Source organism: Carcharodon carcharias, chromosome 14, assembly GCF_017639515.1.
Source record: "Carcharodon carcharias isolate sCarCar2 chromosome 14, sCarCar2.pri, whole genome shotgun sequence".
NCBI classification, from domain to species: Eukaryota; Metazoa; Chordata; class Chondrichthyes; order Lamniformes; family Lamnidae; genus Carcharodon; species Carcharodon carcharias.
In genome coordinates this window covers 113053624-113125149 of record NC_054480.1, presented here as the reverse complement: position 1 = coordinate 113125149, position 71526 = coordinate 113053624, and positions in this window count along the sequence as shown.

Genomic DNA, 71526 nt, shown 5'->3' with positions numbered 1-71526 from the left:
CAGCAGCTCGATTCTCTAGATGATCGATGCTCCATCTGCTCAATTCTCTAGCTACTCAATATTCCATCTGTTTGATGGTCCAGATGCTCAATTCTGCAGCTGCTCAATGTTCCAGCTGCTGAATTCTCCAGCTGCTCGACATCCCTTATGCTCAATTCTCCAGATGCTCAATTCTCCAGCTGCACAATTCTCCAGCTGCTCAATGTTCCAGCTGCTCAATTTTCCAGCTGCCCAATGTCCCAGCTGTTCAATATTCCTGCTGCTCAATTCCGCACTCCTCGATTCTCCAGGTGCACTATGTTCCATCTGCTAGATTCTGCAGCTTCTCAAAATTCGAGATGCTCAATTCTCCAGCTGATTGAGTCTCCAGCTGCTAGATTCTCCAACTGCTCGGTTCTCCAGCTGATCGATTCTCCAGCAGCTCAATTCTCTAGCAGCTCGAATCTCCAGCAGCTAGATTATCCGGGTGCTCGATTCTCCAGCTTCTCAAATCTCCAGAGGTTGAATTCTCCAGCTACTCGATTTTACAAATACTCAATTCGCCAGCTGCTCAATTCTCCAGCTGCTCAATTCTCCAGCTGCTCGACATTCCAGATGCTCAATCGTCCCGCTGCTCAATTCTCCAGCTGCTCAATGTTCCAGGTGTTCGATGTTCCAGATGGTCAATGTTGCATCTGGTCGATGTTCCAGATGCTCAATTCTCTGGCTGCTCAATGTTCCAGTTGTTCAATGGTTTAGATGCTCAATGTTCCAGCTGCACAATTCTCTAGCTGCCCAATTCTCCAGCTGCTTGAAATTCCTAATGCTCAATTCTCCTGCTGCTCAATGTTCCAGATGCTCAATTCTCCAGCTGCTCAAATCTCCAGCTGCCCAATTCTCCAGCTGCTCGACATTCCTGATGCTTAATTCTCCTGCTGCTCATTGTTCCATATGCTCAATTCTCCAGCTGCTCAATTCTGCAGCTGCACAATTCTCCAGCTGCTCAATATTCCTGCTGCTCAATTTTCCAGCAGCCCAATGTTCCAGCTGTTTGATGTTCCTGCTGCTCAATTCTCCAGCTGCTTGATTCTCCAGGCGTTCGCTGCGCCATCTGCTAGATTGTGCAGCTTCTCGATATTCCAGATGCTCAATTCTCCAGCTGCTTGAGTCTCCAGCTGCTCAATTTTCCGGCTGCTCGATTCTCCAGCAGCTAGATTATCCAGATCCTCAATTCTGCAGCTGCTCAATGTTCCACCAGTTCAATGTTCCAGATGCTCAATTCTGCAGCTGCTCAATGTTCCAGCTGTTCGGTGTTTCAGATGCTCAATGTTCCAGCTGCATAATTCTTCAGCTGCTGAACTCTCGAGCTGCTCGACAACTTTGATGCTTAATATCCAGCTAGTCAATGTGACAGATGCTCAATTCTCCAGATGCTGAATTCTCCAGCTCCACAATTCTCCAGCTGCTCAATGTTCCAGCTGTTCGATATTCCTGCTGCTCAATTCTCCAGCTCCACGATTCTCTAGGTGCTCTATGCTCAATATTCCAACTGCTCCATTTTCCAGCTTCCCAATGTTCCAGCTGTTCGATGTTCCTGCTGCTCAATTCTCCAGCTGCTCGATTCTCCAGGTGTTCGCTGCTCCATCTGCTAGATTCTGCTGCTTCTCGATATTCCAGATGATCAATTCTCCAGCTGATTGAGTCTCCAGCTGCTCAATTTTCCAGCTGCTCGATTTTCCAGGTGTTCGATGTTCCAGCTGCTCAATGTTGCAACTGGTCGATGTTCCAGATGCACAATTCTCTGGCTACTCAATTCTCCAGCTGCTCAATGTTCCAGATGCTCAATTCTCCCGCTCGATTCTTGAGGTGCTCGTTGCTCCATCTGCTCAATTCACTAGCTGCTCAATTCTCCAACTCCTCAATTCTCCAGCTGCTCGACATTCCAGGTGCTCAATTCTCCAGCTGTTTGATATTCCAGATGCTCAATTCTCCAGATGCTCAATGTTCCAGCTGTTCGATGTTGCAGCTGCTCAATTCTCCATTTACCCGATTCTACAGCTGCACAATTCTCCAGCTGCTCAACATTCCAGCTGCTCGATTCTCCAGCTGCTCAATTCTCTAGCTGCTCAATGTTCCAGCTGTTTGATGTTCCAGATGCTCAATTCTCCAGCTGCTCAATGTTCCAGCTCTTCGATGTTCCAGCTGCTGAATTCTTCAGCTGCTCAATTCTCCAGCTGCTGAATTCTCGAGCTGCTCGACAACTCTGAAGCTTAATTCTCCAGCTAGTCAATGTTACAGATGCTCAATGTTCCAGCTGCTCAATTATCCAGCTGCCCAATGTTCCAGCTGTTCGATATTCCTGCTGCTCAATTCTCCAGCTCCTCGATTCTCTAGGTGCTCTATGCTCAATATTCCAGCTGCTCCATTTTCCAGATTCCCAATGCTCCAGCGGTTCGATGTTCCTGCTGTTCAATTCTCCAGCTGCTCGATTCTCCAGGTGTTCACTGCTCCATCTGCTAGATTCTGCTGCTTCTCGATATTCCAGATGCTCAATTCTCCAGCTGATTGAGTCTCCAGCTGCTCAATTTTCCAGCAGCTCAATTTTCCAGCAGCTAGATTATCTGGGTGCTCGATTCTCCAGCTTCTCAATTCTCCAGAGGTTGAATTCTCCAGCTGCTCGACATTCCAGATGCTCAATTCTCCAGCTGCTCAATTCCCCAGCTGCTTAATGTTCCAGGTGTTCGATGTTCCAGCTGCTCAATGTTGCAACTGGTCGATGTTCCAGATGCACAATTCTCTGGTGCTCAATTCTCCAGCTGCTCAACGTTCCAGATGCTCAATTCTCCAGCTCGATTCTTGAGGTGCTCGTTGCTCCATCTGCTCAATTCGCTAGCTGCTCAATTCTCCAACTCCTCAATTCTCCAGCTGCTCGACACTCCAGATGCTCAATTCTCCAGCTGTTTGATATTCCAGATGCTCAATTCTCCAGATGCTCAATGTTCCAGCTGTTCGATGTTGCAGCTGCTCAATTCTCCATTTACCCGATTCTACAGCTGCACAATTCTCCAGCTGCTCAATTCTCCAGCTGCTCGACATTCCTGATGCTCAACTCACCAGCTGCTCAATGTTCCAGATGCCCAATTCTGCAGCTGCTCAATTCTCCAGCTGCTCGATTCTCCAGCTGCTCAATTCTCTAGCTGCTCAATGTTCCAGCTGTTTGATGTTCCAGATGCTCAATTCTCCAGCTGCTCAACACTCCAGCTGCTCAATTCTCCAGTTGTTCGATATTCCAGATGCTCAATTCTCCAGCTGCTCAATATTCCAGATGCTCAATTCTCCAGCTGCTCAATGTTCCAGATGTTCAATTCTAGAGCTGCTCAATTCTCCAGCTGCACAATTCTCCAGCTGCTCAATTCTCCAGCTGCACAATTCTCCAGCTGCATCATTCTCCAGCTGCTCAACATTTTGGATGCTCAATCCTCCAGCTGCTCAATGTTCCAGATGCTTAATTTTCCAGTTGTTTAATGTTCCAACTGCTCAATTCTCTAGCTGCTTGATTCTCCAGGTGCTCGATGCTCCAGCTGCTCAATTCTCTAGCTGCTCAATGTTCCAGCTGTTCGATGTTCCAGATGCTCAATTCTGCAGCTGCTTAATGTTCCAGCTCTTCGATGTTCCAGCTGCTGAATTATCCAGCTGCTCGATTCTCCAGGTGCTCGATGCTCCAGCTGCTCAACTCTCCAACTGCTGAATTCTCCAGCTGCCCGATTTTCTAAGTGCTCGATCCTCCAGCAGCTCGATTCTCCAGGTGATCGATGCTCCATCTGCTCAATTCTCTAGCTGCCCAATGTTCCATCTGTTCGATGTTCCAGATGCTCAATTCTGCAGCTGCTTAATGTTCCAGCTCTTCGATGTTCCAGCTGCTGAATTATCCAGCTGCTCGATTCTCCAGGTGCTCGATGCTCCAGCTGCTCAACTCTCCAACTGCTGAATTCTCCAGCTGCCCGATTTTCTAAGTGCTCGATCCTCCAGCAGCTCGATTCTCCAGGTGATCGATGCTCCATCTGCTCAATTCTCTAGCTGCCCAATGTTCCATCTGTTCGATGTTCCAGATGCTCAATTCTGCAGCTGCTCAATGTTCCAGCTGTTTGATGTTTCAGATGCTCAATGTTCCAGCTGCTGAATTCTCCAGCTGCTCAACATCCCTTATGCTCAATTCTCCAGCTGCTCAATCCTCCCGCTGCTCAATTCTCCAGCTGCTCAATGTTCCAGGTGTTCGATGTTCCGGATGGTCAATGTTGCAGCTGGTCAATGTTCCAGATGCTCAATTCTCTGGCTGCTCAATGTTTCAGTTGTTCAATGGTTTAGATGCTCAATGTTCCAGCTGCACAATTCTCTAGCTGCCCAATTCTCCAGCTGCTTGAAATTCCTAATGCTCAATTCTCCTGCTGCTCAATGTTCCAGATGTTCAATTCTCCAGCTGCTCAACTCTCCAGCTGCCCAATTCTCCAGCTACTCGACATTCCTGATACTTAATTCTCCTGCAGCTTATTGTTCCATATGCTAAATTCTCCAGCTGCTCAATTCTGCAGCTGCACAATTCTCCAGCTGCTCAATATTCCTGCTGCTCAATTTTCCAGCAGCCCAATGTTCCAGCTGTTTGATGTTCCTGCTGCTCAATTCTTCAGCTGCTCGATTCTCCAGGTGTTCGCTGCGCCATCTGCTAGATTGTGCAGCTTCTCGATATTCCAGATGCTCAATTCTCCAGCTGCTTGAGTCTCCAGCTGCTCAATTTTCCAGCTGCTCGATTCTCCAGCAGCTAGACTATCCAGATCCTCAATTCTGCAGCTGCTCAATGTTCCACCGGTTCGATGTTCCAGATGCTCAATTCTGCAGCTGCTCAATGTTCCAGCTGTTCGATGTTTCAGATGCTCAATGTTCCAGCTGCACAATTCTTCAGCTGCTGAATTCTCGAGCTGCTCGACAACTCTGATGCTTAATTTTCCAGATTCCCAATGTTCCAGCTGTTCGATGTTCCTGCTGCTCAATTCTCCAGCTGCTCGATTCTCCAGGTGTTTGCTGCTCCATCTGCTAGTTTCTGCTGCTTCTCAATATTCCAGATGCTCAATTCTCAAGCTGATTGAGTCTCCAGCTGCTCAATTTTCCAGCTGCTCGATTCTCCAGCAGCTAGATTATCTGGGTGCTTGATTCTCCAGCTTCTCAATTCTCCAGAGGTTGAATTCTCCAGCTGCTCGACATTCCAGATGCTCAATTCTCCAGCTGCTCAATTCCCCAGCTGCTCAATGTTCCAGGTGTTCGATGTTCCAGCTGCTCAATGTTGCAACTGGTCGATGTTCCAGATGCACAATTCTCTGGCTGCTCAATTCTCCAGCTGCTCAATGTTCCAGATGCTCAATTCACCAGCTCGATTCTTGAGGTGCTCGTTGCTCCATCTGCTCAATTCGCTAGCTGCTCAATTCTCCAACTCCTCAATTCTCCAGCTGCTCGACACTCCAGATGCTCAATTTTCCAGCTGTTTGATATTCCAGATGCTCAATGTTCCAGCTGTTCGATGTTGCATCTGCTCAATTCTCCATTTACCCGATTCTACAGCTGCACAATTCTCCAGCTGCTCGACATTCCAGATGCTCAACTCACCAGCTGCTCATTGTTCCAGATGCCCAATTCAGCAGCTGCTCAATTCTCCAGCTGCTCGATTCTCCAGCTGCTCAATTCTCTAGCTGCTCAATGTTCCAGCTGTTTGATGTTCCAGATGCTCAATTCTGCAGCTGTTCAATGTTCCAGCTCTTCGATGTTCCAGCTGCTGAATTCTCCAGCTGCTCGATTCTCCATGAGCTCGACGCTCCAGCTGCTCAATTCTCCAACTACTCAATTCTCCAGCTGCCCGATTTTCTAGGTGCTTGAACCTCCAGCTGCTCGATTCTCCAGGTACTCGATTCTGCATCTGCTCGAATCTTCAGCTGCTCATTTCTGCATCTGCTCAATTTGCCAGCAGCTCGATATTGCCGGTCTTTGACATTCCAGATGCACAATTCCCCAGTTGCTCAATGTTCCTGCTGTTCAATGTTCCAGATGCTCAATTCACCAGCTGCTCGATGTTCCAACTGTTTGATGTTTCAGGTGCTCAATGTTCCAGCTGCACAATTCTCCATCTGCTCAATTCTCCAACTACTCGAATTTACAGAAGCTCAATTCTCCAGCTGCTCAATGTTCCAGATGCTCAATTCTCCAGCTGCTGATTCTTCCAGCTGTTCTATAATCCAACTGCTCAATTCTTCAACTGCTCGATTCTCCAGCTGGTCAATGCTCCATCTGCTCAATTCTCTAGCTGCTCAATGTTTCAGGTTTTCGATGTTACAGTTGCTCAACTTTCCAGCTGCTCAATTCTCCAGCTGCTTGAAATTCCTGATGCTCAATTCTCCTGCTGCTCAATGTTCCATATGCTCAATTCTCTAGCTGCACAATTCTCCAGCTGCTCGATTCTCCAGCTGCCCGATTTTCTAGGTGCTCGGTACTCCAGCTGCTCGATTCTCCAGCTGCTTGATTCTCCAGCTGCTCGATTCTGCATCTGCTTGATTTGCCAGCAGCTCAACATTCCAGGTCTTTGACATTCCAGAAGCACAATTCTCCAGCTGCTCAATGTCCCTGTTGTTCGGTGTTCCAGATGCTCAATTTACCAGCTGATGTTCCCGCTGTTCGATGTTTCAGGTGCACAATGTTCCAGCTGCACAATTCTCCATCTGCTCAATTCTCGAACTGCTCGAAATTACAGAGGCTCAATTCTCCAGCTGCTGAATGTTCCTGATGCTCAATTCTCCATCTGCTCAATTCTCCAGGTGGTCGATGCTCCATCTGCTCAATTCTCTAGCTGCTCAATGTGCCAGGTGTTCGATGTTCCAGATGCTCAATTCTCCAGCTGCTCAATTCTCCAGCTGCTCAATATTCCAGATGCTCAATTCTCCAGCTGCTCAATTCTCCAGCTGCTCAATGTTCCGGGTGTTTGATGTTCCAGATGCTCAATGTTGTAGCTGGTCAATGTACCAGATGCTCAATTCTGCAGCTTCTCAATGTTCCAGCTCTTCGATGTTCCAGCTGCTGAATTCTCCAGCTGCTCAATTCTCCAGCTGCTCGACATTCCAGATACTCAATTCTCTAGCTGTTCAATTCTCCATGCTCAATGTTCCAGGTGTTCGATGTTCCAGATGCTCAATGCAACTCTTCCATGTTCCAGATGCTCAATTCTGCAGCTGCTCAATGTTCCAGCTCTTCGATGTTCCAGCTGCTGAATTCTCCAGCTGCTCGATACTCCAGCTGCTCAATTCCCCAACTGTTCAATTCTCCTGCTGCCCGATTTTCTAGGTGCTCGATCCTCCAGCAGCTCGATTCTCCAGCTGCTTGATTCTCCACCTGCTCGATTCTGCATCTGCTCAATACACTAGCTGTTTAAATCCTCAGCTGCTCATTTCCGAATCTGCTTGATTTGCCAGCAGCTCGACATTCCAGGTCTTCGACATTCCACATGCACAATTCTCCAGCTGCTCAATGTTCCTGTTGTTCGATGTTCCAGATGCTCAATTCACTAGCTACTCAATGTTCCAGCTGTTTGATGTTTCAGTTGCTCAATGTTCCAGATGCACAATTCTCCATCTGCTCAATTCTCCAACTGTTCGAATTTCCAAAGGCTCAATTCTCCAGCTGCTAATTCTTCCAGCTGTTCTATAATCCAGCTACTCAATTCTCCAGGTGTTTGATGCTCCATCTGCTCAATTCTCAAGCTGCCTGATTTTCTAGGTGCTCGATCCTCCAGCTGCTCGATTCTCCAGCTGCTAGATTCTCCAGATGCTCGATTCTGCATCTGCTCAATGCACCAGCTGCTCGAATCTTCAGCTGCTCATTTCCGCATCTGCTCGATTTGCCAGCAGCTCGACATTCCAGGTCTTCAGCATTCCAGATGCACAATTCTCCAGTTGCTCAATGTTCCAGCTGTTTGATGTTACAGATGCTCAATTTTCCAGCTGCTCAATTCTCCAGCTGCTCAATTCTCCAGCTGCTCAATTCTCCAGCTGCCCAATTCTCCAGCTGCTCAACATTCCTGATACTCAATGTTCCTTTTGTTCGATGTTCCAGATGCTCAATTCACTAGCTGCTCAATGTTCCAGCTGTTCGATGTTTCAGGTGCTCAATCTTCCAGCTGCACAATTCTCCATCTGCTCAATTCTCCAACTGCTCGAATTTCCAAAGGCTCAATTCTCCAGCTGCTAATTCTTCCAGCTGTTCTATAATCCAGCTGCTCAATTCTCCAGGTGTTTGATGCTCCATCTGCTCACTTCTCCAGCTGCCGGATTTTCTAGGTGCTCGATCCTCCAGCTGCTCGATTCTCCAGCTGCTAGATTCTCCAGATGCTCGATTCTGCATCTGCTCAATGCACCAGCTGCTCGAATCTTCAGCTGCTCATTTCCGCATCTGCTCGATTTGCCAGCAGCTCGACATTCCAGGTCTTCAGCATTCCAGATGCACAATTCTCCAGTTGCTCAATGTTCCAGCTGTTTGATGTTACAGATGCTCAATTTTCCAGCTGCTCAATTCTCCAGCTGTTCAATTCTCCAGCTGCTCAATTCTCCAGCTGCCCAATTCTCCAGCTGCTCAACATTCCTGATACTCAATGTTCCTTTTGTTCGATGTTCCAGATGCTCAATTCACTAGCTGCTCAATGTTCCAGCTGTTCGATGTTTCAGGTGCTCAATGTTCCAGCTGCACAATTCTCCATCTGCTCAATTCTCCAACTGCTCGAATTTCCAAAGGCTCAATTCTCCAGCTGCTAATTCTTCCAGCTGTTCTATAATCCAGCTGCTCAATTCTCCAGGTGTTTGATGCTCCATCTGCTCACTTCTCCAGCTGCCGGATTTTCTAGGTGCTCAATCCTCCAGCTGCTTGATACTCCAGCTGCTTGATTCTCCAGCTGCTCGATTCTGCATCTGCTCGATGTACCAGCTGCTCGAATCTTCAGCTGCTCATTTCCGCATCTGCTCGATTTGCCAGCAGCTCGACATTCCAGGTCTTTGACATTCCAGATGCTCAATTCTCCAGCTGCTCAATGTTCTGCTGTTCGATGTTCCAGATGCTCAGTTCACCAGCTGCTCAATGTTCCAGCTGTTTGAATGTTTCAGGTGCTCAATGTTCCAGCTGCACAATTCTCCATCTGCTCAATTCTTGAACTGCTCGAATTTACAGTGGCTCAATTCTCCAGCTGCTCTATGTTCCAGATGCTCAATTCTCCAGCTGCTGATACTTCCAGATGTTCTATTATCCAACTGCTCAATTCTCCATCTGCTCGATTCTTCAGGTGGTCGATGCTCTATCTGCTCACTTCTCCAGCTGTTCGACATTCCAGACGCTCAATTCTCCAGCTGCTAAATGTTCCAGGTGTTCGATGTTCCAGATGCTCAATGTTGCAGCTGGTCGATGTTCCAGATGCTCAATTCTCTGGCTGCTCAATGTTCCAGCTGTTCAATGTATTAGATGCTCAATGTTCCAACTGTTCAATTCTCTAGCTACCCAATTCTCCAGCTGCTCAACATTCCTGATGCTCAATTCTCCATCTGTTCAATGTTCCAGATGCTCAATTCTCCAGCTGCTCAACCCACCAGCTGCTCAATTCTCCAGCTGCACAATTCTCCAGCTGCACGATTCTTCAGCTGCTCAATGTTCCAGATGCTCAATTTTCCTGCTGCCCAATGTTCCAGCTGTTCAACGTTCCTGATGCTGAATTCCCCAGATGCTCGCTTCTCCAGGTGTTCGATGCTCCATCTGCTAGATTCTGCAGCTTCTCAATAATCCAGATGCTCAATTCTCCAGCTGATCGATTCTCCAGATGCTCAGTACTCCAGCTTCTCAATTCTACAGCAGCTAGATTATCCAGGGGCTCGATTCTCCAGCTGCTCAATTCTCCAGCTGGTGAATTCTTTAGCTGCACAGCATTTCAGATGCTCAATTCTCCAGCTGCTCAATTCTCTAGCTGCTCAATGTTCCAGGTATTCGATGTTCCAGATGCTCAATTCTCCAGCTGCTCAATGTTCCATCTGTTCGATGTTCTAGATGCTCAATGTTCCCGCTGCACAATTCTCCAGCTGTCGACATTCCTGATGCTCGATTCTCCAACTGCCTAATGTTCCAGATGCACAATTCTCGAGCTGCTCAACTCTCCAGCTACTCAATTCTCCAGCTGCACAATTATCCAGCTGCTCGATTCTCCAGCTGCTCAATGTTCCAGATGCTCAATTTTCCTGCTGTCCAATGTTCCAGCTGTTTGATGTTCCTGCTGCTCAATTCTCCAGCTGCTCTCTTATCCTCATGTTCAATGCTCCATCTGCTAGATTCTGAAGCTTCTCAATATTCCAGATGCTCAATTCTCCAGCTGATTGATTCTCCAGCAGCTTGATTCTGCAGCAGCTAGATTATCCAGGTGCTTGTTTCTCCAGCTGCTCAATTCTGATGATGCTGAATTCCTCAGCTGCTCGATATTCCAGATGCTCACTTCTCCAGCTGGTGAATTCTGCAGCTGGTGAATTTTTCAACTGGTGGACATTCCAGACGCTCAATGTTCCAGCTGCACAATTCTCCAGCTGCTCAATTCTCCAGCTGTTCAATGCTCCAGCTGCTCGACTCTGCAGCTGCTCAATTCTCCAGCTGCTCAATTTTCCAGCTGCTCGATCTTTCAGATGCTTAATGTTCCAGCTGCACAATTCTCCAGCTGCTCAATTCTCCAGCTGCTCGACATTCCAGATGCTCATTTCCCTGGCTGCTCAATGTTCCAGCTGTTTGATGGTCCAGATGCTCAACTCTGTAGCTGCTCAATGTTCCAGTTGTTCGATCTTCCAGATGCTCAAAGTTCCAGCTGCACAATTTTCCAGCTGCTCAATTCTCCAGCTGCTCGCTGCTCCAGATGCTCAATTCACCATTTGTTCAATTCTCCAGCTGCTCAATTTTCCAGCTGCTCGGCATTCCAGATGCTCAATTCTCCAGATGCTCAATGTTCCAGCTGTTTGATGTTGCTGCTGCTCAATTCTCCATTTGTTCAATTCTCCAGCTGCAGAATTCTCCAGCTGCACAATTCTACAGCTTCTTGATTCTGCAGCTGCTCAATTCTCCAGCTGCTCGATTCTCCCACTGCTCGACATTACAGATGCTCAATCCTCCAGCTGCTCAAAGTTCCAGATGCTCTATTCTCCAGCTGCTCAATGTTCTAGCTGCACAATTCTACATCTGCTCGATTCTCCAGCTGCTCAATTCTCTAGATGCACCATTCTCCAGCTGCTCAAAATTCCAGATGCTAAATTCTCCAGCTGATCAATGTTCCAGTTGTTCAATGTTCCAACTGCTCAATTCTCCAGCCTCTTGATTCTCCAGCTGCTCAATTCTCCAGCTGCTCGATGCTCGAGATGCTTAGTTCCGCAGCTGCTCAATGTTCCAGATGCTCAATTCTTCAGCTTCTCGAAATTCCAGAATGTCATTTCCCCAGCTGCTCAATGTTCCAGCTGTTCAATGTTCCAGATGCTTAAAGTTCCAGCTGCACAATTCTCCATCTGCTGTATTCTCCAGCTGCTGGACATTCCTGATGCTCAATTCTCCAGCTGCTCAATGTTCCAGATGCTGAAGTCTCCAGCTACTCGATTCTCCATCTGCACAAATCTCCAGCTGCTCAACATTCCAGATGCTCTATTCTCCAGCTGCTCAATTCTCCAACTGCTAAATTCTCCAGCTGCTCAATTCTCCAGCCGCACAATTCAACATCCGCACAATTCAACAGCTGCTTGATTCTCCAGCTGCTTGATTCTCCAGGTGCACGATACTCCAGCTGCTCAATTCTCTAGCTGCTCAATGTTCCAGCTTCTCGATATTCCAGATGCTCACTGTTCCAGCTGCTCGCTTCTCCAGCTGTTTGATTCTCCAGCTGCTCAATTCTCCAGCTGGGGAATTCTTCAGCTGCTCAGCATTCCAGAAGCTCATTTTTCCGCCTGCCTAATTCTCCAGCTGCTCGATGCTCGAGCTGCCAACTTCACCAGCTGCTCGACATTCCAGAAACTCAATTCTCCAGCTACTCTTGGTTCCAGGTGTTCAATGTTCCAGATGCTCAATGTTGCAGCTGTTTGATGTTCCAGATGCTCAATTCACCAGCTGCTCAATGTTCCAGCTGTTCGATGTTTTAGATGCTCAATGTTCTAGCTGCCCAATTCTCCAGCTGCCCAATTCTCCAACTGCTTGACATTCCTGATGCTCAATTCTCCAGCTGCACAATTCTCCAGCTGCTCGATTCTCCAGCTGCTCAATGTTCCAGCTGTTGGATGTTCCTGCTGCTCAATTCTCCAGTGGCTCGCTTCTCCAGCTGTTCGATGCTCCATCTGCTAGATTTTGCAATTTCTCAATATTCCAGATGCTCAATTCTCCAGCTGATCGATTCTCCAGATGCTCAGTTCTCCAGCTGCTTGATTCTCCAGGTGATCGATTCTCCAGGAGCTCGATTCTCCAGCAGCTAGATTATGCAGGTGCTCGATTCTTCAGCTGCTCAATTATCCAGCTGGGGAATTCTTCAGCTGCTCAACATTCCAGATGCTCATTTCTCCAGCTTTCAATTCTCCAGCTGCTCGACATTCCTGATTCTCAATTCTCCAGCTGCTCAACTCTCCAGCTGCCCAATTCTCCAGTTGCACAATTCTCCAGCTGCTCAGTGTTCCAGCTGTTGGATGTTCCTGTGGTTCAATTCTCCAGTGGCTCGCTTCTCCAGCTGTTCGATGCTCCATCTGCTAGATTTTGCAGCTTCTCAATATTGCAGATGCTCAATTCTCGAGCTGATCGATTCTCCAGATGCTCAGTTCTCCAACTGCTCGATTCTCCAGCTGATCGATTCTCCAGCAGCTCGATTCTCCAGCAACTAGATTATCCAGGTGCTCGATTCTCCAGCTGCTCAATTCTCCAGCTGGGGAATTCTTCAGCTGTTCAACATTCCAGATGCTCATTTCTCCAGCTGTCCAATTCTCCAGCTGGTCAACGTTCCAGCTTCTTGCTGCGCCAGCTGCTCAATTTGCCAACTGCTCAATTTCCCATCTGCTCAATTCTCCATCTGCTCGATTCTCCATCTGCTCAATTCTCCAGCTGTTCATTTCTCTGCCTGCTTAATTCTCCAGCTGCTCAATTCTCTAGTTGCTCGACATTCCAGATGCTCAGTTCTCCAGCTGATGAATGTTCCAGCTGCTGAATGTTCCAGATGCTCAACTCTCCAGCTGCTCAATTCTCCAGCTTCACAATTCTCCAGCTGCTCGATTCTCTAGCCACTCAATGTTCCAGATGCTCAATTTTCCTGCTGCCCAATGTTCCAGCTGTTCGATGTTGCTGCTGCTCAATTCTTTAGCTGCTCAATTCTCCAGCTGGTCGATGCTCCATCTGCTAGATTCTGCAACTTCTCAATATTTCAGCTGATCGATTCTCCAGCTGATCGATTTTCCAGGTGCTCAGTTCTCCAGCTGCTCGTTTCTCCAGCTGATCGATTCTCCAGCAGCTCGATTCTCCAGCAGCTAGATTATCCAAGTGCTCGATTCTCCAGCTGCTCAATTCTCCAGCTGTGAATTCTTCAGCTACTCGACATTCCAGATGCTCAATTCTCCAGATGCTCAATTCTCCATCCCACTCAATTTTCCAGCTGCTTGATGTTTCAGATTCTCATTGTTCCAGCTGCTCACCACTCCAGATGCTCAATTCTCCAACTGCTCGATATTCCAGATGCTCAATTCTCCAGATGCTCAATGTTCCAGCTGTTCGGTGTCGCAGTTGCTTAATTCTCCATTTGTTCTATTCTCCAGCTGTTCAATTTTCCAGCTGCTCGATTCTCCAGCTGCTCAATTCTCCAGATGCACAATTCTGCAGCTGCTCGACATTCCAGATGCTAAATTCTCCAGCTGCCCAATGTTCCAGATGCTCAATTCTCCAGCTGATTATTATTCCAGTTGTTCAATGTTCCAACTGCTCAATTGTCCAGTTGCTTGATTCTCCAGGTGCTCGATGCTGCAGCTGCTCAATTCTCTAGCTGATCAATGTTCCAGCTGTTCGATGTTCCATGTGCTCAATTATGCAGCTGCTCAATGCTCCAGATGTTTGATGTTCCAGATGCTAACTTCTCCAGCTGCTCAATGTTCCAGCTGTTCAATGTTTCAGATGTCAAAGTTCCAGCTGTACAATTCTCCAGCTGCTCAACATTCCAGCTGCTTGATTCTCCAGTTGATCGATTCTCCAGCAGCTCAATTCTCCAGCAGCTAGATTATCCAGGTGCTCGTTTCTCCAACTTTTCAATTCTCCAGAGGTTGATTTCTCCAGCATCTCAACATTCCAGATGCTGAATTCTACAGCTGCTCAATTCTCCAGCTGGTGAATTCTCCAGCTACTCGACATTCCAGATGCTCAATCCTTGGCTGCTCAATTCTCCAGCTGATCAATGTTCCAGCTTCTTGCTGCTCCAGCTTCTCAATTCTCCAACTGCTCAATTCTCCAGCTGCTCAATTCTCCAGCTGTTCATTTCTCCACCTGCTTAATTCTCCAGCTGCTCAATTCTCCAGTTGCTCGACATTCCAGATGCTGAATTCTGCAGCTGCTCAATTCTCCAGCTGCTCAATGTTCCAGGTGTTCGATGTTCCAGATGCTCAATTCTCCAGCTGCTCAATGTTCCAGCTGCACAATTCTCCAGCTGCCCAATTCTTCAGCTGCTCGACATTCCTGATGCTCAATTCCCCAGCTGCTGAATGTTCCAGCTGCTGAATGTTCCAGATGCTCAACTCTCCAGCTGTTCAATTCTCCAGCTGCTCGATTCTCCAGCCGCCCAATGTTCCGGGTGCTCAATTTTCCTGCTGGTCAATGTTCCAGCTGTTCAATGTTGCTGCTGCTCAATTCTCCAGCTGCTCAATTCTCCAGCTGTTCGATGCTGCATCTGCTAGATTCTGCAACTTCTCAATATTTCAGCTGATCGATTCTCCAGCTGATCGATTCTCCAGATGCTCAGTTCTCCAGCTGCTCGATTCTCCAGCTGATCGATTCTCCAGCAGCTCGATTCTCCAGCAGCTAGATTATACAAGTGCTCAATACTCCAGCTGCTCAATTCTCCATCCCGCTCAATTTTCCAGCAGCTCGATGTTTCAGATGCTCATTGTTCCAACTGCTCAATGCTCCAGATGCTCAATTCTCCAGCTGCTTGATATTCCAGATGCTCAATTCTCCATCTGCTTGTTGCTCCACCTGCTCAATTCTCTAGCTGCACAATTCTCCAGCTGCTCAATTCTCCAGCTGCTCACCACTCCAGATGCTCAATTCTCCAGCTGCTCGATATTCCAGATGCTCAATTCTCCAGATGCTCAATGTTCCAGCTGTTCAGTGTTGCAGCTGCTCAATTCTCCATTTGTTCAATTCTCCAGCTGCAGAATTCTCCAGCTTCTCAATTTTCCACCTGCTCAACAGTCCAGATGTTCAATTCTGCAGATGCTCAATGCACCAGCTGTTCGACGTTGCAGTTGCTTAATTCTCCATTTGTTCAATTCTTCAGCTGCACAATGTTCCAGCTGTTCAATTTTCCAGCTGCTCAATTCTCCAGCTGCACAATTCTACATCTGCTCGATTCTCCAGCTGCTTAATTCTCCAGATGCACAATTCTGCAGCTGCTCGACATTCCAAATGCTAAATTCTCCAGCCGCCCAATGTTCCAGATACTCAATTCTCCAGCTGCTCAATTCTCCATCCTGCTCCATTTCCCAGCAGCTCGATGTTTCAGATTCTCATTGTTCCAGCTGCTCAATGCTCCAGCTGGTCAATTCTTCAGTTGCTCGACATTCCAGATGCTCAATTCTGCAGCTGCTGAATTCTCCATCTGCTCAATGTTCCAGGTGTTTAATGTTCCAGATGCTCAAAGTTGCAGCTGTTCATTGTTCCAGATGCACAATTCTCCAGCTGCCCAATTATCCAGCTGCTCGACATTCCTGATGTTCAATTCTCCAGCTGCTGAATATTCCAGCTGCTGAATGTTCCAGATGCTCAACTCTCCAGCTGCTTAATTCTCCAGCTTCACAATTCTCCAGCTGCTCGATTCTCCAGGCCCTCATTGTTCCAGGTGCTCAATTTTCCTGCTGCCCAATGTTCCAGCTGGTCGATGTTGCTGCTGCTCAATTCTCCAGCTGCTCAATTATCCAGCTGGTGAATTCTTCAGCTATTCGACATTCCAGATGCTGAATTCTCCAGCTGCTCAATTCTCCATTCTGCTCAATTTTCCGGCTGATCGATGTTTCAGATTCTTATTGTTCCAGCTGCTCAATTCTCTAGCTGCTCAATTCTCCAGCTGCTCACCACTCCAGATGCTCAATTCTCCAGCTGCTCGATATTCCAGATGCTCAATTCTCCAGATGCTCAATGTTCCAGCTGTTCAGTGTTGCAGCTGCTCAATTCTCCATTTGTTCAATTCTCCAGCTGCAGAATTCTCCAGCTTCTCAATTTTCCACCTGCTCAACAGTCCAGATGTTCAATTCTGCAGATGCTCAATGCACCAGCTGTTCGACGTTGCAGTTGCTTAATTCTCCATTTGTTCAATTCTTCAGCTGCACAATGTTCCAGCTGTTCAATTTTCCAGCTGCTCAATTCTCCAGCTGCACAATTCTACATCTGCTCGATTCTCCAGCTGCTTAATTCTCCAGATGCACAATTCTGCAGCTGCTCGACATTCCAAATGCTAAATTCTCCAGCCGCCCAATGTTCCAGATGCTCAATTCTCCAGCTGATCATTGTTCCAGTTGTTCATTGTTCCAACTGCTCAATTGTCCAGTTGCTTGATTCTCCAGGTGCTCGATGCTGCAGCTGCTCAATTCTCTAGCTGCTGAATGTTCCAGATGCTCAACTCTCCAGCTGCACAATTCTTCTGCTGCTCAATTCTCCAGATGCTCAATGTTGCAGAAGCTCAATTCTCCAGCTGCTCAATGTTTCAGATGCTCAATGTTCCAGCTGCACAATTCTCAAGCTGCACAATTCTCCAGCTGCACAATTCTCCAGCTGCACATTTCTCCGGCTGATCAATTCTCCATCTGTTCAATTCTCAAGCTGCTCAATTCTCCAGATGCTCATTTCTCCACCTGCTGGACATTCCTGATGCTCAATTCACCATCTGCTCAATGTTCCAGCTGCACAATTCTCCAGCTGATCGATTCTCCAGCAGCTCGATTCTCCAGCAGCTAGATTATCCAAGTGCTCGATCCTCCAGCTGCTCAATTCTCCAGCTGCTGAATTCTTCAGCTACTCGACATTCCAGATACTCAATTCTCCAGCTGCTCAATTCTCCATCCTGCTCCATTTCCCAGCAGCTCGATGTTTCAGATTCTCATTGTTCCAGCTGCTCAATGCTCCAGCTGGTCAATTCTCCAGTTGCTCGACATTCCAGATGCTCAATTCTGCAGCTGCTGAATTCTCCATCTGCTCAATGTTCCAGGTGTTTAATGTTCCAGATGCTCAAAGTTGCAGCTGTTCATTGTTCCAGATGCACAATTCTCCAGCTGCCCAATTATCCAGCTGCTCGACATTTCTGATGTTCAATTCTCCAGCTGCTGAATATTCCAGCTGCTGAATGTTCCAGATGCTCAACTCTCCAGCTGCTTAATTCTCCAGCTTCACAATTCTCCAGCTGCTCAATTCTCCAGGCCCTCATTGTTCCAGGTGCTCAATTTTCCTGCTGCCCAATGTTCCAGCTGGTCGATGTTGCTGCTGCTCAATTCTCCAGCTGCACAATTCTACATCTGTTCGATTCTCCAGCTGCTCAATTCTCCAGATGCACAATTCTGCAGCTGCTCGACATTCCAGATACTAAATTCTCCAGCTGATCGATTCTCCAGCTGATCGATTCTCCAGCAGCTCGATTCTCCAGCAGCTAGATTATCCAAGCGCTCAATTCTCCAGCTGCTCAATTCTCCAGCTGGTGAATTCTTCAGCTACTCGACATTCCAGATGCTCAATATTCCAGCTGCTCAATTCTCCATTCCGCTCAATTTTCCAGCTGCTCGATGTTTCAGATGCTCATTGTTCCAGCTGCTCAATGCTTCAGCTGCTCAATTCTTCAGCTGCTCGCCACTCCAGAGGCTCAATTCTCTAGCTGCTCGATATTCCAGATGCTCAATTCTCCAGCTGCTCGTTGCTCCATCTGCTCAATTCTCTAGCTGCACAATTCTCCAGCTGCTCAATTCTCCAGATGCACAATTCTGCAGCTGCTCGACATTCTAGATGCTACATTCTCCAGCTGCCCAATGTTCCAGATGCTAAATTCTCCAACTTCTCAATTCTCCAGAAGCTGATTTCTCCAGCATCTCGACATTCCAGATGCTGAATTCTACAGCTGCTCAATTCTCCAGCTGGTGAATTCTCCAGCTGCTTGACATTCCAGATGCTCAATCCTAGGCTGCTCAATTCTCCAGCTGCTCAATGTTCCAGCTGCACAATTCTCCGGCTGCCCAATTCTCCAGCTGCTCAACATTCCTGATGCTCAATTCTCCAGCTGCTGAATTTTCCAGCTGCTGAATGTTCCAGATGCTCAACTCTCCAGCTGCTCAATTCTCCAGCTTCACATTTCTCCAGCTGCTCGATTCTCCAGCCATTCAATGTTCCAGGTACTCAATGTTCCTGCTGCCCAATGTTCCAACTGTTCGATGTTGCTGCTGCTCAATTCTCCAGCTGCTCAATTCTCCAGCTGGTCGATGCTCCATCTGCTAGATTCTGCAACTTCTCAATATTTCAGCTGATCGATTCTCCAACTGATCAATTCTCCAGATGCTCAGTTCTCCAGCTGCTCGTTTCTCCAGCTGATTGATTCTGCAGCAGCTCGATTCTCCAGCTGGTGAATTCTTCAGCTATTCGACATTCCAGATGCTCAATTCTCCAGCTGCTCAGTTCTCCATCCCACTCAATTTTCCAGCTGCTCGATGTTTCAGATGCTCATTGTTCCAGCTGATCAATGCTCCAGATGCTCAATTCTCCAGCTGCTTGTTGCTCCATCTGCCCAATTCTCTAGCTGCACAATTCTCCAGCTGCTCAATTCTCCAGCTGCTCACCACTCCAGATGCTCAATTCTCCAGCTGTTCGATATTCCAGATGCTCAATTCTCCAGATGCTCAATGTTCCAGCTGTTCGGTGTTGCAGCTGCTCAATTCTCCATTTGTTTGATTCTGCAGCTGCAGAATTCTCCAGCTTCTCAACTTTCCACCTGCTCAACAGTCCAAATGTTCAATTCTGCAGATGCTCAATGCTCCAGCTGTTCGATGTTGCAGTTGCTTAATTCTCCATTTGTTCAAGTCTCCAGCTGCTCAATGTTCCAGCTGTTCAATTTTCCAGCTGCTCAATTCTCCAGATGCACAATTCTGCAGCTGCTCGACATTCCAGATGCTCAATTCTCCAGCTGCCCAATGTTCCAGATGCTCAATTCTCCAGCTGATCATTGTTCCAGTTGTTCATTGTTCCAACTGCACAATTGTCCAGTTGCTTGATTCTCCAGGTGCTCGATGCTGCAGCTGCTCAATTCTCTAGCTGATCAATGTTCCAGCTGTTCGATGTTCCATGTGCTCAATTCTGCAGCTGCTCAATGCTCTAGATGTTTGACGTTCTAGAAGCTACTTTCTCTCGCTGCTCAATGTGCCAGCTGTTCGATGTTTCAGATGTCAAAGTTCCATCTGTACAATTCTCCAGCTGCTCAACGTTCCAGCTGCTTGAATCTCCAGCTGATCAATTCTTCAGCAGCTCGATTCTCTAGCAGCTAGATTATCCAGGTGCTCAATTCTCCAACTTCTCAATTCTCCAGAGGCTGATTTCTCCAGCATCTCGACATTCCAGATGCTGAATTCTACAGCTGCTCAATTCTCCATCTGGTGAATTTTCCAGCTGCTCGACATTCCAGACGCTCAATCCTTGGCTGCTCAATTCTCCAGCTGCTCAATGTTCCAGCTTCTCGCTGCTCCAGCTTCTCAATTCGCCAGCTGCTCAATTTTCCAGCTGCACATTTCTCCAGCTGCTCAATTCTCCAGCTGCTCGATTCTCAAGCTGCCGAATTCTCCAGATGCTAATTTCTCTGCCTGCTTAATTCTCCAGCTGCACAATTCTTCAGCTGCTCGATTCTCCAGCTGCTCAATGTTCCAGAAGCTCAATTCTTCAGCTGCTCAATTCTCCATCCGGCTCAATTTTCCAGCTGCTCAATGTTTCAGATGCTCAATGTTCCAGCTGCACAATTCTCCAGCTGCTCAATTCTCCAGCTGCACATTTCTCCAGCTGATCAATTCTCCATCTGCTCGATTCTCAAGCTGCTCAATTCTCCAGATGCTCATTTCTCCGCCTGCCTAATTCTCCAGCTGCACAATTCTCCAGCTGCTTGATTCTCCAGCTGCTCAATGCTCCAGATGCTCAATTTTCCTGCTGCCCAATGTTCCAGCTGTTTGATATTCCTGCTGCTCAATTCTACAGTTGCTCGCTTCTCCAGGTGTTCGATGCTCCATCTGCTAGCTTCTGCAGCTTCTCAATGTTCCGGATGCTCAATTCTCCAGCTGATTGATTCTCCAGATGCTCAGTTCTCCAGCTGCTTGATTCTCCAGCTGATTGATTCTCCAGCAGCTCGATTCTTCAGCAGCTAGATTATCCAGGTGCTCGATTCTCCAGCTGCTCAATTCTCCAGCTGTTCAATGTTCCAGCTTCTTGCTGCCTCATCTGCTCAATTTGCCAGCTGCTCAATTCTCTAGCTGCTCATTTCTCCAACTGCTCCATTCTCCATCTGCTCAATTTTCCATCTGATCGATTCTCAAGCGGCTCAATTTTCCAGCTGCTTGACATTCCAGATGCTCAATTCTCCAGCTGCTCAATTCTGCAGCTACTCAATGTTTCAGGTGTTTGATGTGCCAGATGCTCAATGTTGCAGCTATTCGATGTTCCAAATGCTCGATTCTCCAGCTGTTCAATTCTCCAGATGCATAATTCTGCAGCTCTCGACATCCCAGATGCTAAATTCTCCAGCCGATCAATGTTTCAGTTGTTCAATATTCCAACTGCTCAATTCTCCAGTTGCTTGATTCTCCAGGTGCTTGATGCTGCAGCTGCTCAATTCTCTAGCTGATCAATGTTCCAGCTGTTCGATGTTCCATGTGCTCAATTCTGCAGCTGCTCAATGCTCCAGATATTTGATGTTCCAGATGCTAATTTCTCCAGCTGCTCAATGTTCCAGGTGTTCGATGTTTCAGATGTCAAAGTTCCAGCTGTACAATTCTCCAGCTGCTCGACATTCCAGCTGCTTGATTCTCCAGCTGATCGATTCTTCAGCAGCTCGATTCCCCAGCAGCTAGATTATCCAGGTGCTCGATTCTCCAACTTCTCAATTCTCCAGAAGCTGATTTCTCCAGCATCTCGACATTCCAGATGCTGAATTCTACAGCTGCTCAATTCTCCAGCTGGTGAATTCTCCAGCTGCTCGACATTCCAGATGCTCAATCCTAGGCTGCTCAATTCTCCAGCTGCCCAATGTTCCAGATGCTCAATTCTCCAGCTGATCATTTTTCTAATTGTTCATTGTTCCAACTGCTCAATTGTCCAGTTGCTTGATTCTCCAGGTGCTCGATGCTGCAGCTGCTCAATTCTCTAGCTGATCAATGTTCCAGCTGTTCGATGTTCCATGTGCTCAATTCTGCAGCTGCTCAATGCTCCAGATGTTTGACGTTCCAGAAGCTACTTTCTCTCGCTGCTCAATGTGCCAGCTGTTCGATGTTTCAGATGTCAAAGTTCCACCTGTACAATTCTCCAGCTGCTCAACATTCCAGCTGCTTGATTCTCCAGCTGATTGAATCTCCAGCAGCTCCATTCTCCAGCAGCTAGATTATCCAGGTGCTCGATTCTCCAACTTCTCAATTCTCCAGAGGCTGATTTCTCCAGCATCTCGACATTCCAGATGCTGAATTCTACAGCTGCTCAATTCTCCATCTGGTGAATTTTCCAGCTGCTCGACATTCCAGACGCTCAATCCTTGGCTGCTCAATTCTCCAGCTGCTCAATGTTCCAGCTTCTTGCTGCTCCAGCTTCTCAATTCGCCAGCTGCTCAATTTTCCAGCTGCACATTTCTCCAGCTGCTCAATTCTCCAGCTGCTCAATTCTCAAGCTGCCGAATTCTCCAGATGCTAATTTCTCTGCCTGCTTAATTCTCCAGCTGCACAATTCTTCAGCTGCTCGATTCTCCAGCTGCTCAATGTTCCAGAAGCTCAATTCTCCAGCTGCTCAATTCTCCATCCGGCTCAATTTTCCAGCTGCTCAATGTTTCAGATGCTCAATGTTCCAGCTGCACAATTCTCCAGCTGCTCAATTCTCCAGCTGCACATTTCTCCAGCTGATCAATTCTCCATCTGCTCGATTCTCAAGCTGCTCAATTCTGCAGATGCTCATTTCTCCGCCTGCCTAATTCTCCAGCTGCACAATTCTCCAGCTGCTTGATTCTCCAGCTGCTCAATGCTCCAGATGCTCAATTTTCCTGCTGCCCAATGTTCCAGCTGTTTGATATTCCTGCTGCTCAATTCTACAGTTGCTCGCTTCTCCAGGTGTTCGATGCTCCATCTGCTAGCTTCTGCAGCTTCTCAATGTTCCAGATGCTCAATTCTCCAGCTGATTGATTCTCCAGATGCTCAGTTCTCCAGCTGCTTGATTCTCCAGCTGATTGATTCTCCAGCAGCTCGATTCTTCAGCAGCTAGATTATCCAGGTGCTCGATTCTCCAGCTGCTCAATTCTCCAGCTGTTCAATGTTCCAGCTTCTCGCTGCCTCATCTGCTCAATTTGCCAGCTGCTCAATTCTCTAGCTGCTCATTTCTCCAACTGCTCCATTCTCCATCTGCTCAATTTTCCATCTGATCGATTCTCAAGCGGCTCAATTTTCCAGCTGCTTGACATTCCAGATGCTCAATTCTCCAGCTGCTCAATTCTGCAGCTACTCAATGTTTCAGGTGTTTGATGTGCCAGATGCTCAATGTTGCAGCTATTCGATGTTCCAAATGCTCGATTTTCCAGCTGTTCAATTCTCCAGATGCATAATTCTGCAGCTCTCGACATCCCAGATGCTAAATTCTCCAGCCGATCAATGTTCCAGTTGTTCAATATTCCAACTGCTCAATTGTCCAGTTGCTTGATTCTCCAGGTGCTTGATGCTGCAGCTGCTCAATTCTCTAGCTGATCAATGTTCCAGCTGTTCGATGTTCCATGTGCTCAATTCTGCAGCTGCTTAATGCTCCAGATATTTGATGTTCCAGATGCTAATTTCTCCAGCTGCTCAATGTTCCAGGTGTTCGATGTTTCAGATGTCAAAGTTCCAGCTGTACAATTCTCCAGCTGCTCGACATTCCAGCTGCTTGATTCTCCAGCTGATCGATTCTTCAGCAGCTCGATTCTCCAGCAGCTAGATTATCCAGGTGCTCGATTCTCCAACTTCTCAATTCTCCAGAAGCTGATTTCTCCAGCATCTCGACATTCCAGATGCTGAATTCTACAGCTGCTCAATTCTCCAGCTGGTGAATTCTCCAGCTGCTCGACATTCCAGATGCTCAATCCTAGGCTGCTCAATTCTCCAGCTGCTCAATGTTCCAGCTGCACAATTCTCCGGCTGCCCAATTCTCCAGTTGTTCAACATTCCTGATGCTGAATTCTCCAGCTGCTGAATATTCCAGCTGCTGAATGTTCCAGATGCTCAACTCTCCAGCTGCTCAATTCTCCAGCTTCACAATTCTCCAGCTGCTCAATTCTCCAGCTGTTCGATGCTCCATCTGCTAGATTCTGCAACTTCTCAATATTTCAGCTGATCGATTCTCCAACTGATCAATTCTCCAGATGCTCAGTTCTCCAGCTGCTCGTTTCTCCAGCTGATCGATTCTGCAGCAGCTCGATTCTCCAGCTGGTGAATTCTTCAGCTACTCGACATTCCAGATGCTCAATTCTCCAGCTGCTCAGTTCTCCATCCCACTCAATTTTCCAGCTGCTCGATGTTTCAGAAGCTCATTGCTCCAGCTGATCAATGTTCCAGCTGCTCAATTCTCCAGCTTCTCGCCACTCCAGATGCTCAATTCTCCAACTGCTCGGTATTCCAGATGCTCAATTCTCCAGCTGCTTGTTGCTCCATCTGCCCAATTCTCTAGCTGCACAATTCTCCAGCTGCTCAATTCTCCAGCTGCTCACCACTCCAGATGCTCAATTCTCCAGCTGCTCGATATTCCAGATGCTCAATTTTCCAGATGCTCAATGTTCCAGCTGTTCGGTGTTGCAGCTGCTCAATTCTCCATTTGTTTGATTCTCCAGCTGCAGAATTCTCCAGCTTCTCAATTTTCCACCTGCTCAACAGTCCAAATGTTCAATTCTGCAGATGCTCAATGCTCCAGCTGTTCGACGTTGCAGTTGCTTAATTCTCCATTTGTTCAATTCTCCAGCTGCTCAATGTTCCAGCTATTCAATTTTCCAGCTGCTCAATTCTCCAGATGCACAATTCTGCAGCTGCTCGACATTCCAGATGCTCAATTCTCCAGCTGCCCAATGTTCCAGATGCTCAATTCTCCAGCTGATCATTGTTCCAGTTGTTCATTGTTCCAACTGCTCAATTGTCCAGTTGCTTGATTCTCCAGGTGCTCGATGCTGCAGCTGCTCAATTCTCTAGCTGATCAATGTTCCAGCTGTTCGATGTCCCATGTGCTCAATTCTGCAGCTGCTCAATGCTCCAGATATTTGATGTTCCAGATGCTAATTTCTCCAGCTGCTCAATGTTCCAGGTGTTCGATGTATCAGATGTCAAAGTTCCAGCTGCACAATTCTCCAGCTGCTCGACATTCCAGCTGCTTGATTCTCCAGCTGATCGATTCTCCAGCAGCTCGATTCTCCAGCAGCTAGATTATCCAGGTGCTCAATTCTCCAACTTCTCAATTCTCCAGAAGCTGATTTCTCCAGCATCTCGACATTCCAGATGCTGAATTCTACAGCTGCTCAATTCTCCAGATGGTGAATTCTCCAACTGCTCAACATTCCAGATGCTCAATCCTCGGCTGCTCAATTCTCCAGCTGCTCAATGTTCCAGCTTCTCACTGCTCCAGCTCCTCAATTCGCCAGCTGCTCAATTCTCCATCTCCTTGATTCTCAAGCTGCTCAATTCTCCAGCTGCTGAATATTCCAGATGCTCAACTCTCCAGCTGCTCAATTCTCCAGTTGCACATTTCTTCAGCTGCTCGCTTCTCCACCTGCTCAATGTTCCAGAAGCTCAATTCTCCAGCTGCTCAATTCTCCATCCGGCTCAATTTTCCAGCTGCTCAATGTTTCAGATGCTCAATGTTCCAGCTGCACAATTCTCAAGCTGCACAATTCTCCAGCTGCACATTTCTCCAGCTGATCAATTCTCCATCTGCTCGATTCTCAAGCTGCTCAATTCTCCAGATGCTCATGTCTCCACCTGTGTAATTCTCCAGCTGCACAATTCTCCAGCTGCTCAATTCTCTAGCTGCTCAATGCTCCAGATGCTCATTTTTCCTGCTGCCCAATGTTCCAGCTGTTTGATGTTCCTGCTGCTCAATTCTCCAGTTGCTCGCTTCTCCAGCTGTTCGATGCTCCATCTGCTAGCTTCTTCAGCTTCTCAATGTTCCAGATGCTCAATTCTCCAGCTGCTCAATTCTCTAGCTGATCAATGTTCCAGCTGTTCGATGTTCCATGTGCTCAATTCTGCAGCTGCTCAATGCTCCAGATGTTTGATGTTCCAGATGCTAATTTCTCCAGCTGATCAATGTTCCAGGTGTTCGATGTTTCAGATGTCAAAGTTCCAGCTGTACAATTCTCCAGCTGCTCGACATTCCAGCTGCTTGATTCTTCAGCTGAACGATTCTCCAGCAGCTCGATTCTCCAGCAGCAAGATTATCCAGGTGCTCAATTCTCCAACTTCTCAATTCTCCAGAAGCTGATTTCTCCAGCATCTCGACATTCCAGATGCTGAATTCTACAGCTGCTCAATTCTCCAGCTGGTGAATTCTCCAGCTGCTCGACATTCCAGATGCTCAATCCTAGGCTGCTCAATTCTCCAGCTGCTCAATGTTCCAGCTGCACAATTCTCCGGCTGCCCAATTCTCCAGCTGCTCAACATTCCTGATGCTCAATTCTCCAGCTGCTGAATTTTCCAGCTGCTGAATGTTCCAGATGCTCAACTCTCCAGCTGCTCAATTCTCCAGCTTCACAATTCTCCAGCTGCTTGATTCACCAGCCGCTCAATGTTCCAGGTGCTCAATGTTCCTGCTGCCCTATGTTCCAACTGTTCGATGTTGCTGCTGCTCAATTCTCCAGCTGCTGAATTCTCCAGCTGTTCGATGCTCCATCTGCTAGATTCTGCAACTTCTCAATATTTCAGCTGATCGATTCTCCAACTGATCACTTCTCCAGATGCTCAGTTCTTCAGCTGCTCGTTTCTCCAGCTGATCAATTCTGCAGCAGCTCGATTCTCCAGCTGGTGAATTCTTCAGCTACTCGACATTCCAGATGCTCAATTCTCCAGCTGCTCAGTTCTCCATCCCACTCAATTTTCCAGCTGCTCGATGTTTCAGATGCTCCTTGTTCCAGCTGATCAATGCTCCAGCTGCTCGCCACTCCAGATGCTCAATTCTCCAACTGCTCGATATTCCAGATGCTCAATTCTCCAGCTGCTTGTTGCTCCACCTGCCCAATTCTCTAGCTGCACAATTCTCCAGCTGCTCACCACTCCAGATGCTCAATTCTCCAGCTGCTCGATATTCCAGATGCTCAATTCTCCAGATGCTCAATGTTCCAGCAGTTCGGTGTTGCAGCTGCTCAATTCTCCATTTGTTTGATTCTGCAGCTGCAGAATTCTCCAGCTTCTCAATTTCCCACCTGCTCAACAGTCCAAATGTTCAATTCTGCAGATGCTCAATGCTCCAGCTGTTCGATGTTGCAGTTGCTTAATTCTCCATTTGTTCAATTCTCCAGCTGCTCAATGTTCCAGCTGTTCAATTTTCCAGCTGCTCAATTCTCCAGATGCACAATTCTGCAGCTGCTCGACATTCCAGATGCTCAATTCTCCAGCTGCCCAATGTTCCAGATGCTCAATTCTCCAGCTGATCATTGTTCCAGTTGTTCATTGTTCCAACTGCTCAATTGTCCAGTTGCTTGATTCTCCAGGTGCTCGATGCTGCAGCTGCTCAATTCTCTAGCTGATCAATGTTCCAGCTGTTCGATGTTTCAGATGTCAAAGTTCCATCTGTACAATTCTCCAGCTGCTCAACATTCCAGCTGCTTGAATCTCCAGCTGATCAATTCTCCAGCAGCTCGATTCTCCAGCAGCTAGATTGTCCAGGTGCTCGATTCTCCAACTTCTCAATTCTCCAGAGGCTGATTTCTCCAGCATCTCGACATTCCAGATGCTGAATTCTACAGCTGCTCAATTCTCCATCTGGTGAATTTTCCAGCTGCTCGACATTCCAGACGCTCAATCCTTGGCTGCTCAATTCTCCAGCTGCTCAATGTTCCAGCTTCTTGCTGCTCCAGCTTCTCAATTCGCCAGCTGCTCAATTTTCCAGCTGCACATTTCTCCAGCTGCTCAATTCTCCAGCTGCTCGATTCTCAAGCTGCCGAATTCTCCAGATGCTAATTTCTCTGCCTGCTTAATTCTCCAGCTGCACAATTCTTCAGCTGCTCGATTCTCCAGCTGCTCAATGTTCCAGAAGCTCAATTCTCCAGCTGCTCAATTCTCCATCCGGCTCAATTTTCCAGCTGCTCAATGTTTCAGATGCTCAATGTTCCAGCTGCACAATTCTCCAGCTGCTCAATTCTCCAGCTGCTCGATTCTCAAGCTGCTCAATTCTCCAGATACTCATTTCTCCACCTGCCTAATTCTCCAGCTGCACAATTCTCCAGCTGCTTGATTCTCCAGCTGCTCAATGCTCCAGATGCTCAATTTTCCTGCTGCCCAATGTTCCAGCTGTTTGATATTCCTGCTGCTCAATTCTACAGTTGCTCGCTTCTCCAGCTGGTCGATGCTGCATCTGCTAGATTCTGCAACTTCTCAATATTTCAGCTGATCGATTCTCCAGCTGATCGATTCTCCAGATGCTCAGTTCTCCAGCAGCTCGATTCTCCAGCAGCTAGATTATCCAGGTGCTCAAATCTCCAGCTGGTGAATTCTTCAGCTACTCAACATTCCAGATGCTCAATTCTCCAGCTGCTCAATTCTCCATCCCACTCAATTTTCCAGCTGCTCGATGTTTCAGATTCTCATTGTTCCAGCTGCTCAATGCGCCAGCTGCTCAACTCTCCAGCTGCTCACCACTCCAGATGCTCAATTCTCCAGCTGCTCAATATTCCAGATGCTCAATTCTCCAGCTGCTCGTTGCTCCATCTGCTCAATTCTCTAGCTGCACAATTCTCCAGCTGCTCAATTCTCCAGCTGCTCACCACTCCAGATGCTTAATTCTCCAGATGCGCGATATTCCAGATGCTCAATTCTCCAGATGCTCAATGTTCCAGCAGTTCGGTGTTGCAGCTGCTCAATTCTCCATTTGTTCAATTCTCCAGCTGCAGAATTCTCCTGCTTCTCAATTTTCCACCTGCTCAACAGTCCAGATGTTCATTTCTGCAGATGCTCAATGCTCCAGCTGTTCGATGTTGCAGTTGCTTAATTCTCCATTTGTTCAATTCTCCAGCTGCTCAATGTTCCAGCTGTTCAATTTTCAAGCTGCTCAATTCTCCAGATGCACAATTCTACATCTGCTCGATTCTCCAGCTGCTCAATTCTCCATATGCACAATTATGCAGCTGCTCGACATTCCAGATGTTAAATTCTCCAGCTGCCCAATGTTCCAGATGCTCAATTCTCCAGCTGATCATTGTTCCAGTTGTTCAATGTTCCAACTGCTCAATTGTCCAGTTGCTTGATTCTCCAGGTGCTCGATGCTGCAGCTGCTCAATTCTCTAGCTGATCAATGTTCCAGCTTTTCGATGTTCCATGTGCTCAATTCTGCAGCTGCTCAATGCTCCAGATGTTTGATGTTCCAGATGTTTGATGTTCCAGATGCTAATTTCTCCAGCTGCTCAATGTTCCAGGTGTTCAATGTTTCAGATGTCAAAGTTCCAGCTGTACAATGCTCCAGGTGCTCGACATTCCAGCTGCTTGATTCTCCAGCTGATCGATTCTCCAGCAGCTCGATTCTCCAGCAGCTAGATTATAAAGGTTCTCGATTCTCCAACTTCTCAATTCTCCAGAGGCTGATTTCACCAGCTTCTCAACATTCCAGATGCTGAATTCTACAGCTGCTCAATTCTCCAGCTGGTGAATTCTCCAGCTTCTTGACATTCCAGATGCTCAATCCTCAGCTGCTCAATTCTCCAGCTGCTCAATGTTCCAGCTTCTCGCTGCTGCAGCTTCTCAATTTGCCAGCTGCTCAATTCTCCAGCTGCACATTTCTCCAGCTGCTCAATTCTCCCGCTGCCCGATTATCAAGCTGCTGAATTCTCCAGATGTTAATTTCTCAGCCTGATTAATTCTTCAGCTACTCAATTCTCCAGCTACTTGATTCTCTGGCTGCCCAGTGTTCCAGCTGTTTGATGTTCCTGCTGCTCAATTCTCCAGCTGCTCGCTTCTCCAGCTGTTCGATGCTCCATCTGCTAGATTCTGCAGCTTCTCAATATTCCAGATATTCAATTCTCCAGCTGATCGATTCTCCAGATGCTCAGTTCTGCAACTGCTCGATTCTCCAGCTGATTGATTCTCCTGCAGCTAGATTATCCAGGTGCTCAAATCTCCAGCTGCTCAATTCTCCAGCTGTTCAATGTTCCAGCTTCTCGCTGCTCCAGCTGCTCAATTTGTCGGCTGCTCAATTCTCCAGCTGCTCATTTCTCCAACTGCTCAATTCTCCATCTGCTCAATTCTCCATCTGCTTGATTCTCAAGCTGCTCAATTCTCCAGCTGCTGAATGTTCCAGATGCTCAACTCTCCAGCTGCTCAATTCTCCAGCTGTACAATTCTTCAGCTGTTCGATTCTCCAGCTGCTCAATGTTCCAGAAGCTCAATTCTCCAGCTGTTCAATTCTCCATCCGGCTCAATTTTCCAGCTGCTCAATGCTTCAGATGCTCGATGTTCCAGCTGCACAATTCTCCAGCTGCTCAATTCTCCAGCTGCACATTTTTCCAGCTGATCAATTCTCCATCTGCTCGATTCTCAAGCTGCTCAATTCTCCAGATGCTCATTTCTCCGCCTGCCTAATTCTCCAGCTGCACAATTCTCCAGCTGCTCGATTCTCCAGCTGCTCAATGCTCCAGATGCTCAATTTTCCTGCTGCCCAATGTTCCAGCTGTTTGATGTTCCTGCTGCTCAAATTTCCAGCTGCTTGACATTCCAGATGCTCAATCCTCCAGCTTCTCAATTCTCTAGCTGCTCAATGTTTCAGGTGTTTGATGTTCCAGATGCTCAATCTTGCAGCTATTTGATGTTCCGGATGGTCGATTCTCCAGCTGTTCTATTCTCCAGATGCACAATTCTGCAGCTGCTCGACATTCCAGATGCTAAATTCTCCAGCCGATCAATGCCCCAGTTGTTCAATGTTCCAACTGCTCAATTTTCCAATTACTTGATTCTCCAGGTGCTCGATGTTGCAGCTGCTCAATTCTCCAGCTGTTCAATGTTCCAGCTGTTCGATGTTCCATTTGCTCAATTGTGCAGCTGCTCAATGCTCCAGATATTTGATGTTTCAGATTCTAATTTCTCCAGCTGCTCAATGTTCCAGCTGTTCGATGTTTCAGATGTCAAAGTTCCAGCTGCACAATTCTCCAGGTGCTCGACATTCCAGCTGCTTGATTCTCTAACTGATCGAATCTCCAGCAGCTCAATTCTCCAGCAGCGTGATTATCCAGGTGCTTGATTCTCCAACTTCTCAATTCTCCAGAGGCTGATTTCTCCAGCATCTCGACATTCCAGATGCTGAATTCTACAGCTGCTCAATTCTCCATCTGGTGAATTTTCCAGCTGCTCGACATTCCAGACGCTCAATCCTTGGCTGCTCAATTCTCCAGCTGCTCAATGTTCCAGCTTCTTGCTGCTCCAGCTTCTCAATTCGCCAGCTGCTCAATTTTCCAGCTGCACATTTCTCCAGCTGCTCAATTCTCCAGCTGCTCGATTCTCAAGCTGCCGAATTCTCCAGATGCTAATTTCTCTGCCTGCTTAATTCTCCAGCTGCACAATTCTTCAGCTGCTCGATTCTCCAGCTGCTCAATGTTCCAGAAGCTCAATTCTCCAGCTGCTCAATTCTCCATCCGGCTCAATTTTCCAGCTGCTCAATGTTTCAGATGCTCAATGTTCCAGCTGCACAATTCTCCAGCTGCTCAATTCTCCAGCTGCTCGATTCTCAAGCTGCTCAATTCTCCAGATACTCATTTCTCCACCTGCCTAATTCTCCAGCTGCACAATTCTCCAGCTGCTTGATTCTCCAGCTGCTCAATGCTCCAGATGCTCAATTTTCCTGCTGCCCAATGTTCCAGCTGTTTGATATTCCTGCTGCTCAATTCTACAGTTGCTCGCTTCTCCAGCTGGTCGATGCTGCATCTGCTAGATTCTGCAACTTCCCAATATTTCAGCTGATCGATTCTCCAGCTGATCGATTCTCCAGATGCTCAGTTCTCCAGCAGCTCGATTCTCCAGCAGCTAGATTATCCAGGTGCTCAAATCTCCAGCTGGTGAATTCTTCAGCTACTCAACATTCCAGATGCTCAATTCTCCAGCTGCTCAATTCTCCATCCCACTCAATTTTCCAGCTGCTCGATGTTTCAGATTCTCATTGTTCCAGCTGCTCAATGCGCCAGCTGCTCAACTCTCCAGCTGCTCACCACTCCAGATGCTCAATTCTCCAGCTGCTCAATATTCCAGATGCTCAATTCTCCAGCTGCTCGTTGCTCCATCTGCTCAATTCTCTAGCTGCACAATTCTCCAGCTGCTCAATTCTCCAGCTGCTCACCACTCCAGATGCTTAATTCTCCAGATGCGCGATATTCCAGATGCTCAATTCTCCAGATGCTCAATGTTCCAGCAGTTCGGTGTTGCAGCTGCTCAATTCTCCATTTGTTCAATTCTCCAGCTGCAGAATTCTCCTGCTTCTCAATTTTCCACCTGCTCAACAGTCCAGATGTTCATTTCTGCAGATGCTCAATGCTCCAGCTGTTCGATGTTGCAGTTGCTTAATTCTCCATTTGTTCAATTCTCCAGCTGCTCAATGTTCCAGCTGTTCAATTTTCAAGCTGCTCAATTCTCCAGATGCACAATTCTACATCTGCTCGATTCTCCAGCTGCTCAATTCTCCATATGCACAATTATGCAGCTGCTCGACATTCCAGATGTTAAATTCTCCAGCTGCCCAATGTTCCAGATGCTCAATTCTCCAGCTGATCATTGTTCCAGTTGTTCAATGTTCCAACTGCTCAATTGTCCAGTTGCTTGATTCTCCAGGTGCTCGATGCTGCAGCTGCTCAATTCTCTAGCTGATCAATGTTCCAGCTTTTCGATGTTCCATGTGCTCAATTCTGCAGCTGCTCAATGCTCCAGATGTTTGATGTTCCAGATGTTTGATGTTCCAGATGCTAATTTCTCCAGCTGCTCAATGTTCCAGGTGTTCAATGTTTCAGATGTCAAAGTTCCAGCTGTACAATGCTCCAGGTGCTCGACATTCCAGCTGCTTGATTCTCCAGCTGATCGATTCTCCAGCAGCTCGATTCTCCAGCAGCTAGATTATAAAGGTTCTCGATTCTCCAACTTCTCAATTCTCCAGAGGCTGATTTCACCAGCTTCTCAACATTCCAGATGCTGAATTCTACAGCTGCTCAATTCTCCAGCTGGTGAATTCTCCAGCTTCTTGACATTCCAGATGCTCAATCCTCAGCTGCTCAATTCTCCAGCTGCTCAATGTTCCAGCTTCTCGCTGCTGCAGCTTCTCAATTTGCCAGCTGCTCAATTCTCCAGCTGCACATTTCTCCAGCTGCTCAATTCTCCCGCTGCCCGATTATCAAGCTGCTGAATTCTCCAGATGTTAATTTCTCAGCCTGATTAATTCTTCAGCTACTCAATTCTCCAGCTACTTGATTCTCTGGCTGCCCAGTGTTCCAGCTGTTTGATGTTCCTGCTGCTCAATTCTCCAGCTGCTCGCTTCTCCAGCTGTTCGATGCTCCATCTGCTAGATTCTGCAGCTTCTCAATATTCCAGATATTCAATTCTCCAGCTGATCGATTCTCCAGATGCTCAGTTCTGCAACTGCTCGATTCTCCAGCTGATTGATTCTCCTGCAGCTAGATTATCCAGGTGCTCAAATCTCCAGCTGCTCAATTCTCCAGCTGTTCAATGTTCCAGCTTCTCGCTGCTCCAGCTGCTCAATTTGTCGGCTGCTCAATTCTCCAGCTGCTCATTTCTCCAACTGCTCAATTCTCCATCTGCTCAATTCTCCATCTGCTTGATTCTCAAGCTGCTCAATTCTCCAGCTGCTGAATGTTCCAGATGCTCAACTCTCCAGCTGCTCAATTCTCCAGCTGTACAATTCTTCAGCTGTTCGATTCTCCAGCTGCTCAATGTTCCAGAAGCTCAATTCTCCAGCTGTTCAATTCTCCATCTGGCTCAATTTTCCAGCTGCTCAATGTTTCAGATGCTCGATGTTCCAGCTGCACAATTCTCCAGCTGCTCAATTCTCCAGCTGCACATTTTTCCAGCTGATCAATTCTCCATCTGCTCGATTCTCAAGCTGCTCAATTCTCCAGATGCTCATTTCTCCGCCTGCCTAATTCTCCAGCTGCACAATTCTCCAGCTGCTCGATTCTCCAGCTGCTCAATGCTCCAGATGCTCAATTTTCCTGCTGCCCAATGTTCCAGCTGTTTGATGTTCCTGCTGCTCAAATTTCCAGCTGCTTGACATTCCAGATGCTCAATCCTCCAGCTTCTCAATTCTCTAGCTGCTCAATGTTTCAGGTGTTTGATGTTCCAGATGCTCAATCTTGCAGCTATTTGATGTTCCGGATGGTCGATTCTCCAGCTGTTCTATTCTCCAGATGCACAATTCTGCAGCTGCTCGACATTCCAGATGCTAAATTCTCCAGCCGATCAATGCCCCAGTTGTTCAATGTTCCAACTGCTCAATTTTCCAATTACTTGATTCTCCAGGTGCTCGATGTTGTAGCTGCTCAATTCTCCAGCTGTTCAATGTTCCAGCTGTTCGATGTTCCATTTGCTCAATTGTGCAGCTGCTCAATGCTCCAGATATTTGATGTTTCAGATTCTAATTTCTCCAGCTGCTCAATGTTCCAGCTGTTCGATGTTTCAGATGTCAAAGTTCCAGCTGCACAATTCTCCAGGTGCTCGACATTCCAGCTGCTTGATTCTCTAACTGATCGAATCTCCAGCAGCTCAATTCTCCAGCAGCGTGATTATCCAGGTGCTTGATTCTCCAACTTCTCAATTCTCCAGAGGCTGATTTCTCCAGCATCTCGACATTCCAGATGCTGAATTCTACAGCTGCTCAATTCTCCATCTGGTGAATTTTCCAGCTGCTCGACATTCCAGACGCTCAATCCTTGGCTGCTCAATTCTCCAGCTGCTCAATGTTCCAGCTTCTTGCTGCTCCAGCTTCTCAATTCGCCAGCTGCTCAATTTTCCAGCTGCACATTTCTCCAGCTGCTCAATTCTCCAGCTGCTCGATTCTCAAGCTGCCGAATTCTCCAGATGCTAATTTCTCTGCCTGCTTAATTCTCCAGCTGCACAATTCTTCAGCTGCTCGATTCTCCAGCTGCTCAATGTTCCAGAAGCTCAATTCTCCAGCTGCTCAATTCTCCATCCGGCTCAATTTTCCAGCTGCTCAATGTTTCAGATGCTCAATGTTCCAGCTGCACAATTCTCCAGCTGCTCAATTCTCCAGCTGCTCGATTCTCAAGCTGCTCAATTCTCCAGATACTCATTTCTCCACCTGCCTAATTCTCCAGCTGCACAATTCTCCAGCTGCTTGATTCTCCAGCTGCTCAATGCTCCAGATGCTCAATTTTCCTGCTGCCCAATGTTCCAGCTGTTTGATATTCCTGCTGCTCAATTCTACAGTTGCTCGCTTCTCCAGCTGGTCGATGCTGCATCTGCTAGATTCTGCAACTTCCCAATATTTCAGCTGATCGATTCTCCAGCTGATCGATTCTCCAGATGCTCAGTTCTCCAGCAGCTCGATTCTCCAGCAGCTAGATTATCCAGGTGCTCAAATCTCCAGCTGGTGAATTCTTCAGCTACTCAACATTCCAGATGCTCAATTCTCCAGCTGCTCAATTCTCCATCCCACTCAATTTTCCAGCTGCTCGATGTTTCAGATTCTCATTGTTCCAGCTGCTCAATGCGCCAGCTGCTCAACTCTCCAGCTGCTCACCACTCCAGATGCTCAATTCTCCAGCTGCTCAATATTCCAGATGCTCAATTCTCCAGCTGCTCGTTGCTCCATCTGCTCAATTCTCTAGCTGCACAATTCTCCAGCTGCTCAATTCTCCAGCTGCTCACCACTCCAGATGCTTAATTCTCCAGATGCGCGATATTCCAGATGCTCAATTCTCCAGATGCTCAATGTTCCAGCAGTTCGGTGTTGCAGCTGCTCAATTCTCCATTTGTTCAATTCTCCAGCTGCAGAATTCTCCTGCTTCTCAATTTTCCACCTGCTCAACAGTCCAGATGTTCATTTCTGCAGATGCTCAATGCTCCAGCTGTTCGATGTTGCAGTTGCTTAATTCTCCATTTGTTCAATTCTCCAGCTGCTCAATGTTCCAGCTGTTCAATTTTCAAGCTGCTCAATTCTCCAGATGCACAATTCTACATCTGCTCGATTCTCCAGCTGCTCAATTCTCCATATGCACAATTATGCAGCTGCTCGACATTCCAGATGTTAAATTCTCCAGCTGCCCAATGTTCCAGATGCTCAATTCTCCAGCTGATCATTGTTCCAGTTGTTCAATGTTCCAACTGCTCAATTGTCCAGTTGCTTGATTCTCCAGGTGCTCGATGCTGCAGCTGCTCAATTCTCTAGCTGATCAATGTTCCAGCTTTTCGATGTTCCATGTGCTCAATTCTGCAGCTGCTCAATGCTCCAGATGTTTGATGTTCCAGATGTTTGATGTTCCAGATGCTAATTTCTCCAGCTGCTCAATGTTCCAGGTGTTCAATGTTTCAGATGTCAAAGTTCCAGCTGTACAATGCTCCAGGTGCTCGACATTCCAGCTGCTTGATTCTCCAGCTGATCGATTCTCCAGCAGCTCGATTCTCCAGCAGCTAGATTATAAAGGTTCTCGATTCTCCAACTTCTCAATTCTCCAGAGGCTGATTTCACCAGCTTCTCAACATTCCAGATGCTGAATTCTACAGCTGCTCAATTCTCCAGCTGGTGAATTCTCCAGCTTCTTGACATTCCAGATGCTCAATCCTCAGCTGCTCAATTCTCCAGCTGCTCAATGTTCCAGCTTCTCGCTGCTGCAGCTTCTCAATTTGCCAGCTGCTCAATTCTCCAGCTGCACATTTCTCCAGCTGCTCAATTCTCCCGCTGCCCGATTATCAAGCTGCTGAATTCTCCAGATGTTAATTTCTCAGCCTGATTAATTCTTCAGCTACTCAATTCTCCAGCTACTTGATTCTCTGGCTGCCCAGTGTTCCAGCTGTTTGATGTTCCTGCTGCTCAATTCTCCAGCTGCTCGCTTCTCCAGCTGTTCGATGCTCCATCTGCTAGATTCTGCAGCTTCTCAATATTCCAGATATTCAATTCTCCAGCTGATCGATTCTCCAGATGCTCAGTTCTGCAACTGCTCGATTCTCCAGCTGATTGATTCTCCTGCAGCTAGATTATCCAGGTGCTCAAATCTCCAGCTGCTCAATTCTCCAGCTGTTCAATGTTCCAGCTTCTCGCTGCTCCAGCTGCTCAATTTGTCGGCTGCTCAATTCTCCAGCTGCTCATTTCTCCAACTGCTCAATTCTCCATCTGCTCAATTCTCCATCTGCTTGATTCTCAAGCTGCTCAATTCTCCAGCTGCTGAATGTTCCAGATGCTCAACTCTCCAGCTGCTCAATTCTCCAGCTGTACAATTCTTCAGCTGTTCGATTCTCCAGCTGCTCAATGTTCCAGAAGCTCAATTCTCCAGCTGTTCAATTCTCCATCTGGCTCAATTTTCCAGCTGCTCAATGTTTCAGATGCTCGATGTTCCAGCTGCACAATTCTCCAGCTGCTCAATTCTCCAGCTGCACATTTTTCCAGCTGATCAATTCTCCATCTGCTCGATTCTCAAGCTGCTCAATTCTCCAGATGCTCATTTCTCCGCCTGCCTAATTCTCCAGCTGCACAATTCTCCAGCTGCTCGATTCTCCAGCTGCTCAATGCTCCAGATGCTCAATTTTCCTGCTGCCCAATGTTCCAGCTGTTTGATGTTCCTGCTGCTCAAATTTCCAGCTGCTTGACATTCCAGATGCTCAATCCTCCAGCTTCTCAATTCTCTAGCTGCTCAATGTTTCAGGTGTTTGATGTTCCAGATGCTCAATCTTGCAGCTATTTGATGTTCCGGATGGTCGATTCTCCAGCTGTTCTATTCTCCAGATGCACAATTCTGCAGCTGCTCGACATTCCAGATGCTAAATTCTCCAGCCGATCAATGCCCCAGTTGTTCAATGTTCCAACTGCTCAATTTTCCAATTACTTGATTCTCCAGGTGCTCGATGTTGTAGCTGCTCAATTCTCCAGCTGTTCAATGTTCCAGCTGTTCGATGTTCCATTTGCTCAATTGTGCAGCTGCTCAATGCTCCAGATATTTGATGTTTCAGATTCTAATTTCTCCAGCTGCTCAATGTTCCAGCTGTTCGATGTTTCAGATGTCAAAGTTCCAGCTGCACAATTCTCCAGGTGCTCGACATTCCAGCTGCTTGATTCTCTAACTGATCGAATCTCCAGCAGCTCAATTCTCCAGCAGCGTGATTATCCAGGTGCTTGATTCTCCAACTTCTCAATTCTCCAGAGGCTGATTTCTCCAGCTTCTCGACATTCCAGATGCTGAATTTTACAGCTGCTCAATTCTCCAGCTGGTGATTTCTCCAGCTGCTCGACATTCCAGCTGCACAATTCTCCAGCTGCTCGCCACTCCAGATGCTCAATTCTCCAGCTGCTCGAAATTCCAGATGCTCAATTCTCCAGCTGCTCAATTTTCCTGCTGGTCAACAGTCCAGATGTTCAATTCTGCAGATGCTCAATGCTCCAGCTGTTCAATGTTGCAGCTGCTCAATTCTCCATTTGTTCAATTCTCCAGCTGCTCCATGTTCCAGATGCTCAATTTTCCAGCTGCTCAATTCTCCAGCTGCACAATTCTACATCTGACCGATTGTCCAGCTGCTCAATTCTCCAGATGCACAATTCTGTTGCTGCTCGACATTCCAGATGATAAATTCTCCAGCTGATCAATGTTCCAGTTGTTCAATGTTCCAACTGCTCAATTCTCCAATTGCTTGATTCTCCAGGTGCTCGACGCTGCAGCTGCTCAATTCCCTAGCTGATCAATGTTCCAGCTGTTCGATGTTCCATGTGCTCAATTCTGCAGCTGCTCAATGCTCCAGATGTTTGATGTTCCAGATTCTAATTTCTCCAGCTGCTCAGCTGTTCGATGTTTCAGATGTCAAAGTTCCAGCTGTACAATTCTCCAGCTGCTCAACATTCCAGCTGCTTGATTCTCCAGCTGATTGAATCTCCAGCAGCTCGATTCTCCAGCAGCTAGATTATCCAGGTGCTTGATTCTCCGACTGCTCAATTCTCCAGAGGCTGATTTCTCCAGCTCCTCGACATTCCAGATGCTGAATTTTACAACTGCTCAATTCTCCAGCTGGTGAATTCTCCAGCTGTTCAACATTCCAGATGCTCAATCCTTGGCTGCTCAATTCTCCAGCTGCTCAATGTTCCTGCTTCTCACTGCTCCAGCTACTCAATTCTCCAAATGCTCAATTCTCCAGCTGCTCAATTCTCCAGGTGCTCGAGACACCAGATGCTCAATTCACCAGCTGCTTGATATTCTTGATGCTCAATTCTCCAGATGCACAATGTTCCAGCTGTTCAATGTTGCAGCTGCCCAATTTTCCATTTGCTCGATTCTCTAGCTGCACAATGCTCCAGCTTTTCAATTCTCCAGATGCTTGACATTCCAGATGCTGTATTCGACAGCTACTCAATGTGCCAGATGCTCACTTCTCCAGCTGATCAATGTTCCAGTTGTTCAATGTTCCAACTGCTCAATTCTCCAGCTGCTCGACATTCGGGATGCTCATTTCCCCAGCTGCTCAATGTTCCAGATGCTCAATTCTCCAGCTGATCAATGTTCCAGTTGTTCAATGTTCCAACTGCTCAATTCTCCAGCTTCTTGATTCTCCAGGTGTTCAATTCTCTAGCTGCTCGACATTCGGGATGCTCATTTCCCCAGCTGCTCAATGTTCCAGCTGTTCAATGCTCCAGATGCTCAACTCTGCATCTGGTCAACATTCCAGCTGTTCAGTATTCCAGATGCTCAATTCTCCTGTTCTGCTGAAGGGTCATGAGGACTGAAAACGTCAACTCTTTTCTTCTCTGCCGATGCTGCCAGACCTGCTGAGTTTTTCCAGGTAATTCTGTTTTAGTTTTGCATTTCCAGCATCTGCAGTTTTTTGTTTTTAGCTCAATTCTCCAGCTGCTCAATGTTCTAGCAGTTCGAAGTTCCAGATGCTCAAAGTTCCAGCTGCATAATTCTCCAGCTGCTCAATTCTCCAGCTGCTCGCCACTCCACCTGCTGAATTCTCCAGCTGCTCGATATTCCAGATGCTCAATTCTCCAGGTGCTCAATGTTCCAGCTGTTCGATGTTGCAGCTGCTCAATTCTCCATTTGTTTGATTCTCCAGCTGCACAATTCTCCAGCTACTCAATTCTCCAGCTGCTGGACATTCCTGATGCTCAATTCTCCATCTGCTCAATGTTCCAGATGCTCAATTCTCCAACTGCTGAATTCTCCAGCTGCTCGATATTCCAGATGCTCAATTCTCCAGGTGCTCAATGTTCCAGCATTTCGATGTTGCAGCTGCACAATTCTCCAGCTACTCAATTCTCCAGCTGCTTGACATTCCAGATGCTCAATTCTCTAGCTGCTCAATTTTCCAGCTGCACAATTCTACAGCTGCTCGATTCTCCTGAGGCTCAATTCTCCAGCTGCAGAATTCTCCAGCTGCTCAATGTTCCAGGTGCTCAATTTTCCTGCTGCCCAATGTTCCAGCTGTTTGATGTTGCTGCTGCTCAATTCTCTAGCTGCTCGCTTCTCCAGGTGTTCGATGCTCCATCTGCTAGATTCTGTAGCTTCTCAATATTCCAGCTGATCGATTCTCCAGCTGATCGATTCTCCAGATGCTCAATTCTCCAGCTGCTCAGTGTTCCAGATGCTCAATTTTCCAGCTGCTCAGTTCTCCAGCTGCACAATTCTACATCTGCTCGATTCTCCAGCTGTTCAATTCTCCAGCTGCACAATTCTGCAGCTGCTCGACATTCCAGATGCTAAATTCTCCAGGTGATCAATGTTCCAGTTGTTCAATGTTCCAACTGCTCAATTCTTTAGTTGCTTGTTTCTCCAGGTGCTCGATGCTGCAGCTGCTCAATTCTCTAGCTGATCAATGTTCCAGCTGTTCGATGTTCCATGTGCTCAATTCTGCAGCTGCTCAATGCTCCAGATGTTTGATGTCCAGATTCTAATTTCTCCAGCGACTCAATGTTCCAGCTGTTCGATGTTTCAGATGTCAAAATTTCAGCTGTACAATTCTCCAGCTGCGTGACATTCCAGCTGCTTGATTCTCCAGCTGATCGAATCTTCAGCAGCTTGATTCTCCAGCAGCTAGATTATCCAGGTGCTCGATTCTCCTAACTCTCAATTCTCCAGAGGCTGATTTCTCCAGCTTCTCGACATTCCAGATGCTGGATTTTACAGCTGCTCAATTCACCAGCTGGTGAATTCTCCAGCTGCTCGACATTCCAGATGGTCAATCCTCAGCTGCTCAATTCTCCAGCTGCTCAATGTTCCAGCTTTTAGCTGCTCCAGCTATTCAATTCTCCAGCTGCTCAATTCTCCAGCTGCACATTTCTCCAGTTGCACATTTCTCCAGCTGCTCAATTCTCCAGCTGCTCGATTCTCAAGCTGCTCAATTCTCCAGATGCTCATTTCTCCACCTGCCTAATTCTCCAGCTGCTCAATTCTCCAGCTGCTCGATGTTCCAGCTGCTGACTTCTCCAGCTGCTCGACATTCCAGAAATTCAATTCTCCAGCTATTCATGGTTCCAAGTGTTCATTGTTCCAGATTCTCAATGTTGCAGCTGTTCGATGTTCCAGATGGTCAATTCTCCATCTGCTCAATGTTTCAGCTGTTTGATGTTTTAGATGCTCAATATTCCTGCTGCCCAATTCTCCAGCTGCCCAATTCTCCAGCTGCTCGACATTCCTGATGCTCAATTCTCCAGCTGCACAATTCTCCAGCTGCTGAATGTTCAAATGTTCCAGATGCGCAAAGTTCCAGCTGCACAATACTCCATCTGCTGAATTCTCCCTTTGTTGGACATTCCAGATGCTCAATTCTCCATCTGCTCAATTCTCTAGCTGCTCAATTCTCCAGCTGCTCGAGACACCAGATGCTCAATTCTCCAGCTGCTCGATATTCTAGATGCTCAATTCTCTAGCTGATCAATGTTCGAGCTGTTCGATGTTCCATGTGCTCAATTCTGCAGCTGCTCAGTGCTCCAGATGTTTGATGTTCCAGATTCTAATTTCTCCAGCTGCTCAGCTGTTCGATATTTCAGATGTCAAATTTTCAGCTGTACAATTCTCCAGCTGCTCGACATTCCAGCTGCTTGATTCTCCAGCTGATTGAATCTCCAGCAGCTCGATTCTCCAGCAGCTAGATTATCCAGGTGCTTGATTCTCTGACTGCTCAATTCTCCAGAGGCTGATTTCTCCAGCTCCTCAACATTCCAGATGCTGAATTTTATAGCAGCTCAATTCTCCAGCTGGTGAATTCTCCAGCTGCTCAACGTTCCAGATGCTCAATTCTCGGCTGCTCAATTCTCCAGCTGCTCAATGTTCCAGCTGCACAATTCTCCAGCTGCTGAATGTTCAAATGTTCCAGATGCGCAAAGTTCTAGCTGCACGATACTCCATCTGCTGAATTCTCCCTCTGCTGGACATTCTGGATGCTCAATTCTCCATCTGCTCAATTCTCTAGCTGCTCAATTCTCCAGCTGCTCGATATTCTAGATGCTCAATTCTCTAGCTGATCAATGTTCGAGCTGTTCGATGTTCCATGTGCTCAATTCTGCAGCTGCTCAGTGCTCCAGATGTTTGATGTTCCAGATTCTAATTTCTCCAGCTACTCAGCTGTTCGATGTTTCAGATGTCAAAGTTCCAGCTGCTCAATTCTCCAGCTGCTCAATTCTCCAGCTGCACAATTCTCCATCTGCTTAATTCTCCAGCTGCTGGACATTCCTGATGCTCAATTCTCCATCTGCTCAATGTTCCAGATGCTCAATTCTCCAGCTGCTCAATTCTCCAGCTGCTCAATTCTCCAGCTACTCGCCACTCCACCTGCTGAATTCTCCAGCTGCTCGATATTCCAGATGCAGAATTCTCCAGCTGCTCAATGTTCCAGCTGTTCGATGTTGCAGCTGCTCAATTCTCCACTTGTTCGACTCTCCAGCTGCACAATTCTCCAGCTACTCAATTCTCCAGCTGCTTGACATTCCAGATGCTCTCTTCTCCAGCTCCTCAATGTTCCAGATGCTCAATTCTCCAGATGCTCAATTCTCCAGCTGCACAATTCTACAGCTGCTCAATGTTCCAGGTGCTCAATTTTCCTGCTGCCCAATGTTCCAGCTGTTCGATATTGCTGCTGCTCAATTCTCCAGCTGTTCGCTTCTCCAGGTGTTCGATGCTCCATCTGCTAGATTCTGCAGCTTCTCAATATTCCAGCTGATTGATTCTCCAGCTGATCGATTCTCCAGATGCTCAGTTCTCCAGCTGCTCACCACTCCAAATGCTCAATTCTCCAGCTGCTCGATATACCAGCTGCCCAATTCTCCAACTGCTCAATTCTCCAGCTGCGCATTTCTCCAGGTGCTCAATTCTCCATCTGCTCAATTCTCCAGCTGCTCAACTCTCCAGCTGCTCAATTCTCCAGCTGCACAATTGTCCAGCTGCTCAATTTTGCAGCTGTTCAATGTTCCAGATGCGCAAAGTTCCAGCTGCACAATACTCCATCTGCTGAATTCTCCATCTGCTGGATATTCCGGATGCTAAATTCTCCATCTGCTCAATTCTCTAGCTGCTCAATTCTCCAGCTGCTCGATTCTCCAGTTGCTCGAGATACCAGATGCTCAATTCTCCAGCTGCTCGATATTCTAGATGCTCAATTCTCCAGATGCTCAATGTTCCAGCTGTTCGATGTTGCAGCTGCCCAATTCTCCATTTGCTCGATTCTCCAGCTGCACAATGCTCCAGCTGCTCAATTCTCCAGATGCTCGACATTCCAGATACTCTATTCTCCAGCTGCTCAATGTTCCAGATGTTCAATGTTCCAACTGCTCAATTCTCTAGCTTCTTGATTCTCCAGGTGCTCAATTCTCCAGCTGCTCGACATTCGGGATGCTCATTTCCCCAGCTGCTCAATATTCCAGCTGTTCGATGCTCCAGATGCTCAACTCTGCATCTGGTCAATGTTCCAGCTGTTCAGTATTCCAGATGTTCAATTCTCCTGTTCTGCTGAAGGGTCATGAGGACTGAAAACGTCAACTCTTTTCTTCTCTGCCAATGCTGCCAGACCTGCTGAGTTTTTCCAGATAATTCTGTTTTAGTTTTGCATTTCCAGCATCCGCAGTTTTTTGTTTTTAGCTCAATTCTCCAGCTGCTCAATGTTCTAGCAGTTCGAAGTTCCTGATGCTCGAAGTTCCAGCTGCATAATTCTCCATCTGCTTAATTCTCCAGCTGCTGGACATTCCTGATGCTCAATTCTCCATCTGCTCAATGTTCCAGATGCTCAATTCTCCAGTTGCTCGATTCTCGAGCTGCTCAATTCTCCAGCTGCTCGCCACTCCACCTGCTGAATTCTCCAGCTGCTCGATATTCCAGATGCTCAATTCTCCAGGTGCTCAATGTTCCAGCTGTTCGATGTTGCAGCTGCTCAATTCTCCATTTGTTTGATTCTCCAGCTGCACAATTCTCCAGCTGCTCGACATTCCAGATGCTCCCTTCTCCAGCTGCTCAATATTCCAGATGCTCAATTCTCCAGATGCTCGATTCTCCAGCTGCACAATTCTCTAGCTGCTCAATGTTCCAGGTGCTCAGTTTTCCTGCTGCCCATTGTTCCAGCTATTCGATGTTGCTGCTGCTCAATTCTCCAGCTGCTCACTTCTCCAGGTGTTTGATGCTCCATCTGCTGGATTCTGCAGCTTCTCAATATTCCAGCTGATCGATTCTCCAGCTGATCGATTCTCCAGATGCTCAGTTCTCCAGCTGCTCGCCACTCCAGATGCTCAATTCTCCAGCTGCTCGATATTCCAGATGCTCAATTCTCCAGCTGCTCATTGCTCCATCTGCTCAATTATCTAGCTGCACAATTCTCCAGCTGCTCAATTCTCCAGCTGCTCACCACTCCAGATGCTCAATTCTCCAGCTGCTCGATATTCCAGATGCTCAATTCTCCAGATGCTCAATGTTCCAGCTTCTCGCTGATCCAGCTGCTCTATTCTCCATTTGTTCGATTCTCAAGATGCAGAATTCTCCAGCTGCTCGATTCTCAAGCTGCTCAATTCTCCAGATGCTCACTTCTTCGCGTGCCTAATTCTCCAGCTGCTCAATTCTCTAGCTGCTTGATGTTCCAGCTGCTGACTTCTCCAGCTGCTCGACATTCCAGAAATTCAATTCTCCAGCCACTCATGGTTCCAAGTGTTTGATGTTCCAGATTCTCAATGTTGCAACTGTTCGCTGTTTTAGATGCTCAATATTCCAGCTGCCCAATTCTCCAGCTGCCCCATTCTCCAGCTGCTCGACATTCCTGATGCTCAATTCTCCAGCTGCACAATTCTCCAGCTGCTGAATGTTCAAATGTTCAATTCCACAGCTGTTCAATGTTCTAGCTGTTCGATGTTCCAGATGCTCAAAGTTCCAGCTGCACAATTCTCCATCTGCTTAATTCTCCAGCTGCTGGACAATCCTGATGCTCAATTCTCCATCTGCTCAATGTTCCAGATGCTCAATTCTCCAGTTGCTCGATTCTCCAGCTGCTCAATTCTCCAGCTGCTCGCCACTCCACCTGCTGAATTCTCCAGCTGCTCGATATTCCAGATGCTCAATTCTCCAGGTGCTCAATGTTCCAGCTGTTCGATGTTGCAGCTGCTCAATTCTCCATTTGTTTGATTCTCCAGCTGCACAATTCTACAGCAGCTCAATGTTCCAGGTGCTCAATTTTCCTGCTGCCCAATGTTCCCGCTGTTCGATGTTGCTGCTGCTCAATTCTCCAGCTGCTCGCTTCTCCAGGTGTTTGATGCTCCATCTGCTGGATTCTGCAGCTTCTCAATATTCCAGCTGATCGATTCTCCAGATGCTCAGTTCTCCAGCTGCTCGCCACTCCAGATGCTCAATTCTCTAGCTGCTCGATATTCCAGATGCTCAAATCTCCAGCTGCTCATTGCTCCATTTGCTCAATTATCTAGCTGCACAATTCTCCAGCTGCTCACCACTCCAGATGCTCAATTCTCCAGCTGCTCGATATTCCAGATGCTCAATTCTCCAGATTCTCAATGTTCCAGCTTCTCGCTGATCCAGCTGCTCTATTCTCCATTTGTTCGATTCTCAAGATGCAGAATTCTCCAGCTGCTCGATTCTCAAGCTGCTCAATTCTCCAGATGCTCACTTCTTCGCGTGCCTAATTCTCCAGCTGCTCAATTCTCTAGCTGCTCGATGTTCCAGCTGCTGACTTCTCCCGCTGCTCGACATTCCAGAAATTCAATTCTCCAGCCACTCATGGTTCCAAGTGTTTGATGTTCCAGATTCTCAATGTTGCAACTGTTCGCTGTTTTAGATGCTCAATATTCCAGCTGCCCAATTCTCCAGCTGCCCCATTCTCCAGCTGCTCGACATTCCTGATGCTCAATTCTCCAGCTGCACAATTCTCCAGCTGCTGAATGTTCAAATGTTCAATTCCACAGCTGTTCAATGTTCTAGCTGTTCGATGTTCCAGATGCTCAAAGTTCCAGCTGCACAATTTTCCATCTGCTTAATTCTCCAGCTGCTGGACATTCCTGATGCTCAATTCTCCATCTGCTCAATGTTCCAGATGCTCAATTCTCCAGTTGCTCGATTCTCCAGCTGTTCAATTCTCCAGCTGCTCGCCACTCCACCTGCTGAATTCTCCAGCTGCTCGATATTCCAGATGCTCAATTCTCCAGGTGCTCAATGTTCCAGCTGTTCGATGTTGCAGCTGCTCAATTCTCCATTTGTTCGATTCTCCAGCTGCACAATTCTCCGGCTACTCCATTCTCCAGCTGCTTGACATTCCAGATGCTCTCTTCTCCAGCTGCTCAATGTTCCAGATGCTCAATTCTCCAGATGCTCGATTCTCCAGCTGCACAATTCTACAGCTGCTCAATGTTCCAGGTGCTCAATTTTCCTGCTGCCCAACGTTCCCGCTGTTCGTTGTTGCTGCTGCTCAATTCTCCAGCTGCTCGCTTCTCCAGGTGTTTGATGCTCCATCTGCTGGATTCTGCAGCTTCTCAATATTCCAGCTGATCGATTCTCCAGCTGTTCGATTCTCCTGATGCTCAGTTCTCCAGCTGCTCACTACTCCAGATGCTCAATTCTCCAGCTGCTCGATATTCCAGATGTTCAATTCTACAGCTGCTCGTTGCTCCATCTGCTCAATTATCTAGCTGCACAATTCTCCAGCTGCTCATTTCTCCAGCTGCTCACCACTCCAGATGCTCAATTCTCCAGCTGCTCGATATTCCAGATGCTCAATTCTCCAGATGCTCAATGTTCCAGCTTCTTGCTGATCCAGCTGCTCAATTCTCCATTTGGTCGATTCTCAAGATGCAGAATTCTCTAGCTTCTCGATTCTCAAGCTGCTCAATTCTCCAGATGCTCATTTCTTTGCGTGCTTAATTCTCCAGCTGCTCAATTCTCTAGCTGCTTGATGTTCCAGCTGCTGACTTCTCCAGCTGCTTGACATTTCAGAAATTCAATTCTCCAGCTACTCATGGTTCCAAGTATTTGATGTTCTACATTCTCAACGTTGCAGCTGTTTGATGTTTCGGATGCTCAATTCTCCAGCTGCTCAATGTTCCAGCTGTTCGATGTTTTAGATGCTCAATATTCCAGCTGCCCAATTCTCCAGCTGCTCGACATTCCTGATGCTCAATTCTCCAGCTGCACAATTCTCCAGCTGCTGAATGTTCAAATGTTCAATTCTCCAGCTGTTCAAAGTTCTAGCTGTTCGATGTTCCAGCTGCTCAAAGTTCCAGCTGCACAATTCTCCGTCTGCTTAATTCTCCAGCTGCTGGACATTCCTGATGCTCAATTCTCCATCTGCTCAATGTTCCAGATGCTCAATTCGCCAGAAGCTCGATTCTCCAGCTGCTCAATTCTCCAGCTGCTTGCCACTCCAGCTGCTGAATTCTCCTGCTGCTCAATATTCCAGATGCTCAATTCTCCAGGTGCTCAATGTTCCAGCTGTTCGATGTTGCAGCTGCTCAATTCTCCATTTGTTCGATTCTCCTGCTGCACAATTTTCCAGCAACTCAATTCTCCAGCTGCTCAACATTCCAGATGCTCTATTCTCCAGCTGCTCAATGTTCCAGATGCTCAATTCTCCAGATGCTCAATTTCCCAGCTGCACAACTCTACAGCTGCTCGATTCTCCAGCTGCTCAATTCTCCCGATGCACAATTCTCTAGCTGATTGATTCTCCAGCAGCTAGATTATCCAGGTGCTCGATTCTCCAACTTCTCAATTGTCCAGAGGCTGATTTCTGCAGCTTCGCATTCTTCCAGATGCTGAATTCTACAGCTGCTCAATTCTCCAGCTGGTGAATTCTTCAGCTGCTCAACACTCCAGATGCCCAATTCTACAGCTGCTCAATGCTCCAGATGTTTGCTGTTCCAGATGCTAATTTCTCCAGCTGCTCAATGTTCCAGCTGTTCGATGTTTCAGATGTCAATGTTCCAGAAGCACAATTCTCCAGCTGCTTGACATTCCAACCGCTCGATTCTCCAGCAGCTAGATTATCCAGCTGCTTGATTCTCCAACTTCTCAATTCTCCAGAGGCTTATTTCTCTAGATTCTCAACATTCCAGATGCTGAATTCTACAGCTGCTCAATTCTCCAGCTGGTGAATTCTACAGCTGCTTGATATTCCAGATGCTCAATCCTCGGCTGCTCAATTCTCCAGCTGCTCAATTTTCCAGCTTCTCGCTGCTCCAGCTGTTCAATTCTCCAGCTGCTCAATTCTCCATCTGCTCGATTCTCCATCAGCTCGATTTTCAAGTTGCTCATTTCTTCAGATGCACATTTCTCCGCCTGCCTAATTCTCCAGCTGCTCAATTCTCCAGCTGCTCCATGCTCCAGCTGCCGACTTCTCCAGCTGCTCAACATTCCAGAAACTCAATTCTCCAGCTACTCCTGGTTCCAGGTGTTCGATGTTCCAGATGCTCAATGTTGCAGCTGTTTGATGTTCCAGATGCTCAATTCACCAGCTGCTCAATGTTTCAGCTGTTCGATGTTTTAGATGCTCAATGTTCCAGCTGCCCAATTCTCCAGCTGCTCAACATTCCTGATGCTCAATTCTCCAGCTGCTCGATTCTCCAGCTGCTCAATGTTCCAGCTGTTTGATGTTCCTGCTGCTCAATTCTCCGGCTGCTCGCTTCTCCAGCTGTTCGATGCTCCATCTGCTAGATTTTGCAGGTTGTCAGTATTCCAGATGCTCAATTCTTCAGCTGATCGATTCTCCAGGTGCTGAGTTCTGCAGTTGCTCGATTCTCCAGCAGCTCGATTCTCCAGCAGCTAGATTATCCATTCTCCAGCTGCTCGATGCTCCAGCTGCTCAATTCTCCAGCTGCTCTACATTCCAGAAACATAATTCTCCAGCTGTTCAATGTTCCAGGTGTTTGATGTTCCAGATGCTCAATGTTGTAGCTGTTCAATATTCCAGATGCTCAATTCTCCAGCTGCTCAATGTTCCAGCTGTTTGATGTTTTAGATGCTCAATATTCCAGCTGCCCAATTCTCCAGCTGCCCAATTCTCCAGCTGCTGAACATTCCTGATGCTCAATTCTCCAGCTGCCCAATGTTCCAGATGCTCATTTCTCCAGCTGCTCATCTCTCCCAGCTGCTTAATTCTCCAGATGCTCAGTTATCCAGCTTCTCGATTCTCCAGCTGCTCAATCTTCCAGATGCTCAATGTTCCAGATGCTCGATTCTCCAGCTGCTCAATTCTCTAACGGCACAATTCTCCATCTGCTCAATTATCCAGGTGCTCGTTGCTCCATCTGCTCAATTCTCTAGCTGCACAATTCTCCAGCCGCTCAATTTGTCCAGCTGCTCGACACTCTAGATGCTCAATTCTCTAGCTGCTTGATATTCCAGCTGCTCAATTCTCCAGCTGCACAAATCTCCAACTGCTCAATTCTCCAGCTGCTGGACATTCCTGATGCTCAATTCTCCAGCTGCTCAGTGTTCTGGATGCTCAATTCTCCAGCTGGTTGATTCTCCAGGTGCTCGTGGCTCCATCTGCTCAATTCTCTAGCTGCTCAATTCTCCAGCTGCTCGATATTGCAGCTTCTCAATTCTCCAGCTGCTTGATATTCCAGATGCTCAATTCTCCAGCTGCTCAATGTTCCAGCTGTTTGATGTTTTAAATGCTCAATGTTCCTGCTGCACAATTCTCCACTGCCCAATTCTCCAGCTGGTCAAACATTCCTGATGCTCAATTCTCCAGCTGCTCCACATTCCTGATGCTCAATTCTCCAGCTGCTCAATGTTCCAGATGCTCGATTCTCCAGCTGCTCAACTTTCCAGCTGCTCAATTCTCTAATGGCACAATTCTCCAGCTGCTCAATATTACAGATGCTCAATTCTCCAGCTGCTCGCTTCTGCAGGTGTTCGATGCGCCATCTGCTAGATTCTGCAGCTTCTCAATATTCCAGATGCTCAATTCTCCACCTGATCGATTCTGCGCAGCTCGAGTCACCAGCAGATAGATTATCCAGCAGCTCGAATCTGCAGCTGCTCAATTATCCAGCTGCTGAATTCACCAGCTGCTCGATATTCCAGATGCTCACTTCTCCAGCTGCTCAACTCTCCTACTGCTCAATTCTCCAGCTGCCCAATTCTCCAGATGCTCCACATTCCTGATGCTCAATTCTCCAGCTGCTCAATGTTCCAGATGCTCGATTCTCCAGCTGCTCAACTCTCCAGCTGCTCAATTCTCTAATGGCACAACTCTCCAGCTGCTCAGTTCTTCAGCTGCTCAATATTACAGATGCTCAATTCTCCAGCTGCTCAATATTACAGATGATCAATTCTCCAGCTGCTCGCTTCTGCAGGTGTTTGATACACCATCTGCTAGACTCTGCAGCTTCTCAATATTCCAGATGCTCAATTCTCTAGCTGATCAATTCTGCAGCAGCTCGAGTCACCAGCAGATAGATTATCCAGCTGCTCGAATCTCCAGCTGCTCAATTATCCAGCTGCTGAATTCTCCAGCTGCTCGATATTCCAGATGCTCACTTCTCCAGCTGCTCAACTCTCCTGCTGCTCAATTCTCCAGCTGCACAATTCTCCAGCTGCTCGATTCTCCAGCTGCTCAATGTTCCAGATGCTCAATTTTCCTGCTACCCAATGTTCCAGCTGTTCGATGTTCCTGCTGCTCAATGCTCCTTCTGCTCACTTCTCAAGGTGTTCGATGCTCCACCTGCTAGATTCTGCAGCTTCTCAATATTCCAGATGCTCAATTCTCCAGCTGATCGATTCTCCCGCTGATCGATTCTCCAGCAGCTCGAGTCTCCAGCGGCTAGATTATCCAGCTGCTCGAATCTCCAGCTGCTCAATTCTCCAGAGGCTGAATTCTCCAGCTGCTCGATATTCCAGATGCTCACTTCTCCAGCTGCTGAATTCTCCAGCTGCTCGATGTTTCAGATGCTCAATATTCCAGCTGCACAATTCTCCAACTGATCAATTCTCCAGCAGCTTGAGTCTCCAGCAGCTAGATTATCCAGGTGCTCGATTCTCCAGCTGCTCAATTCACCTGAGGCTGAATTCTCCAGCTGCTCGATATTCCAGATGCTCAATTCTCCAGCTGCTCAATTCCGCAGCTGCTCAATTTTCCAGCTGCTCGATGTTTCAGATACTTAATTTTCCAGCTGCAGAATTCTCCAGCTGCTCAATTCTCCAGCTGCTCGACATTCCAGATGCTCATTTCCCCAGCTGCTTAAGGTGCCAGCTGTTTGAAGCACCAGATGCTCAATTCTCCAGCTGCTCAATGTTCCTGCTGTTCAATATTCCAGATGCTCAAAGTTCCAGCTGCACAATTCTCCATCTGCTGAATTCTCCAGCTGCTCGACACTCCAGATACTCAATTCTCCAGCTGCCTGCTATTCCAGATGCTCAATTCTGCAGCTGCTCAATTCTCCAGCTGCACAATTCTCCAACTGCTCAATTCTCCAGCTGCTGGACATGCCTGATGCTCAATTCTCCAGCTGCTCAATGTTCCGGATGCTCAATTCCCCAGCTGTTTGATTCTCCAGGTGCTCGTTGCTCCATCTGCTTAATTCTCCAGCTGCTCAATTCTCCAGCTGCTCAATTTGTCCATCTGCCCGACACTGCAGATTCTCAATTCTCCAGCTGCTTGATATTCCAGATGCTCAATTCTCCAGATGCTCAATGTTTGATGTTACAACTGCTCAATTCTCCATTTGCTCGATTCTTCAGCTGCACAATTCTTCAGCTGCTCAATTCTCCAGCTGCTCAACATTCCAGATCCTCAATTCTCCAGATGCTCAATGTTCCAGCTGTTCGATGTTGCAACTGCTCAATTCTCCATTTGCTCAATTCTTTAGCTGCACAATTCTCCATCTGCTCAATTGTCCAGCTGCTCAATATTCCAGATGCTCAATTCTCCAGCTGCTCAATGTTCCAGATGCTCAATTCTCCAGATGATCAATGTTCCAGTTGTTCAATGTTCCAACTGCTCAGTTCTCCAGCTGCTCATTCTCCAGCTGCTCAATTCTCCAGCTGCTCCATTCTCCAGCTGCTCGACGTTCCAGTTGCTTGATTCTCCAGCTGATAGATTCTCCAGCAGCTCGATTCTCCAGCAGCTAGTTTATCCAGGCGCTCAATGTTCCAGCTATTCGATGCTCCATATGCTCAACTTCGCAGCTGCTCAATATTCCAGCTGTTCAGTATTCCAGATGCTCAATTCTCCTGTTCTGCTGAAGGGTCATGAGGACTTGAAACGTCAACTCTTTACTTCTCCGCCGATGCTGCTAGACCTGCTGAGTTTTTCCAGGTAATTCTGTTTTAGTTTTGGATTTCCAGCATCCGCAGTTTTTTTGTATTTAGCTCAATTCTCCAGCTGCTCAATGTTCCAGCTGTTCGATGTTTCAGATGTCAAAGTTCCAGCTGCATAATTCTCCAGCTGCTCGACATTCCAGTTGCTTGATTCTCCAGCTGATAGATTCTCCAGCAGCTCGATTCTCCAGCAGCTAGTTTATCCAGGCGCTCGATTCTCAAACTTCTCAATTCTCCAGAGGCTGATTTCTCCAGCTTCTCAATCTTCAATATGCTGAATTCTCCAGCTCCTCAATTCTCCAGCTGGTGAATTCTCCAGCTGCTCGACATTCTAGATGCTCAATTCTTCAGCTGCTGAATTCTCCAGCTGTTGAATTCTTCAGTTGCTCGACATTCCAGATGCTCTCTTCTCCAGCTGCACAATTCTACAGCTGCTCAATGTTCCAGGTGCTCAATTTTCCTGCTGCCCAATGTTCCCGCTGTTCGTTGTTGCTGCTGCTCAATTCTCCAGCTGCTCGCTTCTCCAGGTGTTTGATGCTCCATCTGCTGGATTCTGCAGCTTCTCAATATTCCAGCTGATCAATTCTCCAGCTGTTCGATTCTCCTGATGCTCAGTTCTCCAGCTGCTCACCACTCCAGATGCTCAATTCTCCAGCTGCTTGATTCTCCAGCTGATCCATTCTCCAGCAGCTCGAATCTCCAGCAGCTAGATTATCCAGGTGCTCAATTCCCCAGCTGCTCAATTCTCCAGAGGCTGAATTCTCTAGCTGCTCGATATTCCAGATGCTCACTTCTCCAGCTGCTCAATTCACCAGCTGTTGTATTCTTCAGCTGCTCGACATTCCATATGCTCAATTCTCCAGCTGCTGAATTCTCCAGCTGCTCAATTTTCCAGCTGCTCGATGTTTCAGATGCTCAATATTCCAGCTGCACAATTCTCCAGCTGCTCAATGTTCCAGCTGTTCGATGCTAGAGATGCTCATCTCTGCAGCTGTGCAATGTTTCAGCTTTTCAATGTTCCAGATGCTCAATTCTCCAGCTGTTCAACTCTCCTGCTGCTCAATTCTCCAGCTGCACAATTCTCCAGCTGCTCGATTCTCCAGCTGCTCAACATTCCAGGTGTGCGATGTTCCAAATACTCAATGTTGCCGTTGTTTGATATTTTAGATGCTCAATGTTCCAGCTGCACAATTCTCCAGCTGCCCAATTCTCCAGCTGCTCTACATTCCAGATGCTCAATTTTCCTGCTGCCCAATGTTCCACCTGTTCAATGTTCCTGCAGCCCAATTGCCCAGCTGCTCGCTTCTCCAGGTGTTCAATGCTCCATCTGCTAGATTCTGCAGCTTCTCAGTATCCCAGATGCTCAATTCTCCATCTGCTCAATTCTCCAGCTGCTCAATCGTCCAGATGCTCAATTTCCCTGCTGCCCAATGTTCCAGAGGCACAATTCTCCAGCTGCTCAATGTTCCAGCTGTTTGATGTTTTTGATGCTCAATGTTCCAGCTGTACGATGTTGCTGCTGCTCAATTGTCAAGCTGCTCGCTTCTCCGGGTGTTCAATGTTTCATCTGCTAGATTCTGCAGCGTCTCAATATTCCAGATGCTCAATTCTCCAGCTGATCGATTCTCCCGCTGATCGATTCTCCAGGAGCTCGAGTCTCCAGCAGCTAGATTATCCAGCTGCTCGAATCTCCAGCTGCTCAATTCTCCAGAGGCTAAATTCTCCAGTTGCTTAATTTTCCATCTGCTCGATGTTTCAGATGCGCACTATTCCAGCTGCACAATTCTCCAGCTGATCAATTCTCCAGCTGCTTGACATTCCAGATGCTCATTTGCACAGCTGCTCAATGTTCCCGCTGTTCGATGCTCCAGATGCTCATCTCTGCAGCTGCTCAATGTTCCAGCTTTTCAATGTTCCAGATGCTCAATTCTCCAGCTGCTCAACTCTCCTGCTGCTCAATTCTCCAGCTGCACAATTCCCCAGCTGCTCGATTCTCCAGCTGCTCAATGTTCCAGATGCTCAATTTTCCTGTTGCCCAATGTTCCAGCTGTTCAATGTTTCTGCTGCTGAATTCTCTAGCTGCTCGCTTCTCCAGGTGTTCAATGCTCCATCTGCTAGATTCTGCAGCTTCTCAATATTCCAGATGTTCAATTCACAAGCTGATCGATTCTCCAACTGATCGATTCTCCAGCAGCTCAAGTCTCCAGCAGCTAGATTATCCAAGTGCTCGATTCTCCAGCTGCTCAATTCACCTGAGGCTGAATTCTCCAGCTGCTCGATATTCCAGATTCTCAATTCTCCAGCTGCTCAATTCTGCAGCTGCTCAATTTTCCAGCTGCTCGATGTTTCAGATGCTCAATTTTCCAGCTGCAAAATTCTCCAGCTGCTCGACATTCCAGATGCTCATTTCCCCAGCGGCTTAAGGTTCCAGCTGTTTGAAGCACCAGATGCTCAATTCTCCAGCTGCTCAATGTTCCAGCTGTTCGATATTCCAGATGCTCAAAGTTCCAGCTGCACAGTTCTCCATCTGCTTAATTCTCCAGCTGCTCGACACTCCAGATACTCAATTCTCCAGCTGCCTGCTAATCCAGATGCTCAGTTCTGCAGCTGCTCAATTCTCCAGCTGCACAATTCTCCAACTGCTCAATTCTCCAGCTGCTAGACATTCCTGATGCTCAATTCTCCAGCTGCTCGATCCTCCAGGAGCTCATTGCTCCATCTTCTCAATTCTTTAGCTGCTCAATTCACCAGCTGCTCAATTTGTCCAGCTGCTTGACACTGCAGATTCTCAATTCTCCAGCTGCTTGATATTCCAGATGCTCAATTGCCCAGCTGCTCAATGTTCGATGTTGCAACTGCTCAATTCTCCATTTGCTCGATTCTTCAGCTGCACAATTCTTCAGCTGCTCAATTCTCCAGCTGCTCAACATTCCAGATGCTCACTTCTCCAGATGCTCAATGTTCCAGCTGTTTGATGTTGCAGCTGCTCTATTCTCTATTTGTTCGATTTTCCAGCTGCACAATTCTCCAGCTACACAATTCTCCAGCTGCTTGACATTCCAGATGCTCTATTCTCTAACTGCTCAATTTTCCAGCAGCTTGATATTCCAGATGCTCAATTCTCCAGATGCTCAATGTTCGATGTTGCAACTGCTCAATTCTCCATTTGCTCGATTCTTCAGCTGCACAATTCTCCAGCTGCTCAACATTCCAGATGCTCAATTCTCCAGATGCTCAATGTTCCAGATGCTCAATTCTCCAGATGATCAATGTCCCAGTTGTTCAATGTTCCAACTGCTCAGTTTTCCAGCTGCTTGATTCTCCAGCTGCTCAATACTCCAGCGGGTGAATTCTTCAGCTGCTAGACATTCCAGATGCTCAATTCTCCAGCTGCTCAATTCTCCAGCTGCTCCATTCTCCAGCTGCTCGACATTCGAGAGGCTGATTTCTCTAGCTTCTCGATCTTCAATATGCTGAATTCTCCAGTTGCTCAATTTTCCAGCTGGTGAATTCTCCAGCTTTTGAATTCTTCAGCTGCTCGACATTCCAGCTGCTCAATTCTCCAGATACATAATTCTCCAGCTGCTCGATTCTCCAGCTGCTCAATGTTCCCAATGCTCAATTTTCCTGCTGCCCAATGTTCCAGCTGTTCGATGTTCCTGCTGCTCAATTCTCCTGCTGCTCACTTCTCCAGGTGTTCGATGCGCTATCTGCTAGATTCTGCAGCTTCTCAATATTCCAAATGCTCAATTCTTCAGCTGCTCGATTCTCCAGCTGATCGATTCACCAGCAGCTCGAGACTCCAGCAGCTAGATTATCCAGCAGCTCGAGTTTCCAGCTGCTCAATTCTCCAGAGGCTGAATTCTCCAGCAGCTCGATCTTCCAGATGCTCACTTCTCCAGCTGCTCAATTCACAAGCTGTTGTATTCTTCAGCTGCACGACATTCTATATGCTCAATTCTCCAGCTCCTCAATTCTCCAGCTGCTCAATTTTCCAGCTGCTCGATGTTTCAGATGCTCAATATTCCAGCTGCACAATTCTCCAGCTGCTCAATTCTCCAGCCGCTTGACATTCCAGATGCTTGTTTGCCCAGCTGCTCAATGTTCCAGCTTTTCAATTTTCCAGATGCTCAATTCTCCAGCTGCTCAACTCTCCTGCTGCCCAATTCTCCAGCTGCACAATTCTCCAGCTGCTTGATTCTGCAGCTTCTCAATGTTCCAGATGCTTAATTTTCCTGCTGCCCAATGTTCCAGCTGTTCAATGTTCCTGCTGTTCAATTCTCCATCTGCTTGCTTTTCCAGGTGTTCGATGCGCCATCTGCCAGATTCTGCAGCTTCTCAATATTCCAGATGCTTAATTCTCCAGCTACTTGCTTTTCCAGGTGTTCGATGCGCCATCTGCCAGATTCTGCGGCTTCTCAATATTCCAGATACTCAATTCTCCAGCTGATCGTTTCTCCAGCTAATCGATTCTCCAGCAGCTCAAGTCTCCAGCAGCTAAATTATCCAGGTGCTCGATTCTCCAGCTGCTCAATTCTCCAGAAGCTGAATTCTCCAGCTGCTTGATATTCCAGATGCTCACTTGTCCAGCTGTTGAATTCACCAGCCGTTGAATTCTTCAGCTGCTTGACATTCCACATTCTCAATACTAGAGCAGCTCAATTCTCTAGCTGTAGAATTCTCCACCTGCTCAATTCTCCAGCTGCTCAATATTCCAGATGCTCAATTGTCCAGATGCTCAATGTTCCAGCTGTTCGATGTTGCAGCTGCTCTATTCTCTATTTGTTCAATTCTCCAGCTGCACAATTCTCCAGCTACTCAATTCTACAACTGCTCGACATTCCAGATGCTCTATTCTCCAGCTGCTCAATTTTCCAGCTGTTTGATATTCCAGATGCTCAATTCTCCAGATGCTCAATGTTCGATGTTGCAACTGCTCAATTCTCCATTTGCTCGATTCTTCAGCTGCACAATTCTTCAGCTGCTCAATTCTCCATCTGCTCAACATTCCAGATGCTCAATTCTCCAGCTGCTCAATGTTCCAGATGCTCAATTCTCCAGATGATCAATGTCCAAGCTGTTCAATGTTCCAACTGCTCAGTTCTCCAGCTGCTTGATTCTCCAAGTGCTCAATACTCCAGATGGTGAATTCTTCAGCTGCTCGACATTCCTGATGCTCAATTCTCCAGCTGCACAAGGTTCCAGATGCTCGATTCTCCAGCTGCTCAATTCTCCAGCTGCTCAATTCTCTAACGGCAGAATTCTCCAGCTGCTTGATTCTGCAGCTTCTCAATGTTCCTGATGCTTAATTTTCCTGCTGCCCAATGTTCCAGCTGTTGAATGTTCCTGCTGTTCAATTCTCCAGCTGCTTGCTTTTCCAGGTGTTCGATGCGCCATCTGCCAGATTCTGCAGCTTTTCAATATTCCAGATGCTTAATTCTCCAGCTGCTTGCTTTTCCAGGTGTTCGATGCGCCATCTGCCAGATTCTGCGGCTTCTCAATATTCCAGATGCTCAATTCTCCAGCTGATCGTTTCTCCAGCTAATCGATTCTCCAGCAGCTCAAGTCTCCAGCAGCTAAATTATCCAGGTGCTCGATTCTCCAGCTGCTCAATTCTCCAGAGGCTGAATTCTCCAGCTGCTTGATATTCCAGATGCTCACTTCTCCAGCTGTTGAATTCACCAGCCGTTGAATTCTTCAGCTGCTCGACATTCCACATTCTCAATACTAGAGCAGCTCAATTCTCTAGCTGTAGAATTCTCCACCTGCTCAATTCTCCAGCTGCTCAATATTCCAGATGCTCAATTGTCCAGATGCTCAATGTTCCAGCTGTTCGATGTTGCAGCTGCTCTATTCTCTATTTGTTCAATTCTCCAGCTGCACAATTCTCCAGCTACTCAATTCTCCAACTGCTCGACATTCCAGATGCTCTATTCTCCAGCTGCTCAATTTTCCAGCTGTTTGATATTCCAGATGCTCAATTCTCCAGATGCTCAATGTTTGATGTTGCAACTGCTCAATTCTCCATTTGCTCTATTCTTCAGCTGCACAATTCTTCAGCTGCTCAATTCTCCAGCTGCTCAACATTCCAGATGCTCAATTCTCCAGCTGCTCAATGTTCCAGATGCTCAATTCTCCAGATGATCAATGTTCCAGTTGTTCAATGTTCCAACTGCTCAGTTCTCCAGCTGCTTGATTCTCCAAGTGCTCAATACTCCAGCTGGTGAATTCTTCAGCTGCTCGACATTCCAGCTGCTCAATTCTCCAGCTGCTCAATTCTCTAACGGCAGAATTCTCCAGCTGCTCGATTCTGCAGCTTCTCAATATTCCAGCTGCACAATTCTCCAACCACCTCAATTCTCCAGCCGCTTGACATTGCAGATGCTCATTTGCCCAGCTGCTCAATGTTCCAAAAGTTCGATGCTAGAGATGCTCATCTCTGCAGCTGCTCAATGTTCCAGCTTTTCAATTTTCAAGATGCTCAATTCTCCAGCTGCTCAACTCTCCTGCTCCTCAATTCTCCAGCTGCACAATTCTCCAGCTGCTCAGTTCTCAAGCTGCTCAATATACCAGATGCTACTCGCTTCACCAGGCATTCAATGCTCTATCTGCTAGATTCTGCAGGTTCTCAATATTCCAGATGCTCAATTCTCCAGCTGATCGATTCTCCAGCTGATCCATTCTCCAGCTGCTCGAGTCTCCAGCAGCTAGATTATCCAGGTGCTCGATTCCCCAGCTGCTCAATTCTCCAGATGCTGAATTCTCCAGCTGCTCGATATTCCAGATGCTCACTTCTCCAGCTGCTGAATTCTTCAGCAATTGAATTCTTCAGCTGCTCAACATTCCAGATGCTCAATTCTCCAGCTGCTCAATTCTTCAGCTGCACAATTTTCCAGCTGCTCGATATTTCAGATGCTTAATATTCCAGCTGCACAATTCTCCAACTGCTCAATTCACCAGCTGCTTGATATTCCAGATGCCCTTTTGCCCAGCTGCTCAGTGTTCCAGCTGTTTGATGCTCCAGATGCTCATCTCTGCAGCTGCCCAATGTTCCAGCTTTTCCATGTTCCAGATGCTCAATTCTCCAGCTGTTCAACTCTCCTGCTGCTCGATTCTCCAGCTGCTCAATGTTCCAGGTGTGCGATGTTCCAAATGCTCAATGTTGTAGTTGTTTGATGTTTGAGATGCTCAATGTTGCAGCTGCACAATTCTCCACTGCCCAATTCTCCAGCTGCTTGCTTTTCCAGGTGTTCGATGCGCCATCTGCCAGATTCTGCAGCATCTCAATATTCCAGATGCTCAATTCTCCAGCTGATCGTTTCTCCCGCTAATCGATTCTCCAGCAGCTCAAGTCTCCAGCAGCTAAATTATCCAGGTGCTCGATTCTCCAGCTGCTCAATTATCCAGAGGCTGAATTCTCCAGGTGCTCGATATTCCAGATGCTCACTTCTCCAGCTGTTGAATTCACCAGCGGTTGAATTCTTCAGCTGCTCGACATTCCACATTCTCAATTCTAGAGCAGCTCAATTCTCTAACTGTACAATTCTCCACCTGCTCAATTCTCCAGCTGCTCGCCATTCCAGATGCTCAATTCTCCAGCTGCTCGATATTCCAGATGCTCAATTCTCCAGATGCTCAATGTTCCAGCTGCTCGATGTTCCAGATGCTCAACGTTCCAGCTGCACAATTCTCCATCTGCTTAATTGTCCAGCTGATGCTGATGTTCTCCAGCAGCTCAAGTCTCCAGCAGCTAAATTATCCAAGTGCTCGATTCTCCAGCTGCTCAATTCTCCAGAGGCTGAATTCTCCAGCTGCTCGATATTCCAGATGCTCACTTCACCAGCTGTTGAATTCACCAGCGGCTGAATTCTTCAGCTGCTCGACATTCCACATTCTCAATTCTAGAGGAGCTCAATTCGCTAGCTGCTCAATTCTCCACCTGTTCAATTCTCCAGCTGCTAGACATTCCAGATGCTCAATTCTCCAGCTGCTAGACATTCCAGATGCTCAATTCCCCAGATGCTCAATGTTCTAGCTGTTCGATGTTGCTGCTGCTCGATTCTCTATTTGTTCGATTCTCCAGCTGTACAATTCTCCAACTGCTCGACATTGCAGATGCTCTATTCTCCAACTGCTTGATATTCCAGATGCTCAATTCTCCAGATGCTCAATGTTCGATGTTGCAACTGCTCAATTCTCTTTTTGCTCGATTCTTCAGCTGCACAATTCTTCAGCTGCTCAATTCTCCAGCTGCTCAACATTCCAGATGCTCAATTCTCCAGCTGCTCAATGTTCCAGATGCTCAATTCTCCAGATGATCAATGTCCAAGCTGTTCAATGTTCCAACTGCTCAGTTCTCCAGCTGCTTGATTCTCCAGGTGCTCAATACTCCAGCTGGTGAATGCTTTAGCTGCTCGACATTCCAGCTGCTCAATTTTCCAGCTGCTCAATTCTCTAACGGCAGAATTCTCCAGCTGCTCGAATCTGCAGCTTCTCAATGTTCCACATGCTTAATTATCCTGCTGCCCAATGTTCCAGCTCTTCAATGTTCCTGCTGCTCAATTCTCCAGCTGCTTGCTTTTCCAGGTGTTCGATGCGCCATCTGCCAGATTCTGCAGCATCTCAATATTCCAGATGCTCAATTCTCCAGCTGATCGTTTCTCCAGCTGATTGATTCTCCAGCAGCTCAAGTCTCCAGCAGCTAAATTATCAAGATGCTCGATTCTCCAGCTCTTCAATTCTCCAGAGGCTGAATTCTCCAGCTGCTCGATATTCCAGGTGCTCACTTCTCCAGCTGTTGAAATCACCAGCGGTTGAATTCTTCAGCTGTTCGACATTCCACATTCTCAATTCTAGAGCTGCTCAATTCTCTAGCTGTACAATTCTCCACCTGCTCAATTCTCCAGCTGCTCGCCATTCCAGATGCTAAATTCTCCAGATGCTCAATGTTCCAGCTGTTCGATGTTGCAGCTGCTCTATTCTCTATTTGTTCGATTCTCCAGCTGCACAATTCTCCAGCTACTCAATTCTCCAGCTGCTCGACATTCCAGATTCTCTATTCTCCAGCTGCTCAATTTTCCAGCTACTTGATATTCCAGATGCTCAATTCTCCAGATGCTCAATGTTCGATGTTGCAACTGCTCAATTCTCCATTTGCTCGATTCTTCAGCTGCACAATTCTTCAGCTGCTCAATTCTCCAGCTGCTCAACATTCCAGATGCTCAATTCTCCAGCTGCTCAATGCTCCAGATGCTCAATTCTCCAGATGGTCAATGTTCCAGTTGTTCAATGTTCCAACTGCTCAGTTCTCCAGCTGCTTGATTCTCCAAGTGCTCAATACTCCAGCTGGTGAATTCTTCAGCTGCTTGCTTTTCCAGATGCTCAATTCTCCAGCTGCGCAATTCTCCAGCTGCTCCATTCTCCAGCTGCTCGACATTCCAGATTCTCATTTCCCCAGCTGCTCAATGTTCCAGCTGTTCAATGCTCCAGATGCTCAACTCTGCAGCTGGTCAATGTTCCAGCTGTTCAGTGTCCCAGATGCTCAATTCTCCTGTTCTGCTGAAGGGTCATGAGGACTTGAAGCATCAACTCTTTACTTCTCCGTCGATGCTGCTAGACCTGCTGAGTTTTTCCAGGTAATTCTGTTGTAGTTTTGGATTTCCAGCATCTGCAGGTTTTTTGTTTTTAGCTCAATTCTCCAGCTGCTCAATGTTCTAGCTGTTCGATGTTCCAGATGCTCAAAGTTCCAGCTGCACAATTCTCCATCTGCTTAATTGTCCAGCTGCTGGACATTCCTGATGCTCAATTCTCCATCTGCTCAATGTTCCAGATGCTCAATTCTCTAGGTGCACAATTCTCCACCTGCTCGCCATTCCAGATGCTCAATTCTCCAGATTCTCGATATTCCAGATGCTTAATTCTCCAGATGCTCAATGTTCCAGCTGTTCGATGTTTCCGCTGCTCTATTCTCTATTTGTTCGATTCTCCAGCTGCACAATTCTCCAGCTATTCATTTCTCCAGCTGCTCGACATTCCAGATGCTCAATTCTCCAGCTGATCAATGTTCCAGCTGTTCGATGTTTCAGATGTCAAAGTTCCAGCTGCACAATTCTCCAGCTGCTCGACATTCCAGTTGCTTGTTTCTCCAGCTGATAGATTCTCCAGCAGCTCGATTCTCTAGCAGCTAGTTTATTCAGGTGCTCGATTCTCCAACTTCTCAATTCTCCTGAGGCTGATTTCTCCAGCTTCTCGATCTTCAATATGCTGAATTCTCCAGCTGGTGAATTCTCCAGCTGCTCGATATTCTAGATGCTCAATTCTCCAGCTGTTGAATTCTTCAGATGCTCGACATTCCAGATGCTCGATTCTCCAGCTGCTCAATTCTCCAGCCGCTTGACATTCCAGATGCTTATTTGCCCAGCTGTTCAATGTTCCATCTGTTCGATGCTCCAGATGCTCATCTCTGCATCTGCTCAATGTTCCACCTTTTCAATGTTCCAGATGCTCAATTCTCCAGCTGCTCAACTCTCCTGCTGCTTAATTCTCTAGCTGCACAATTCTCCAGCTGCTCGATTCTCCAGCTGCTCAACATTCCAGTTGCTTGATTCTGCAGCTGATAGATTCTCCAGCAGTTCGATTCTCCAGTAGTTAGTTTATCCAGGTACTCGATTCTCAAACTTTTCAATTCCTCAGAGGCTGATTTCTCCAGCTTCTCGATCTTCAATATGCTGAATTCTCCAGCTGCTCAATTCTCCAGCTGTTGAATTCTTCAGCTGCTCGACATTCCAGATGCTCAATTCTCCAACTGCACAATTTTCCAGCTGCTCGATTCTCCAGCTGCTCAATATTCCAGATGCTCAATTTTCCTGCTGCCCAATGTTCCAGCTGTTCGATATTCCTGCTGCTCAATTCTCCTGCTGCTTGCTTCTCCAGGTGTTCGATGTGCCTTCTGCTAGATTCTGTATCTTCTCAATATTCCAGATGCTCAATTCTCCAGCTGATCGATTCTCCCGCTGATCGATTCTCCAGCAGCTCGAGTCTCCAGCAGCTAGATTATCCAGCTGCTCAATTCTCCAGCTGCTCAATTCTCCAGAGGCTGTATTCTCCAGCTGCTCAATATTCCAGATGCGCACTTCTCCAGCTGCTGAATTCAACAGCTGATGTATTCTTCAGCTGCTCAACATTCCAGATTCTCAATTCTCCAGCTCCTCAATTCTCCAGCTGCTCAATTTTGCAGCTGCTCGATGTGTCAGATGCTCAATATTCCAGCTGCTCAATTCTCCAGCCGCTTGACATTCCAGATGCTCATTTCCCCAGCTGCTCAATGTTCCAGCTGTTCGATGCTAGAGATGCTCATCTCTGAAGCTGCTCAATGTTCCAGCTTTTCAATTTTCCAGATGCTCATTTCTGTAGCTGCTCAACTCTCCTGCTGCTCAATTCTCCAGCTGCACAATTCTCCAGCTGCTCGATTCTTCAGCTGCTCAATATACCAGATGCACAATTTTCCTGCTGCCCAATGGTCCAGCTGTTCAATGTTCCAGCTGTTCAATTCTCCAGCTGCTCGATTCTCCAAGAGCTCGTTGCTCCATCTGCTCAATTCTTTAGCTGCTCAATTCACCAGCTGCTCAATTTGTCCAGCTGCTTGACACTGCAGATTCTCAATTCTCCAGCTGCTTGATATTCCAGATGCTCAATTCTCCAGATGCTCAATGTTCGATGTTGCAACTGCTCAATTCTCCATTTGCTTGATTCTTCAGCTGCACAATTCTTCAGCTGCTCAATTCTTCAGCTGCTCAACATTCCAGATGCTCAATTCTCCAGATGCTCAATGTTCCAGCTGTTCAATGTTGCAGCTGCTCTATTCTCTATTTGTTTGATTCTCCAGCTGCACAATTCTCCAGCTACTCAATTCTCCAGCTGCTTGACATTCCAGATGCTCAATTCTCCAGATGCTCAATGTTCGATGTTGCAACTGCTCAATTCTCCATTTGCTCGATTCTTCAGCTGCACAATTCTTCAGCTGCTCAATTCTCCAGCTGCTCAATGTTCCAGATGCTCAATTCTCCAGATGATCAATGTCCCAGTTGTTCAATGTTCCAACTGCTCAGTTCTCCAGATGCTCAATTCTCCAGCTGCTCAATTCTCCAGCTGCTCGACATTCCAGAGGCTGATTTCTCTAGCTTCTCGATCTTCAATATGCTGAATTCTCCAGTTGCTCAATTTTCCACCTGGTGAATTCTCCAGCTTTTGAATTCTTCAGCTGCTCGACATTCCAGCTGCTCAATTCTCCAGATACACAATTCTCCAGCTGCTCGATTCTCCAGCTGCTCAATGTTCCCAATGCTCAATTTTCCTGCTGCCCAATGTTCCAGCTGTTCGATGTTCCTGCTGCTCAATTCTCCTGCTGCTCACTTCTCCAGGTGTTCGATGCGCTATCTGCTAGATTCTGCAGCTTCTCAATATTCCAAATGCTCAATTCTCCAGCTGCTCGATTCTCCAGCTGATCGATTCTCCAGCAGCTCGAGACTCCAGCAGCTAGATTATCCAGCTGCTCGAGTTTCCAGCTGCTCAATTCTCCAGAGGCTGAATTCTCCAGCAGCTCGATCTTCCAGATGCTCACTTCTCCAGCTGCTCAATTCACAAGCTGTTGTATTCTTCAGCTGCACGACATTCTATATGCTCAATTCTCCAGCTCCTCAATTCTCCAGCTGCTCAATTTTCCAGCTGCTCGATGTTTCAGATGCTCAATATTCCAGCTGCACAATTCTCCAGCTGCTCAATTCTCCAGCCGCTTGACATTCCAGATGCTTGTTTGCCCAGCTGCTCAATGTTCCAGCTTTTCAATTTTCCAGATGCTCAATTCTCCAGCTGCTCAACTCTCCTGCTGCCCAATTCTCCAGCTGCACAATTCTCCAGCTGCTTGATTCTGCAGCTTCTCAATGTTCCAGATGCTTAATTTTCCTGCTGCCCAATGTTCCAGCTGTTCAATGTTCCTGCTGTTCAATTCTCCAGCTGCTTGCTTTTCCAGGTGTTCGATGCGCTATCTGCCAGATTCTGCGCCTTCTCAATATTCCAGATGCTCAATTCTCCAGCTGATCGTTTCTCCAGCTAATCGATTCTCCAGCAGCTCAAGTCTCCAGCAGCTAAATTATCCAGGTGCTCGATTCTCCAGCTGCTCAATTCTCCAGAGGCTGAATTCTCCAGCTGCTCGATATTCCAGATGCTCACTTCTCCAGCTGTTGAATTCACCAGCGGTTGAATTCTTCAGCTGCTCGACATTCCACATTCTCAATTCTGGAGCAGCCCAATTCTCTAGCTGTAGAATTCTCCACCTGCTCAATTCTCCAGCTGCTCAATATTCCAGATGCTCAATTCTCCAGATGCTCAATGTTCCAGCTGTTCGATGTTGCAGCTGCTCTATTCTCTATTTGTTCGATTCTCCAGCTGCACAATTCTCCAGCTACTCAATTCTCCAACTGCTCGACATTCCAGATGCTCTATTCTCCAGCTGCTCAATTTTCCAGCTGTTTGATATTCCAGATGCTCAATTCTCCAGATGCTCAATGTTCGATGTTGCAACTGCTCAATTCTCCATTTGCTCGATTCTTCAGCTGCACAATTCTTCAGCTGCTCAATTCTCCAGCTGCTCAACATTCCAGATGCTCAATTCTCCAGCTGCTCAATGTTCCAGATGCTCAATTCTCGAGATGATCAATGTCCCAGTTGTTCAATGTTCCAACTGCTCAGTTCTCCAGCTGCTTGATTCTCCAAGTGCTCAATACTCCAGCTGGTGAATTCTTCAGCTGCTCAATTCTCCAGCTGCTCAATTCTCTAACGGCAGAATTCTCCAGCTGCTCGATTCTGCAGCTTCTCAATATTCCAGCTGCACAATTCTCCAACCACCTCAATTCTCCAGCCGCTTGACATTGCAGATGCTCATTTGCCCAGCTGCTCAATGTTCCAACAGTTCGATGCTAGAGATGCTCATCTCTGCAGCTGCTCAATGTTCCAGCTTTTCAATTTTCAAGATGCTCAATTCTCCAGCTGCTCAACTCTCCTGCTGCTCAATTCTCCAGCTGCACAATTCTCCAGCTGCTCGATTCTCAAGCTGCTCAATATACCAGATGCTCAATTTTCCTGCTGCCCAATGTTGCAGCTCTTCAATGTTCCTGGTGCTCAATTCTCCAGCTACTCGCTTCACCAGGCGTTCAATGCTCTATCTGCTAGATTCTGCAGGTTCTCAATATTCCAGATGCTCAATTCTCCAGCTGATCGATTCTCCAGCTGATCCATTCTCCAGCAGCACGAGTCTCCAGCAGCTAGATTATCCAAGTGCTCGATTCCCCAGTTGCTCAATTCTTCAGATGCTGAATTCTCCAGCTGCTCGATATTCCAGATGCTCACTTCTCCAGCTGCTGAATTCTTTAGCAATTGAATTCTTCAGCTGCTCAACATTCCAGATGCTCAATTCTCCAGCTGCTCAATTCTTCAGCTGCTCAATTTTCCAGCTGCTCGATATTTCAGATGCTTAATATTCCAGCTGCACAATTCTCCAGCTGCTCAATTCACCAGCTGCTTGATATTCCAGATGCCCTTTTGCCCAGCTGCTCAGTGTTCCAGCTGTTTGATGCTCCAGATGCTCATCTCTGCAGCTGCTCAATGTTCCAGCTTTTCCATGTTCCAGATGCTCAATTCTCCAGCTGTTCAACTCTCCTGCTGCTCAATTGTCATGCTGCACAATTCTCCAGCTGCTCGATTCTCCAGCTGCTCAATGTTCCAGGTGTGTGATGTTCCAAATGCTCAATGTTGCAGTTGTTTGATGTTTGAGATGCTCAATGTTGCAGCTGCACAATTCTCCACTGCCCAATTCTCCAGCTGCTCCACATTCTTGATGCTCAATTCTCCAGCTGCACAAGGTTCCAGATGCTCGATTCTCCAGCTGCTCAATTCTCCAGCTGCTCAATTCTCTAACGGCAGAATTCTCCAGCTGCTCGATTCTGCAGCTTCTCAATGTTCCAGATGCTTAATTTTCCTGCTGCCCAATGTTCCAGCTCTTCAATGTCCCTGCTGCTCAATTCTCCAGCTGCTTGCTTTTCCAGGTGTTCGATGCGCCATCTGCCAGATTCTGCAGCATCTCAATATTCCAGATGCTCAATTCTCCAGCTGATCGTTTCTCCAGCTAATCGATTCTCCAGCAGCTCAAGTCTCCAGCAGCTAAATTATCCAGGTGCTCGATTCTCCAGCTGCTCAATTCTCCAGAGGCTGAATTCTCCAGCTGCTCGATATTCTAGATGCTCACTTCTCCAGCTGTTGAATTCACCAGCGGTTGAATTCTTCAGCTGCTCGACATTCCACATTCTCATTTCTAGAGCAGCTCAATTCGCTAGCTGTACAATTCTCCACCTGCTCAATTCTCCAGCTGCTCGCCATTCCAGATGCTCAATGTTCCAGCTGCTCGATATTCCAGATGCTCAATTCACCACCTGCTCAATGTTCTAGCTGTTCGATGTTGCAGCTGCTCTATTCTCTATTTGTTCAATTCTCCAGCTGCACAATTCTCCAGCTACTCAATTCTCCAACTGCTCGACATTCCAGATGCTCTATTCTCCAGCTGCTCAATTTTCCAGCAGCTTGATATTCCAGATGCTCAATTCTCCAGATGCTCAATGTTCGATGTTGCAACTGCTCAATTCTCCATTTGCTCGATTCTTCAGCTGCACAATTCTTCAGCTGCTCAATTCTCCAGCTGCTCAACATTCCAGTTGCTCAATTCTCCAGCTGCTCAATGTTCCAGATGCTCAATTCTCCAGATGATCCATGTCCCAACTGCTCAGTTCTCCAGCTGCTTGATTCTCCAGGTGCTCAATACTCCAGCTGGTGAATTCTTCAGCTGCTCAACATTCCAGATGCTCAATTCTCCAGCTGCTCAATTCTCCAGCTGCTCCATTCTCCAGCTGCTCGACATTCCAGATGCTCATTTCCCCAGCTGCTCATTGTTCCAGCTGTTCGATGCTCAACAGATGCTCAACTTCGCAGCTGGTCAATGTTCCAGCTGTTCAGTGTTCCAGATGCTCAATTCTCCTGTTCTGCTGAAGGGTCATGAGGACTTGAAAAGTCAACTCTTTACTTCTCTGCCGATGCTGCTAGATCTGCTGAGTTTTTCCAGGTAATTCTATTTTAGTTTAGGATTTCCAGCATCCGCAGTTTTTTTGTTTTTAGCTCAATTCTCCAGCTGCTCAATGTTCTAGCTGTTTGACGTTCCAGATGCTCAAAGTTCCAGCTGCACAATTCTCCATCTGCTTAATTGTCCAGCTTATGCTGATGTTCTCCAGCAGCTCAAGTCTCCAGCAGCTAAATTATCCAGGTGCTCGATTCTCCAGCTGCTCAATTCTCCAGAGGCTGAATTCTCCAGCTGCTCGATATTCCAGATGCTCACTTCTCCAGCTGTTGAATTCACCAGCAGTTGAATTCTTCAGCTGCTCGACATTCCACATTCTGAATTCTAAAGGAGCTCAATTCTCCAGCTGTACAATTCTCCACCTGCTCAATTCTCCAGCTGCTAGACAATCCAGATGCTCAATTCTCCAGTTGCTCGATATTCCAGATGCTCAATTCTCCAGCTGCTCAATGTTCCAGCTGTTCAATGCTGCTGCTGCTCTATTCTCTACTTGTTCGATTCTCCAGCTGCACAATTCTCCAGCTACTCAATTCTCCAGCTGCTCGACATTCCAGATGCTCTATTCTCCAGCTGCTCAATTTCCAGCTGCTTGATATTCCAGATGCTCAATTCTCCAGATGCTCAATGTTCGATGTTGCAACTGCTCAATTCTCCATTTGCTCGATTCTTCAGCTGCACAATTCTTCAGCTGCTCAATTCTCCAGCTGCTCAACATTCCAGATGCTCAATTCTCCAGCTGCTCAATGTTCCAGATGCTCAATTCTCCAGATGATCAATGTCCCAGCTGTTCGATGTTCCAACTGCTCAGTTCTCCAGCTGCTTGATTCTCCAGGTGCTCAATACTCCAGCTGGTGAATTCTTCAGCTGCTCGACATTCCAGATGCTCAATTCTCCAGCTGCTCAATTCTCCAGCTGCTCGACATTCCAGATGCTCATTTCCCCAGCTGCTCAATGTTCCAGCTGTTCGATGCTCAACAGATGCTCAACTTCGCAGCTGGTCAATGTTCCAGCTGTTCAGTGTTCCAGATGCTCAATTCTCCTGTTCTGCTGAAGGGTCATGAGGACTTGAAAATTCAACTCTTTACTTCTCCGCCGATGCTGCTTGACCTGCTGAGTTTTTCCAGGTTATTCTGTTTCAGTTTTGGATTTCCAGCATCCGCAGTTTTTTTGTTTTTAGCTCAATTCTCCAGCTGCTCAATGTTCTAGCTGTTTGATGTTCCAGATGCACAAAGTTCCAGCTGCACAATTCTCCATCTGCTTAATTGTCCAGCTGATGCTGATGTTCTCCAGCAGCTCAAGTCTCCAGCAGCTAAATTATCCAAGTGCTCGATTCTCCAGCTGCTCAATTCTCCAGAGGCTGAATTCTCCAGCTGCTCGATATTCCAGAGGCTCACTTCACCAGCTGTTGAATTCACCAGCAGTTGAATTCTTCAGCTGCTCGACATTCCACATTCTCAATTCTAGAGCAGCTCAATTCGCTAGCTGTACAATTCTCCACCTGATCAATTCTCCAGCTGCTAGACATTCCAGATGCTCAATTCTCCAGCTGCTTGATATTCCAGATGCTCAATTCTCCAGATGCTCAATGTTCCAGCTGTTCGATGTTGCTGCTGCTCTATTCTCTATTTGTTCGATTCTCCAGCTGCACAATTCTCCAACTGCTTGACATTCCAGATGCTCTATTCTCCAGCTGCTCAATTTTCCAGCTGCTTGATATTCCAGATGCTCAATTCTCCAGATGCTCAATGTTCGATGTTGCAACTGCTCAATTCTCCATTTGCTCGATTCTTCAGCTGCACAATTCTTCAGCTGCTCAATTCTCCAGCTGCTCAACATTCCAGATGCTCAATTCTCCAGCTGCTCAATGTTCCAGATGCTCAATTCTCCAGATGATCAATGTCCAAGCTGTTCAATGTTCCAACTGCTCAGTTCTCCAGCTGCTTGATTCTCCAGGTGCTCAATACTCCAGCTGGTGAATGCTTTAGCTGCTCGACATTCCAGCTGCTCAATTCTCCAGCTGCTCAATTCTCTAACAGCAGAATTCTCCAGCTGCTCGATTCTGCAGCTTCTCAATGTTCCAGATGCTTAATTATCCTGCTGCCCAATGTTCCAGCCATTCAATGTTCCTGCTGCGCAATTCTCCAGCTGCTTGCTTTTCCAGGTGTCGATGCGCCATCTGCCAGATTCTGCAGCATCTCAATATTCCAGATGCTCAATTCTCCAGCTGATCGTTTCTCCAGCTGATCGATTCTCCAGCAGCTCAAGTCTCCAGCAGCTAAATTATCAAGATGCTCGATTCTCCAGCTCTTCAATTCTCCAGAGGCTGAATTCTCCAGCTGCTCGATATTCCAGATGCTCACTTCTCCAGCTGTTGAAATCACCAGCGGTTGAATTCTTCAGCTGTTCGACATTCCACATTCTCAATTCTAGAGCAGCTCAATTCTCCAGCTGTACAATTCTCCACCTGCTCAATTCTCCAGCTGCTCGCCATTCCAGATGCTAAATTCTCCAGATGCTCAATGTTCCAGCTGTTCAATGTTGCAGTTGCTCTATTCTCTATTTGTTCGATTCTCCAGCTGCACGATTCTCCAGCTACTCAATTCTCCAGCTGCTCGACATTCCAGATGCTCTATTCTCCAGCTGCTCAATTTTCCAGCTACTTGATATTCCAGATGCTCAATTCTCCAGA